Source organism: Salvia hispanica, chromosome 5 (assembly GCF_023119035.1).
Source record: "Salvia hispanica cultivar TCC Black 2014 chromosome 5, UniMelb_Shisp_WGS_1.0, whole genome shotgun sequence".
Classification (NCBI taxonomy): domain Eukaryota; kingdom Viridiplantae; phylum Streptophyta; class Magnoliopsida; order Lamiales; family Lamiaceae; genus Salvia; species Salvia hispanica.
This window is the reverse complement of record NC_062969.1, coordinates 36,156,090-36,228,178: the sequence shown is the minus strand read 5'-3', so window position 1 is coordinate 36,228,178 and position 72,089 is coordinate 36,156,090. Positions and strand designations below refer to the sequence as shown.

The window sequence follows — 72,089 nt, the reverse complement described above, 5'->3', positions numbered from 1 at the left end:
GGACGTAGCCAACGGAACGTTGGTGAACCACGTAAACCTGTGTCTTCTTTACATTTCTGTTTGTCTCGATTACACAATTGTTTTATTATGTCACAACATATTCTTTTTAAATTTCATATTTGATTTAATAAATTTAATTTAATTATCAATATATTCACTAATTCTTTTATTTTTGTTCTTTTTTTACTTCTTCTAACCTGTCTCCATATTTTTTTGTTAGAAAAAATATGATGTAAAATATTTGTTTGAATTTCTGAAAATAAAACATTTTTGAATGAAAAAAGTTTAAGTATTTTCTTTTTGAGTTTTAATTGAAAGTATTATTATTCATTCTTTAATTAATATGAGGGGTCATAATATAAAATTAAAGTACAGTTAAAATAGATAAGTTCCTTAATTTTTGCATATGATAGCAAATTACAAAAATACCCTCATTTTGTATATACAACTTCCTTAATTTATCATTACTCTAAAATTATGTGGGAGTACTTTATTTTTGTATATTTATTAGGTACTAAATTTGGGATTAGCGACGCATTTAATATATTCCAGTCTGTAGACTGCAGAAACTCAGGTGGAATAATGAGGTCCTACGTATAGTTTTATATTACCAACGTTCCACAGTAATAGAATCATTTTATCATTTTAGTACGTTCCATAGTAATAGAGTATTTTCCCTTTTTAGTAAAAGTCAACGCATTTTTCCACACCTACTTTATTCTTTCTTACTTTTTTCTCTCTTCATCTCTCAACCTTTTTCATTTGCCAATTTATTCACCCTTTACTTAATTCACCTAACACAATTTTTCTTAATCTCCGTACCGAAAAGAAACGTCTCCATTATTGTGGAACAAAAAAAGTAGTATTCTTTTACCATTTCTATGTATGAAACTTAATTTTTTATTGAAATATTTTTAATGGATAACATAAAAGGATTGGACTGTTGTTATTTTGAAAATTTTACCTTAACATATAAACTTCACCCATGTTTTAAACTGTGGTAAAAATGTCGTATGCGGCAGATTTGGCCTAAAGTAGTTTAACTACAACATTTAATATCATAAATTTCAGCTGCAAACTCATCTACTACTCCATTTTTAGGATTTTTCCCATTCCACTTAACAAATTAATGATTTTAAAGGACTGTTGTTGTTGTTGGTTTCTTGAAGTCGAATCAAATGTGTGGCTCTAATAATATTGTGTGAGTACTTAACATGATATTGATTTAGTCTATTTATTTTTTAACTTAAATATTTATAAAAAAAATACGTGCTATCAATTTTTTAATAATAATTAATAAAAAGAATACAAAGAATTAACATGCAAAAAAGAACAAGTAAATTTTTGAATACCAACCTGAACAAGGCAAATATAAAATAAAGATAAATAATTTAAAGAAATAGAGTAAATAAAAATAAAGGACCCCAAACAAAAGAAACATTTTGCTATTTCTTCCAATTTGCAATATTCATTTGAACGTGGCACATAGGGGTGGGAATACGGATATCCGTGAATACCCGATCCGAAAAAAACCGGGTATCCAAACCCGAAAATTATCTAAATGTTTATCCAAAATCCGACCCGATATATTTTCGGGTACTCCAATACCCGCCCAGGGTATCCATACCCGACGTATCGGGTACCCAAATACCCGACTCTTTACATGTGTTAATAACTAATAAAAAAAATTCAAATTTTATATATTAATATAAATATAGAAATATTTAAATTGACTAATATCTTTAATGTTGCATTTATTTTGTAGTTTAAAACTATAAAAAAGGGGTCACTTTTATTTTAAAGTATATGATTTTTATCTATGGGGATTGGTTATGCAATATGTAAGTAAAATAATAAAAGTTATGCATTTAATTAAACTGTAGAAGCAACCAATAATATAATTCAAAAGTCAAAATAATTAACTAAAATATAAAAACCACATGAGTTGGTTATGCAATACGTAAAACTTGAGAGTTTGGAGAAGCCGTGACCTAGAGTAAGAGAGATTGACTTATTTATATAAGTTTAGAGAAAGTTAACCTAGTAAGTTGTAATTAGTAAATAAATTAGCCTAGCTCTTAAAGCCTAAAATGGCTAAACCTAATTTAAAAAATGCTTTAAATAATAAATTGGATATTCGGGTAATATCCGATACCCATTCGGGTTATCCAATATCCGATTTATCTTAAATTTCAATACTCAATCCCATACCCAGTCCCATAAAATTGGATATTGGGTATCCAATACCCGGCGGATATCGGGTCGGGTACGGGTAAACCCAATACCTAAAATCCGTATTCCCACCCCTACTGGCACAGTTTCAGTTACTATATTTAAGGAGGATTTACATGTAAAATTGTGAATAGTTGGTAGTATAAATTTAAGAAAGTACTAACAAATTATTTCTTACAGTCAATTTTTTTAAAAAAATATAGGAGTAAAGTATTATGCTCATTTGACTCATTTCATAATACGGCTGATTGCAAACGAATAAATTTTTACAACTTTATTATTTTGACAGAACTTTTAAAACAATATCTAAGTTTTTGCAAAACTAACATACCAAATGATTTTGCTCACTAAAACTAGCATTCCATGTAACCGTTTATATACTAGACTGAACCCACCCAAAACCAAGAGGTGGGAAATATTAATATATGTTGGCCTCAATTTAGATTGAGAATTAAATAATAGATGCATGAGGACTTTAGGTAGACATCATATATAAAATATTATGGATACAAAATAATTAAGAATTATATTTATGTACTATTTTTTTGGTTAAATTAAAATGAATATGGTCGTTGGTCAGCCGGTGGGAATACAGCCGAGTCAAATAAAGACGAAGTCGGCTAATTTATTAAACCCATACTGCAGTTAGAGTTAGTCCTCAATTACCAAAAATGTTAAACACAATAAAGGGCCAACATTTTTTTTCACCAAAAAAGGCGACGTATTCTTTTTCTTATAAACGATAGTAATTGCAAAATAAATATCTTAAATTCTTTTTTTATTAATTAATAGAAAAATGTTTGAGATAGCATGCGGCGAACAAATATTCAAAACAAACGGACAAACGCCATTTAACAAAAACTAAAAACAAAAAATCACTAACATTCCTACTAAATAAGTATAATTAAAGTCAAAGCAGCACCAACAATCTAATTAGCCTAAGAAATAGGAGTACAAGCATCAACAACCAAAGGGAAAAAAAACACAATTGAAAATGACCACTTAGGCATCCAACACCCAAAAACAGGAGCAAAGGCCAATCCATGGTTGAAAAATAAATTTGGTAACACTCTAATATTTGATATAATTCATTTAGTCGAGCGACAGGTCTTCTATAAAAAATTATTTCTTCATTATAGTGTTTACTTAAACGGAGGTCTTCATCTTAAATTTTACCCGCATTTTTAAGTGGAATCTACGTTCAAGTACTCACTTCGTCCCACTTTAAGTGACATAGTTTTCTTTTTAGAATGTCTCACTCTAATAATACATTTTTAAAAATAGAAACATCATTTTCTTGGACAAGGATCTCCTAATGTGTACGGTTATGAATGAAACACATTATATGCTTTCTTTTATTCTATTTTTTTTATTCAATTGTGTGTCTTGAAATGGCACAGCCCCTCCCATTAACAATAGGGAATCTGTTTCCTACTTTCTCAACTTTTTCCATCTATCTTACTTTATTCTCTTCATTTAATTTACAAAATAAAACTATATAAAATTTCACACCGAGAAAGAAATGTTTCACTTAGAGTAGGACGGAGGAAGTATATAATTTATACTCATACTTCCTCCATACTACCTCCGTCCGCCAATTAAAGACAAAATTGTCTTGGTGATTTAACTCTACTAAAAAAAAGTAAAAAAAATAATTATTGAAATGTGAGTTTTATTTTTATATAAGTATTCCATAAATTTTATAGTAGAATGAGTTAGAGAAGTATGAAGCTTAATTACTAAAAGTGGAAAAAAGATAAATGTGTCTTTAAACGACGGATGGATGGAAAATATAAGTAAAGGAGGATTGGTAATTTTCATACTTACTTCCTCCATTCCTTTATAATTGAGTCATTTTTTCACTTCGAAAAGTTATAGCAATAACCGTTTTTTCTTTCTCTTACTTTATTCACTTTTTATTTTATTCTTTCTATTTTTTCTATATCTTACCAAATTTTAAAAAAAAGAGTATATAATGAGTAATTGCCATACTACATTTGTCGAATGGTAAAAGAAGTGATCCGTGAAGCTATTGCGTGATCGTTACAAACTCTAGTATCCAACAGCTACAGTGGGCTATGTCCTGTCACATGCGTATAAAATATAGAGCTATGATAAAATAAACTTTTATTTAATCTCAGATAATTTTGAATTGTCATATCGAGAGAATGATAAAGCCAATTAGCAAGTAGGTAAGCTTTTATTGGATTTTTACGAAAAATTGTTGGTAAAAGAAAAAATAATTTTTGGCTTCACCATTTTCATGTCCCTCACACTCACCATCTAAAATAAGAAATGTAAAAGTACAACAACAGTTTCAATGATACAACTATTTTGGTGTATCAAAGATCACATGCATCTGTTTACTTTTCTTATTTTGTTAATAATCAATTTTTTTTGTACATTTATCATTTAGGATAGCAGTATCACACTAACACTTGCATAGGCGTATTATTTCTTGCAAAAGGGTTTTTAATGGATATTAATGAATAATCATTCCACACTAACACTGCATAGGCGTATTATTTCTGCTATTTTTAATAAATTTAAAAATTGGATTAAATCATAAACTTTTAACAAGTACTCCATCCTTCCCCTAAATTTTGACACAGTTTACTATTTCGGTAGGTCCCTGAAAATTTTGACACACTTCACTTTTTACCATTTTTGGTAGTGGATCCCATATTCCACTAACTCATTACTACTCGCATTTTATTATAAAACTAATACTTTAAAAGTAGAACTCACATCCTACTAACTTTTTCAATCCACTTTTCATTACATTTTTTAAAACTCGGGTCAAAGTGTGTCAAAATTTGGATACGGAGATATACTAATTATCCCAAATTCAAGATTTTTTAATTCATTAGTTAAATTTCAAAGTATTGTTTAGAAAAAGGAAAAAGTAAAAGTGTACAGACTGGAACCCTCGTCACTAGCTCTGCGTCAACTCAGTTCTCTACAGACGTAGACCACTTTCCATCTCACACACAGACACACGTATACATATATGTTTTACTTTTATTTCGCAATTAAAAGTCTAATTCTTCAGTATATATTCTCTCCATCGTAAATTAGTTTGAGAATTTATTTTGGACACATAATTTAAGTGATGTGGTAAAAGGTTATACTGGAGAAAGTAAAGTAAGGAAGAACAATAAAGTAAAACATGAGAAACTTTTTGTTAAAAAAAAAGAATGATTCAACTATTTTGAGACAATTTAAAAAGAAATACGACTCAATAACACTACGATGAATGGAGGGTTAGTTTTAAATAAAATATGAGTAGAATAAATTAGTGGAAGATAAACCTTATTAGTACCATTTACAGTAAAAATAAATCGGGACTCCTATTCACAATTGTGTAACTTATTGCACTGAAATGTGATTTTTCTAGTAGTTTATTTTTGAAGCATTGTGCAATCTAATAGAGGTATAATAGTCTCTCTCTCTATATCCGCAATTGAGTCCCAATTTTTTTTAAAATTCGATATGTATGCTAATAAGGGTCTGATTTATTTTTAACATAATTGGTAATAAGACCGTCCATACATTCCACTAGCTCATTTCACTATCATTTTATAGAGTATAAAATTAACTAGCTCATTTCACTATCATTTTATAGAGTATAAAATTAATATAAACAAGTGGAATTCATATAAACTAACTTTTTTTATCCATTTTTTAAACATTTCTTAAAACAATGCCTAGAAAAATGAGACTCATGTTCAATGACAAAGAAATATCGTATTATATTTATATTTTGTCCTGATCTTTATTTTCTCACTTGTCATTGCTATGATTGAGAGTTCCATTTGTTTTTGAAGAGATAATTAATATATACGCTGCAAGAACATAATTTCTTTCTTGGATTGAATTGAGTATCTGAATAAACAAGGTTATTATTAACTGAGTCAATTAATTGACTATGTGATAGAATGTGATGTTATAAGCTATTTTTGTCTATTTCTTATTGTATAATACATACACAAGTTTAGATAATTAGAAATAGTTTTCATTTTATTCCGAAAATATTAATTCTACACTTGACAACTTGTCTTTTACCAGACCACTAAGCTAACAAGGAACGAGAAGAAAAGCCCAAAACATAAACACACAACCCAAAGCATCCAAAAGATTTTTTTTAATTAAAACCACATCATATTACATATTCCGCAATCCTCCCGTTGCTGGAGATAAAAAGCCCAGTATATCTTTATTAGCCTCATTCATGAGAACTCATAAACATAATTTCAATAATGTACAGTTGGAGGTATTTATATTTAAACGTGGTTATCAAACTACAAGAGAAGGAAAAGCAGCATCTAAAACCTAAAACACAGCACATTCAAAATCCTTTTCCTTTCATGTTAGAGCAAGTGCTGCTCTGGTCAGCCGGTGACACGGCAACATCAAAAAAATTAAGTCTGGGAACCTGCTCTATTCAAACCTCCACCACTTGCTTGTACTAATAAGTTTGCCAGTTTTGGGATCATGTCTTTGAACGACGGCCGATCTTCCGACTTGCTGCAGAAAGTTCAACAGTAATCATCAATTTTTTATATTTGGCATGTTGATAACCACATGTTACAGCTTGATTACCTTGTCCAACATTCCGATATGATGGACGCTATTTGGGGATCGATACTACTTGGAATATCTAGTCTGCTATTCATGAAACCCACAACTCCAACAACCTTTATAAGCATAAACAAGAAAATATTCGATGGGTAAGAAACAGAATGGCATGCCATGAAAATACATCATTCTCGCAAGTGGTAGGGGTTGCTTAGAGCTAAGTTACCTGCAATGCATTCAGGTCGCTCCATGGAATCCGTTCGGTCATTAGTTCCCACAGGACAACACCGAAGCTATAGACATCCGACCTGTTAAAAAAGGTCAAGATCATATTATTCAAAGAAATAGGTCACCTTTTATGCTAAGATCCCCTAGTATGGTATAATGCCTACAATTTTCTTATTTGGTTGTGTACGGTTTACTAGTATTTGCGGCTGCTGATCCTCTTATCCAATATTTCATCTACTAGAGTGTGTTCGGCTGAACTTATAAACTCCATAAAACTCTAGAAATTTGTCTGCCAAATAAGTTCATTAACAACTTATAAGATCTAAACATTAACTCCAATAACTAATAAGGTACCTGACAAATAAGTTCATCAACCTCGTTCCATTTCTCATGATTTAGTAAGCAACAATCATCTGGGAAAAATAGCCCTACTACGTTTAGTTTTTGGCATCCTATACCCTTCCCATTTCATAATTCATGGTTCTCTTTTTCTCTCTAACACAATTCTGCCTCTAATAATAAGCTCATATTATCCGACCAATTTAACAACTTATAAGCTCTTGAAACATTTATAAGATGTTAAGAGCGTAATGTTTGATTCATGTCACCCTCTTAAACCCCACCCTTTATGTCTGACTCAATTAATACGACAGATTTAAGTATATTCAAATACAAAAGTTACAAATCATTAGTTGCCAGGCATTACTTTTCTGTTGAAAGTTCATTCCGGAGGACTTCAGGGGCCATCCACTGAGGCTGCAGTAAATTATGAAACTCATATCAGATAGTGCGAAGAAAAGACTCAAGCAAGATAGAGAAATGTGGCATAAGAGGGGGCACAGGCAATGATCTTAACTGTGCCTCTTCCAGATCTTGCTGTTAAGAAAGTTGAATGTTTCAGCTTTGATAAGCCGAAGTCGCCAACCTGGAAAGAAGTAATTTTGATTTTTCTATATACTTGGATGCAGTAAAATGATGTGATCCAGTGAAATATTCCTACAAAATACCTTGACGTTCCAGCTTTTGTCAACTAGAAGGTTTGAAGATTTCAGGTCTCTATGCACTATTGGTGGATTTCTGTGATGCAAATAGTTCATCCCTCTAGCCTGTACACATGATCAAAGAGAGTGAATAACTTCAACCAGCTATGCGCATGGCTGCCCCACAAACACAGAGAAGTTGATGGAAAATCATCGACTTGAGAACAGACATACCACATCAAGAGCAATCCTTAGACGACGCCTGATGTCCAGCGATTGGTTGCTCCTATGTAATGTTTTAAAGAGACTCCCCCTGATCATAGTCATAAGACTTGTGCGGCTATAAGTGTTGCAAGTTGACAGGGAACAACTGAAAAGCAACTTTCACTGTTAGATTGACTTACCTGGTCATGTATTCGGTGACAATGGCAATTTTTTCCTCCTTGCACGATGCTCCCATGAATAGCAATACATTTGGATGTCTCAATCTTCTCATAATATCAATCTAAACAACATGGTGAACTTCAAAGTCAGTATTGCGAACTTCAAAGTCAGTTTTGCATGAGTTACTTGAAACAACTACATCATGATGTATATTGTAGATGCACCTCTTTTTTGTAGTCAAGTAATGTCTCATCGTACTGACTACCAGTGTAAACCTTGACTGCAACGTCCTGAAAAGTATAAATAAAATAGAATGATAAGTTTAAGAGACAAGAAAGCTCTCTGTTGTTTGTAGTGATTAGGCTACTAATGTATACGGCTACGTACCGATCCATTCCAGATTCCACGATACACAACTGCAAAAGAACCTGAAAGGAAACACTGTTCATCAAAATTAATAATGCCTAATCAAGAAATCAGACATGCATCACTCCAATTCTGGCCTGCCGATATGTCTCAATGTTGCATTGAACACACAGCTTCTAACACAATTTCCTTAAACTTTACCTTGCCCAATTTCCTCTTTGAGCTGTAGATCCTCCCATTGAATTGCAGAACTACCAACCAGAGGGAGATCATTTTCACCTTTGCTCGAAGAGCTTCCATGTCCACTGCCATAACTCTCTGCCGAACCTAGATTCTTTTGAGGATCCAACTGCTCCTGATCAACATCTTCCGTATCTAGCGACTTTGTATTTGGAAGGTTGGCCACGAACTTGTTCTCATCAGTTTGGAAGCTTGTTCCAGGCAACTGATCGGCATGTCTTTGAACTTCAAAATATCCCTGATATGCACCTGAAAATGCTTCTCCCGAGGGACTCTCATTATCAAAGAATGGATTCCTATGCATATTTGTTTCTTTTCTTTTTGCAACATCAGAAGTTTCTTTCATAGCATCCACTGCATTATTGCTGGCATGAAGGCTAGAAACAGTTTGCATCGAATATATTGGTGAACATGTCCCATTTGCAGCTTCTTTCCCCCCAGAATTGTCTTCAAAACCATTTTGTTTTATTCTCTCGTCCATGACTCTTTCCAAGTTGCTGCTTGCTCCTATCTGAAACTTCTCTAAGATTTTTACTGCCTGCAGTTTACAGTAGACGAACTGATTGGAAATTTACAATACAGTTCACATGCAACCACTGAGCAAGCTTCCAAGTAAATATTACATAAGATTGAATAAACCAGAATGTCGTTATATAAAATCCATTAACAAAACAAATAAAAGCATGAGTTACCAAAAGGCCTAAAATTGAGCTAAGCCGATACTGCTATTAAAGAATGCAACAGAAACAAACTCTTGCTATAACTGAATGATATAATGGCAGTTATAAGGAAAAGGGGAGAAGCTAATGTTGCCAATGGACAAGGTTGGACAGTAAGGAAACGTTAGGAACAATGGAGGATAGAGTATACAATTTTTGAAGGCTGAGAAAGTTCAGATGCTGTGTTTTCCATTTCAAAGCATGAGCCATCATTTCTACTCCTCCCTACGGGTAACCCGAAAGCACCCTTAGTAATCTGCAAATAGTTCTAAGTTTACATTCCCTCTTAATAAATCAATACCACCTGCTTAACTAATACTCACAGGGGCTCTTGGTGGTCTATCGGCTCTTGTGTCTTGACTTTCTGCTTCAGCTTCCTCGCCATCTCTTGCACTTCTATATGTATCAGAGGAGGAGGGAACATTCCCTCGTGTCCGAGATAAAACTTTTGAGGCCTGACCAATTATCAGAAAAGTCTAATGTATGCGAAAAGGAGGACAAAACATGAGGCGGAAAGACACATAGGGACATAATGTAAGCACCAAATTCGAAACAGAAGATGCAAGGTGGGGCACTCCTGCTATTTGTGGCCGCTGATGCCACGAGATGTTCTTCAAATTTATTCTAGGAAATTTAGATTGTTCATTAGCCTTATCTTGACGTGTTCTCATATTTCCTGAGTTTGTCTTATTAAATACAGCAGCATCACTTGATACGGTAACTATTCCGGCAATCTCACCATCCTCATACAGTGGGCTCAGTGTAACTAGCGCGATGAAACTTTGACCAGATCGCTTCCTGAGAGGGAGTTGCCCTGACCATGATTCTCCAATTCTCATTCTCTCCATGATTGTCAGAACTAAATTATGATGCTCTTCATCAAAAAGTAGTTCAACCGCTCCCTGTCCTATTACTTCATAGTCTTTATACCCAAACAATTTTTCAGCTGCGCAATTCCTGCAACATGAGATTTTCCCCCTTATTCTATGCAATATGGGCAGCAAATGCCTGTACTCTTTATTAGCATAAAGATGTTGGAGGTTCACAGATTCAATAGGTAGAGAAATGACCAACTACTATCCAATATTATCCAACCTATTCCAGTTTTAGAGGATTTTGATTGTGATAGCTGAACATGTTCCATTTACTCAAATTTCAACGAATCCAAACAACAGTAATATGAAGCTTTCCTACCATGACAACACACATAAATAGTGATATTAAACCATATTAACCGCTTCTTCTATATACTTCACACCAAAATCAATGCTGGAGAGTTCTCACATAAAAAATAAATCAACTGCCACATGTTCATACTGCACAGCATTAAATCATCTTTATTTCCCAAAATAACATCCCCAACCAGATTTGACCTAATTCAAACCAACTTGATCTTGCAACAACCAATTAGCCGTATTAAACAAACTACCACCAACGAATCAAATCAAACAATCAACTTCAATAGATATTCATTTGAAAATTGTAATCGGATTGAATCAAAAACAGTACCAATAAATGATCTCGTCGGAGCCAGCTCTGCTGACGTGGAGTGCATGACCCATGTACTCCAGCACTCTCCTGTACGGGCTCTCAGCGAAGTAGGCCCCCGGCATGTCGCCCCAGCCAGGATACCGCCTCGAGCCGCCGGAATCTGGCGGCGACTCCCTCTCTGCCTTCTCGTGCACGACAACTTGGAACTGCTCTTTGAGCTTCTCGTGGCTGGCCTCCAGGCTCTCGAATCGATCCAATAGAGCCCTGAGGAATCTGTCCGATGACTTTGCTCCGCCGTCCATGGCGGGGTTGGGTGGTGGTGCACATGTGGTGATCGCCTCAAGGTTTTTGTAGTAATATTTTATTTTAAAAATATAAAAAAAGAAAGTGTCATTTGTAATTTAAAATTTTGATTACGCCGTGGGGCAAACCGGTTTCCGCCACGTGGTTTCTACCGCCTTACAGCAACGACCTTACTGAAACGGACGGTTTTGTTAATTACGGCCTTCAAGCGCCGGATCAGACCCGACCCGATTCAGGCATTTGGACAGTATCTTTGCCACGTGTACGCATCGTTGTTGGACTTTCTTTAAATAGGAGATGAATAAGGTTTTCGATTATTGTGTTTTAACAATTTTATTCGTTATTTGACACGTATGAAGAAGTAGATAAGGTTGAAAAGTTGCACAATTTTGTAAAACTGGTATTGCCGTATTGCTGACGGTGGTTACCCGAGTTAGTTACTCCTATTTTCTACGTGGTAGTTCCAAGTCAAATAACATATTTATACTTCCTCCCCCACCAATACTATACAACTAATTAATATACTCCTCCAACTTTTCATTCTAACTTCTTTTATAAAATTAAATAATTTCTTAACTCGCATTAGGAGACATTAAAAAATAACCTAATAAATCATTTCACGAAGAGTATAACTGTCAATATGTTGGAAGTTAGTTGCATAAGGGACCAAGATCTACTTTGATACAAATTAATTAGCTTATATTATTTACCTTCTATAAATTAGGATTTTCTAAATTACTTGCATTGTTTAATATTATCTTTGTCAATGATTAGAAGTCCTGTTTTTTCATTTCGGTCTGCAAATAAGAGTTCCGATTTATTTTAACTATAAATGGTAATAGGTCTCATATTCTACTAATTCAATCTATCTCATTTCACTAAAACTACTATATACAAGTGAAACTTATATTCCACTAACTTTTTTCGTTCTACTTTTCTTTACATTTCTTAAAATTCATGTTTCTATGAAATGAGACTCTTATTGGCAAACAAATAAAGTATTTATTTGCTTTCCTAATTAATTTAAATAAATAGATGGATATTGACCAGTATTAATTGGCTTTGACAGTCTTTCCTTCTACAACCAGTGTTCCCTTTTAGTTTATTTTCTTTCTAGTCTTATAAGGTTTACTCCTATTTAGAATTTTCTTGCTTATACTAAGAATTCATTATCTATACTACTAAAAGAGAGAGTTGGATGGAAAGTCAATATTACCCTTTTTGGAGGGAAAATATAAAGCTATTTTGTTTATCCTTTTGGTCATTTTGAAAAATGACAGCCATTGGATAGAAAATTAGTCCAACTAAATGATAACTTTCCAATCAAGATTTGGAACAATAACTAATTTATTAAATATTTTTTATAATCCTTTTGATATTAAAATTATCGTATACAATATTAAAACTAAATTTATTATTTATATTTAATATTAAAGCTATATATGTAAATATATTTACATTTAAATTTAGTGTACATAATTATGAAAGAATATGAAATTATATATATTTAAAATTAAATCTAACTTATAAAGTTTGTATAGTTTCTTAATATAAATAGTAGTGTAAATTGTCACATTATTCAAAACATCCAAGATGCATAAAATATTATCGTTATTTTAAGTGATAATTTACTTTTTATACTTATATGTGGCAAGAAGTAAGAAATTTATTCTTTCTAATATTAAAAATTTATTTAGTCTTTGGCCATGTATATCAAGTTATGCTATGGTCTAAAGTTAAACAGAAGAAAAAAAATAATCAACTAAAGTGTGATTGTTGGAAAAATACAATTTTTTTAACTTGACTTCTCAAAGAAATTTTAAATTTTTATGATTTAAATTATTCATATATTTAAAGTGGATATGTTTGATATTCCATAAATTTTTCCATTAATTTTTTTAATTAAGCTATTAAATTTTAATTTTTCTTTTATTTGGATTAATGACTACCATAGCACTATCAATAAACATTTTTACTCACACATATTTTCTTTATTTGCATATCTTATTCTAATTAAGTCATATTCTTTGAACATAGTTACACATCTTCTTTTTGTCATTAATTTTTATTGTTTTTACTCCATTTAAATTATAAATTAAAATTGTGTAGATATTTCATTCATTAGGGAGTAGTAAATTCTTCATTTAGAGTTATACAAGATAAATATGTTTCTATTTTTTTAAATCTTCATATTGATTAGAATTTATATTTTCTATATATTTATTATATTTTGTATTCATTATTTGAAACTCTTATGTCATGTGCATAACACAAGTGTTAATACTAGTTAGACTAAAAAGACACCTTTTGATCAATAATATTTTGGGAGTTTAGAGCATCCACAATGCAGCCATCGTTCGGGGCAACCGCTTGACGGGGCTGCATTGCAGCCCCTTCTCGGCTGCGGCGGCCCAACGGCGCCTCCTTCACGATTGGAAATTCAGCTGCCCGACGGCCTCCTCTTTTTCCGCGGCTGCATTGCAACAAACCCACTTCTCTTTTCTTTAAAAAAAATATTTTAAATACCCCTTACTTTTCTTAAATTGCCAACTCATCAACGTAGTATATTAAAAATGTTAACACGATTACATAAAAATGTCAACACATATTTGTGTTGACATTTTAATAAACTGTGTTGTCATTTAAATACCAATATCAACATAATATTGTAAAATATCAACTTAAGTTTATGTTGGCATTTCAGTATCATCGTGTTGACATTCTTAATACATTGCATTGATGAGTTAACAAGTTAGTAACCTAAGAAAAGTTAGCAACGGATCACACCCCTAATTTAGATTTTTTTGTAAATTTTTGTAATTTTTTAATATTTAGATTATCGCCTTTTTATGGATATTTATTTTTCGGTTTCAACTTTCAATTAAGATTCAATTATATGAATGACAAAAAAAATGTTAAAAGTTAGGGCAGAATTTGGGGATGACTACATTGTAGCTTTTGTGCTGGATTAAAAAAGCTGACGTGACCGTTGAAAAATGGGTTTGTGGCTGGATTTTGAGACCAGCATTGTGCATGCTCTTATCTCTCTTGAATTATCAATTCATCAAGACTTAATTATCTGATTTATCAAACGACCTTTCATAATCATTTATGGCGTTATACATTTCACCTTCATGACTTATCAACGGATCTTCCATAACTATTGTGGCATTATTCACCCCACCAGTCCTTCCTTTCAAGTCTTTTGTGTCTTTTGTCACGTTTCTCTTAAGATCTTCATCAATAATCAAAGTTCAAATGCAAGGATCATACATATAATTTGGTATCATTAGTCAAATTTTGATCAAGTTGTTTTTGATATTTTTTTTAATTCTTTTCATTATAATTTTTGAGTTTTATTATTTAAGAGTATTTTTTCCTTTTATTGTTCGAATTTATTTAGAAAAACTTTTTAATGTCTTTTTTGGCGATTTATTTTCCAGATGTTTATGTCATGTCTAAAGTATTTTCTAGACAAACATTCAAAGAGAATCTGGAAATTTGATACTGGATAGAGAGAGGATGTGGTGTACACACGTTGTTACATAAATGACAAAATTTTTAAAGTCGTCATCTATGAGACAAACATAACCAATGTACTTAGTGATATTGTGATGGAAAAAAATAGGTCTACCTCTCACATAGAGCACAATGGATCTTACCAATTACGGAGGTGTCGTCAACAGATAATCATACCTATTCATATTGGTAAATATAAGCAAAATATACTTTGTGATGTTAGAGTGTACTCATATTTTGTTGTGTTTACAATGGCAATTGGATTGTCGAGTGATATTCACTACATTTCTCAACAAATACTCTCTTAATTTTGGTCAAACGAAGTTGCATCTTGTCATTATCACGTCTCAATATGTACGCAAAGATCAAATGTATTTGCAACGTCGACGTGAACAAAAAATGAATGATTCAATGTGGGCACAATATTGAAGGTGAAAAGAGTCAAAATAAAATAGAGTATAGAAAGTAGAGTGAACAACAAAATAACCAATAGCAACTATTGAAAAATCATGAGCTACAACAACAGTCCTCTATGGTGGAGATGTGTGGAAAAATAGAGAACATGGAAGAAGAAGAAGAAGAAGAAGAAACTCCAAATGTGATCTCTTAATTAGAATCAATCACTTCGCCAGAGGTTAATCCTTCTGTCATTATTGCGGCATCTACAGTCATTTTTCCAATTCTTACTCATGTTGTAACAGATATGAATTCTACTTACATAGAGCCAACAAAGACACTAATATATGTGAAGGGAGGTGTTTTTGCACGTGTGTCGTGTGCACGTGTCCCTCCTTTCAACATGATTTATAATTTCCTACTTTTGCAACAAATTTTACTAAGTATAAGCGGCAAGAGCGGGGTTGAATCCACAGAGACCATGGACCTACTCGAGATTGTTTCTACGACACGGGGTTGGTGTTAGCCACCACGCCTTGAGCATTGGAGTATGGATCTAAACACTAGAGTGGGAAACTTGAGTTTTAAACATGAAAACAGAGTTGAGAGCTTAAACTAAATCTAACTAAGGGAGCATGGAATGAAATGTAATCTCGGCGTCGGAGTTGTCAATTCCTCCACCGAAACTACAGAGCTAAGCTAGATGGATTTAAACATCTAAAAACCAATTGCGAAAAGCATCAAGAAAACACGAGTAAATAAATCATCAACATGAAAGTAAATCAAAGTGGTAAAGAAAGCAAATATCGAACATCGGAGTCGTCAATTCCTCTGCCGAAACAATTAAGTCTAACTAGAAAGCGAAGTGGTGAAGGAGGATTGCTCTCGAAACCATCAATTACAATATTTAGCTTTGGTTTACTTTTAGTTTATTTATTTTCTAGTTTATTTCCATTGAGTTTTATTTTTACTTATATTTATAATTTTCTTTGCTTATATAAAGGCCTTGTTGTTGGACTACAAAACTACCATTTGAGCAATAATATTTTGTGAGTTTATCTCTCTGGAGTTCTCTCTTTAATTATCGATTCATCGAGACTTATTTATCCTACTTATCAAACGACCTTTCATAATCATTTGTGACGTAATACATCCCATCTTCACGAGTCATCAAAAGATCTTCCATAATCATTGCGGCTTCATTCGCCCCACCTATCCATCCTTTCAAGTATTCTGGCGCCTTCTTTTCAAAATCTTCGTCAATAATCAAATTTCAAGAACGAGGATCATATCATGATTTTCATATAAGTGGGAGATTTTGTTCTTGGTATACTAAAAAACAATAGTTTAGTATTGGTAGAAGATTTTTAAAATTAGTATACTGAAAAGTATGTTTCAGGTGATATGTATATATATACTCCCTCTGTCCCACTTTAGGAATCCCGGTTGGAATATTCCATAAATGGTATTAGGCCCCGCATTCCACTAACCTTTTTCCACTCACATTTTATTATAAAATTAATATAAAAAAGTAGGACTCACATTCCACTATCTTTTTTCACCAACTTTCCTTTACATTTCTTAAAATCCGTGCCGAACTCAACCGGGACTCCTAAAGTGGGACGGAGGGAGTACTATTTACTCACTTTAATCCATTAAAGAGAACAATTGATTTTGTGACATGTTTTCATTTATTCATTTATGTCTTACATTTATGAATCACAAATTAGGGGTGTCGAAACGGGTACCCGCACCCGATTTCAGCCGAAATTGTTGTCCCGATACCCGTCTCGCACTATGTCGGGTATTACCCGATACCCGAGTCGGGTATCCCGCACCCGACACAACGGGTACCCGACCCGACCCGATTTTTTTTAAATTTTTTTGTTTTTATTTATATTTGCATTATCCTCGACTTGTTGATAGTTATATATCCATAGTAATGTTAGTATTTTGGTGCATCCTAAAAGCATATAAAAGAATCCATAATCATTAGTGATTAGACTATATGTATATGCTACTATATTTGTGTAGCTACTATATACATATCACATATGCTACTGTATTTGTGTAACTACTGTATATACATATCACATATGCTATTGTATGCTATATAAGATTGGTATTTGTATGCTCTTTAATAGAAGAAAAAAAGACAAAAAATATTATATGTAGAAATCTGAGTGTGACCTGGTTAATTTAAAAATTATATTAATATTAATGATTACAAAATACTTAACTAAAATCGGATAATTTTCGGGATTATCGGGTATCCCGAGCGGGTATCAGATATACCCGATACCCGCAAAACCAAAAATATGATTACCCGATCCCGACCCGTTACCCGTTTCCGTCGGGTAGCGGGTATCGGGTCGGGTGCGCGGGTACCCAATACCCGCTACTCGTTTCGACACCCCTATCATAAATAAAGCAAAGGAGTTAGATCTTCTAAATTGTAGCCGTTGAACATGTCATCATATTAGGTGACCCGATGAAGAAAAATAATATTTCACAACCTAAAGTGGATGATATTTCACAAACGAAGGCCTTGGCTACCTATATGTATAAGGGTTGCAGTGTTAATCTAATAGCGTCCTTACCTAGGGAATCTAATAACAGTGGTGTAGTAAAGCACTGAAAGAATCTATCAATGAGATAAGTCCTTTGTTGATATCTAAAGAAACACGAGGTCTCGACAAAATGTTATTTCCCAATCTTTTGCGATAACACAAGATGAATTATACCACTCTTGGAACAACATGCCAATTTATGAAGAGCCAGTAACAAACGTAAATTAAAATTAATTGATGGATATTGAAATCTTAAACACGAGAAATAATAAATAAATAAAAGAGGTAGTCCGAATTACTCATAACTTTGGTCTTGGACGGACAATTATATTACTTTTTATAGTGGCACAAAATATTACTCCCTCTGTCCCACAATAATAGTCACTCTTTTCCATTTTGGTCCATCCCACAATAATTGTCACACTTCATTTTTTTACCATAAATGGTAAGTAGGTCTCACATTCCACTAACCCTATTCCACTGACTCACTTTACTCACATTTATTATAAAATCAATATAAAAAAGCGGGTCCCATATTCCGCTAACTTTTCCAATCAACTTTCTTTACATTCCTTAAAACCCGTGTCAACACCAAGAGTGACAATTATTGTGGGATGGAGGGAGTATCTGTTTGTTGAAATCTTAAACAAGGGAAATAATTAAATAAAAGAAGCAGTCGAATTGCTCATAATTTTGGTCTTGGACAAACGATCATATATTTTCTTTATAGTAGCACAAAATATTATCTATTTATTGACTTGAATTAAACTGAAACTCAATTTAATTTGCAAGTCCAAATAGTTGAGGCTCGGTCCAAACTCCATGGATCCATGGTCTGACCTAATTTTCTCTATAAATTGGAGAGTTAGTTCGAGAACGAATGAAGAAACTGGCAGCGGAAGCGCGTTCGGATTTCATAATTAAAAAATTAATCGAACAAATAAATCACATAATAATCAGATCTATTTAGCAGATTATTTAGACAAAATCTATTCGCGTAATTCTCACATGTATCATGCTCATAACTTGAATTAATCATGCTTTAAGTATATTGAAACCTAAAACATGCTTTTCTACGGAGCAGAAATAATACCTTATTAATTCTCCAAAGAATTGATGATGGCTAGCGACTTCTCCACGTGACGCTTTGAATACTAGACCACGGATCTTCTCTCTGGTTCCCGAACTGTACTCCAATATCAGTGTGGGCTGATCTCACCGGAATACTAGGACTTAAATAAAGAAGACATAAATTCTACTCCACGGAGGAGAGGAAAAATCGTACAACTCCTAGGGGGGGGGGGGACGAAAATTTTAGTGAAATAAAATTGTATTATTTCTGTCTCCTTTATTCTCCTATTTATATTAAGTTCCTTTTGGGCCCAGACAGGGATCTATGGAAGGTTTTGGATATGGGCTCATCCAATTTACTTTTTACTAATTAAATTGAACCCACAATTTAATATAAGCTTTAATTGGAATATTACGAGCAGCCACTACAGAAGTAATATTGAACTCTCCCCATCCAAATCCGAAATTATAAGTAATCCGGGTTTCCGTTTTAACTTTCATTTCCCGCGCTTAAGATAAAAATGTCCATTAATTAATTAATGTCTGCTATGGACTTAATTAATTAATTTCTTATTAATTCCAAGAGTGGACTTAGCATGAAACGCTTATTTATTATTCATAGAGTGATCAAACTCCAACTAGCTAGGTTCCGAATAATAAAACCTTGTTTCACGCTCCTCTTGAGGACATTATCAAACGAGACTCACCTCGCGCACGATTCAATATAATAGCAATCCTAGCACCGCTAGATATTAATCACCACTACCCAATATATCGGGATTATTGGGTTACGAAAAACCCGCACCATTTGATAAGTCAAAGTAATGCATAATCAATACCGTATGCTCAATGCTAACCTACATTGATTAAGAAACAAATATTTATCAAGACCTCGCCTTTCAGTAGATAGCACAAAGACAAGTCTTGCTGTTAGATCCGTTCAGTGCTTTACCACACCAATGTCATCTTATTTCAGTAAGGCTTAGAAATATGCGGACTGACATTGCAACCTTTCACGATGGATAGTCTAATTCCATCTAGGTCGTGAAATTCTTCTTTTTCTTTGTTTAGGACTGACCGTGTTACCTTAAAGTGGACGCCGCCCACAACCGGTCTACTAAAACAAAGACTTAGACTTTGTTAAGTTAACTTATACATTTAAACATGCAATTAACATCCATTAAATGTAAAACATAACAACATTATGACAAAAATAATCTGTTTTATTCCTTGGAAAATAAAATAAGAGTTTTACAGTATTCAATCACTCGAAATGTGATTTCTAGTATACAAACTCTAAGTAATTTATTTACTTAATTAAATCATACTATATAGATGGATGGGGTGCGTTATATTGCTAACTATTTAAGTTGCTAACTCTGCTAACTCATCAATACAGTGTATAAAAAATGTCAATACAGAGACATTAAAATGTCAACGCATTATAACCAACAAGTAGTTTGAAATTGAATGTTATGAGTCACCCTGGAGGCATTGGCATTTTCAGCTGATGCTAGAGATGTATTATTGTTTTATGGTCATTTGCAAAAATTGTACTATATTGCATGTAAAGAATGAATTTTTTCATTCGATTTTCATTCGTCCATTAATAAATGTCCCGTTTCACTAGTAATATATATTTTTTTAAATGGACGTTATATTCCACTAATTCATATTTTATTGTAAATTATTATATAAGAATAAGATCCACATTCCATAAACTTTTTCTATCTACTCTTTTTACAAAGTTAAATAATTTCTTAAACCTCAAGCCCGGTCAAATATAAGACACTTATGGATGGACGGAGGAGTACTATGTTTTGGCAAATACTCCTAATAACAAGATGCTCCCTCCGTCCGCCATTAAATATCCCATTTTTCCTTTTCCGTTCATCCGCCAATAGAAGTCTTATTTCCCTTTATTCCATCCGTCCCAAAAGAATATGCACTTTGAGTTCTGCACCGGTTTTAATGCAAAATTTGGTAAAGTAAGGAGATGGAAAGAAAAAAATAGTGAAAGTAGTGTCATTGGAGAGTGGTTTCATATATTTAGTTGGATTTTAATACAAGTTGTAAATAAAATGATAAGTAAATGTAATGAGTTTTTAAATATTTCCAAAAATAAAAAATGCATATTCTTGTGCAACAGAAGGAGTACTATATTTATAAGTGGGGGGAGTGATCAATTGCTAACTAATTAGCAATCCTAAATTAAGACTAAATCTTAGCCATTAGATTAGAAGATCTAGTGGTTGAAATAATTATGTTACACGGATTATATTTTTAATTAAAAAAATTAATAAATAAAATTAGAGGGTATTAATGTCAATTCCCTCTCATTAAAATCATCTTAAAACTTTAAATTTACGTAACTCTCTTGATATTTGTAATACACTATGTTGATATAAAAAAACATTCACGAAAATTATCATATGATAACATAATGACGATATTACCCTTTTGTTGATATTTTGTCTACTATTTATTGAGATTCGTAAGATTTAATCTCATCCACTCATTTTAAAATCCAAGGGTGGAAATTTAGTCTTGATTTGGATTAGAGTGCTATAAGTATTAGAATATAACCCTTATAAGTGGACCCTACATTTCACTGACTCATTCTACTCATATTTCATTAATAAATTAATTAATATATAAAAATAATATTCACGCTCTACTAACTTTTTCTCACTTAAATCTTTTGCCGATGAGTAATTACCATTACCGTTGCAATGCTAAATGAGGCCCAGTTACATAGCACATCTCCGAAAAGCCCAATCAAAACTATCAAAACTATTAAACTAAATCTCGTCTCTCACTCTTCCTTCTTCACAAAATTTCCGGCGAAACTCGCCAATCGACAACCACCACCGCCGCCTCAGCCTCCTTTTCTTCCTTATTCTCGGCCGGCTGGCCAGCACGTCAGATACTCACCGCTTTGTCGTGGACTTGTGCTCGCCGCCCTCTTCTCAGCCTCAACTCAACGACATCGAGAAGCCTTTATTCTATTTATTCATCAGGTCAACTTCTTCTTCACCAATGTTTCATCTTCTTCTCCAGAGGCTTCTTCTCCTTTCCATCTCAGCTCACTCTTTGCTGGCTTTTTGTAACGAGATCTGCAAGTTTGCTTATTTTTCCTCAATTGGAATTTATGCATCTAAAAATTGGAAATGATAAGAATTGATATACTGAATTTGATGTCAACTCGTTTGATTTTAATTCACTTACGTGATTAACATTAGGCTTAGAAAAAACGTTTGGTTTTGTCCTGAATTGGATTTTCACGTGCATTAAACCGCTAATATCCAACATATGAATACCTCATCCTGCAAATTACAACTTTATTTGACTGTGCCACTGTATTGGCGGGAAAACATGGCTGCACTTGGCTTTTATACATATATAGATGTTTCTAGAATGTTGTCTGATTTCTTCGTCAGGTTGCTAGAAGATTAGGATTTGAGGTAATAGGAGCTCTATCCGGAGAAGAATGACCTTTTGTCTTTTGGTTTGAGGATTCACAATGTCTGGGGTACTGAGTGTAAGTTTTTCTCACCTTATAAGTTATAGCTCACTTGGTTACCTGAGATAGCTTATTTTATCTCCCCAAGCAAAGCGTATTTGTTTTTGGATTATGTATTAACTAAATTAACATGTAAATGTGGACACAGTCAGGTTTGAATGGATCAAATTCTAATATTCCGGATAGCACTGGAAGAGCTTTCACAACTTCCTTTTCTGCGCAATCAGGTTCCTCTGGAGCTGTCTTGAACCAGTCCAGTGGTATGCACTATACATTGCTTTATTTAGATATATTTCCAATACAAATGAATGAAGTTAATAATGTATTTTCTCATCGGCAGGTAATCTCCAGGGGCTTCATAATATCCATAATAGCTTTAACATGTCAAACATGCCTGGGCCTTATGCATCAAGAAATTCGACAAATATTGGTGGTCTTCCAAATGGTGTCCAACAAGCTCAAGGAAGCGTGTCTAATGGTAGATATGCTATAAATAGTCTTCCTAACACACTTTCTCAGGTGAATCTATGTATTTAGATTTTGGATGAGACTAATAATTTGATATAGTCCATAACTCCATAAATGGTCCCAGGAATGGGTCTTATAGACAAGTTGATGCTATCTTGCTACCCTTTATTTATTATAAAAGTAATTATCTGATGATGGCCTTTTGATGCAGCTATCTCTGGGAAGTTCACATGGACATTCAGGTCTTAATAATACTGGGGGTATGAGTAGTCATTTGTCAATTGGTTTACATATGCGGTATTCCGACCCGGGTTTCTGAGGACACTAATTGCTACAATTGGATACCTATAGGCCCCGGTGTACTTCCAAATATGGGAAATACAGGGAGAATTACAAATACTATTAGTGGTCTTGTGGGCGGGGGCAATGCTTCAAGGGGTGGAAGCTCTACGGGCGTTGGAAACATCCCTGGTCTTGCATCTCGTTTGAATCTGGCAGGTAATTATTTGTTGTATCTTGGTGCAATTTTCTGGTGGCTCTGATTATTTATCGATCATAACCTAATTTGAAAATAAAAGGCACATATAGCAATGCTGTTATGTTTAGAAAATTAAGCCGGCTGGGGACTGCAGTTGCTAAAAAATTTTAAACGTAACAGTGATTTTATCATATGCGGGTATTGAATTTGTCGGAATGCTGTATCCATATTTGCTATATTGTGCTCCTTAGATGTTTTGTTTAAATAATGAATTCCAAACCAGACTCTGCATCAATCATTTTTCTTTAATACTAATGATCGACAGATATATTTCAGCTCCACAGGTGGTATCCATGCTGGGCAATTCTTACTCTGGTGCTGGTGTGCCACTTTCTCAAAACCAATTTCAAGCTGGAAATAATAATTTTAGCTTTATGGCATTACTAAATGAGTCAAATGCTCATGACAATGCTACTTTTGATGTAAATGACTTTCCTCAGCTATCAGGGCGTCCTTCTTCAGCTGGTGGCTCTCATGGGCAAATAGGTTATTCAGTTTAATTAATAGCAGATCTGTTTCATGTTACTTTCTGAAGTGGCTGAATAATTTATCTTTAAATGCCCTTTTGTGAAGGTATGATGCAAAAACATAACATTGGTTTTGGTCAACAGAACCAAGAATTCAGCATTCAATATGAAGATTTCCCTGCTTTACCGGGATATAAAGGTGCTTCAATATCTGTATTACTCTGATTCTGGGATATGTTTACTACGGCTCTTTCGGGGGAACCAACTCCAATTCTAGATGGAAGTCCAGATGGTTTGTGGTGATCTGTGTAATTCAATTTTCCTTAAAGAGATTCTTAATGACTATTATTTCTCAATAGATATCATATGCCTTTTATGGTATGGTACTAGAATACCTTGTATAATCTTATAATAATAGAAATTTTAGATTAATGTTGAAAATAGTTGCAGTGTCTCCTCGGTCAAGGCAATATCTCTGTCTCATTAAATAACTGTTCATCTTGGTTTAGGGTCATACTCATTAGATTTTTCCTTTGTCAAGCATAAAATTTCACAAATGTTGGAAGTCTTATTCATAGCTTGACTTCTGCTGAGAATTTACCCAATAAATGCGATTTGCATGATACCAAAACACTAGAATGGCCTTCTGACTGAACTTATAGACTGAAACATTTCTTAGTAGGTGTATACAGTATATGCATTGGTAGCATGTACTTGATGTAATAATAATGTATATGGAAAGGCTTGCTCCTTTTAAAACTTTAACCATATCATATACTCCCTCCGTCCCAAGGAAGATGACCCCTTCCTTGGGCGGCATGGGATTTTATGCAGTTATATTTTGTGTGGTAAGAGGAGAGAGTAAAGTAAGAGAGAGGAAATAAAGTAGAGATAAAGGTGTTTCCATTTTAATTAATGGGTCATCTTGATTGGGACAAACCAAAAAGGAAAGTGGGTCATCTTCAATGGGACGGAGGGAGTACTAGACTTAGTTTTCTTTTTTGAATGGTATTTTTTTTATTGTTGATGGTTGTCTTTCAAGTGCTCCATATCCTTTCTTTTTATGTGTTCTGCAGGTGGTCTTAATGTTGGTGGTAGTGCTGAATATACCATAAATCCTCACCAAAAAGAACAGATCCACGACAGTATGACAAATTTAATGCAGCAGTCTCAGCAATTATCTGTAAGTCACTGTACGTGAACATTTGTCTCATATTGGACAATGTGGGTGTGACCTAGTGGTTGAATGCTTTTGGTTTCCAGCTGGGGAGGTCTTCAGGTTTTAATTTTGGCAGCTCATATTCATCACATCATCCTCAACAACATCGTGCTTCCTCAATAAATGGCACAGGGGTTTCCTATCTAACATCGGGCAGCTCCGATCTTCATATTCATGGTCCCGAGGTGAGGGACAGCCTATGCTTGTTATACTGAAACTATTTTTGACTTTAATGCTTTTTTTAAAAAAAATTACTGGTTTTCTCATCACACTTTTTTATTTCCCTCCTTTGTTGTTTTCATGGTCCTGAGGTAAGGGACAGCCTATGCTTGTTATTACTGTAACTATTTTGATTTACTTAATATTTTTTTATTACTAGTTTTCTCATCATACACTTTGTTATTTCCCTCCATTTGTTTTGTGAAGGGTCATGCTTTTCTTATTTTATCATGCATCACTTTCCAAGGCCCATATAATAGGCCTGACTGTCATTGCTTTGGGACTTCTAATTGCTTTGGATCTTATGATCATCTTGTGCAGCAGTATCAGCAGTTCCAGCAGTCCCAATCTCGTTTCATAAGTCCATTTAGAGATAAAGACATAAAAGCCACACCGGGATCCCAAAGTATACCGGATCAATATGGGATGCTTGGTCTGATCAGTATCATAAAAAAGGTAAATCCAACTTTGGCCACTCTTGCTCTGGGACTTGATCTGACGACCCTAGGTTTAAACTTGAATTCATCCGAGACTCTTCACAAGAAGTTTTCATCTCCCTGGTCTGATGAGCCTGTCAGAGGAGAACCCGAGTTCAGTGTACCTGAGTGCTATTATGCCAAACAGACACCTCCTTTAAAGGTGAGATTACTATGTTAGTACTCCATCCGTCCCATTCAAGATTTCCACCTTTCCTTTTTAGTTTGTCCTACTCTAGATGTCCACTTTCTATATTTGGAAATAAATCACTCCTCTCTCATCATTAAAATATTCAACTACCTTTTTTCTCTCTACTTATTTCAGCTAACAATTCCTCCTAAAATCCTGTGCCACTCAAGAATGTGGACATCTTGAGTGTGTCGGAGGGAGTGTTTTAGCTTCAGTATGCAAGAATACTTGGTTTTATTATGCTAAACAAGTTAAATCCACTGCCAAAAACAAGATTGCCTGCTCTTTTTTATTTCTTTTTTTTTTTTGCTTTTGCAGAAGAATATCAATTGTATGCCCTTTAAGAGTGTTTTATTTTTATTGGAATTTGTAGCAAACCTATTTTGCAAGATTCCGTCCAGAAACACTATTCTACATCTTTTACAGGTACGTTGTTATCTGTTTCTCGGAAAATTTAATAGTTGGCAATGATCATACTAATTATGTGATTCTGTTTTCCTGTTATAGCATGCCCAAAGATGAGGCACAACTTTTTGCAGCAAATGAACTGTAAGTTTCTCTGTTCCTAATTCTTTGTTTCTTGTTCCAGCTTCCTCTCGCGTATAACACATGAACTAAGAAGTAAACTTCCCTCATGCAAAGATAATAATGAAAGTTTAGTTGATTTAATGCTTGTTCAGTGATGCCACATATAACAAAAGATGCTAAAGCATATGATAATGCATCTCCTAAACTCCTACCAAGCATTCCATATCTATACTAGTTCGTCTTCATAATAATGCCTTCACAAGTTCCATAAAAAATGAGTTCATTGCATGCATCACCTTATAGGTGAACCCCCCATGTTGTTGTAAATGTACATGACATGATGACAGATGAGAATCATGCAGGGAGTGATAAATATAGTTTGTTGAACACTACTAGCAATAGCTTACCTACTTGTATATAAATATGAATTGCTTTTCCTACATATATACAATAAGAAAATATTGTGTTTATGGGATGGCAATAGCTTACCTACTTGTAAATTACTGAGATTCAATACAGCCCTTAGCACTAGAATTTAAGTGATGTGAAGTCACAGGATGCCACGCTTAGTTGAATGGACTTTGTCCTTAGTTGAGAGACCTTGATTGCTAGTATTTTCTCTTTACCATCTTATTCATGCTCTAGATTGCCTTAGGTATATTTCACCGTTGCCATTCCCTGAACCATTTCGTTGGCTTGACACTGAAAACATTGTGTTTTTTTGTCCTATCCTACGACCCCCTGAACAGTAAAATATGGAGTAAATTAGCCCCTTTGTAACAGTTGTCACTATAGCCATGAAGTTGTATCGTGTTTTATGTTTAATTTCTTTTGATTGTTGCATTATTTTCCTTGACATTAGTGTTGGATTTTAAATGTTCTGTCTTCAAATTTTGAAGAAACACTATATGATATTGTCGAACTTTTAAGATATTCCAAAAATTGTCATGACATTTAAATTGCAGCATTTTGGTACCTAATGCAGTATGGACAGTGTCATAAATATGTGTCAAAGTTGCATTATCTTGGCCATGGAAAACTGGCAAGTCATACCAATGGGTGGCATGGATTTCTTAGAAGGCCTTTTTCCTTGTAGAAACAATAAAAACTATTGAAAGTCTGTGTGTTGGTTATATTAACTAGATGAATAATGTAGCAATCATTCACTTTTGCTAATTCCTTTTTTGAATTCCATAAGTGCAACCATATACATCGTTTGAGAATAAGTACATAAATCAGTTTATATATTGTTAAAGAATCATATCTTAGCCCATATATTTGAACATTTTGTTGCAGTTACAACAGAGGTTGGTTTTACCACAAAGATCTGAGGTTTTGGTTTACGAGGGTGAAGAATATGGAACCTCTTGTCAAGACTAACAGTTATGAGAGGGGTTGCTACTTCTATTTTGATCCCAATGGATGGCAAACAGCGAGAAAGGTTTGTACTACCTGATTTAAATTATACTACTAAAAATAGTCTTGGCAGTGGATGACCCAAGTTTTAATGTCAAATTGGTAAAATAAGAGATATATATAGAGAAAAAGTGGTTGAGTTTTGTTGGTGGAAATTGAAACCCATCTCATCAGATAGGAAAAAACTTACCATGAATAGAAAGATTAAATCGAAAAAATATGTATCTTTTATGGACAGAGGCAGAGGCAGAGGCAGTATATGTATTAGCCATAGATGTTTTATGTAGGTTGAGGAATAAGTGGATGTTCCTCCTTTTGCAGGATAACTTCGTCCTGCAATATGAAATGGTTGAGAAAAGACCCGTGCTACCGCAGCAATAGCATAGTTATTCTCCCGCCTCCCTAGTTGTCTAATCACTTCTTAGAATTAAATACGCCAATTGTTATATGTTGTAATTTGAATCACACACCCCCCTTATCTGATTACCCCGGAAACAGCATTTTCTTTCCGTTTTGAAAGCTTGTGATTGTCTCTTTACCTGAGCCGGAGTTAGAGAATGGTGTTGCCATGTCACCTCTCCGAGCACGACATGATCTTAGTTAATGCTGCATTGCAGGATAGAGTAAATTTCTGTAACCAGATGCTGATATTTTGTTTTATTTGGCTGGATGCTGTTGCCAATAATAGTCTTACTATAATTTTGGGAAGAAATGCTACTCTATTATTGCTATTTCTTATGGTATTGTTCTAGTTTGCAGTATTTTATAATGAAATTGAATCTTGATGGATTTACTTTTAAGTGGTCGCTTATTAGTTTATAGATTGATAAAGACGTTGGTTAATCATTTTCTGAAATATTTGGGTCTTTTGTTCCATTATGCTAAGTCAAATTTAAATTGTACTAAAAAAAAAAAATTAAAAAAAATAAATTGTACTAATACTGAACTGTTTGAGACTTTTAAGGTCCTTCACAGTATTTTTTGAGTACGTTCTTAGTTCACTAATATTTGTGGTATTTTAAGGTCTTTTTCTTACAAGCTGAATTCAATATTAGAAATTAGTGTTTTAAAAATTGGACTGATAAGCTTACTAGTAAATTTATCAGTTTACAAATTTAACTGCTATGATTGACTGAACCGGAATACTATAGAAAATAATTAAATATCATAAAATATACAGAACAGAGGAATGATATGCAAGGGGAGCGATCAATTGCTAACTCATCATTTAATTGCGAACTCAACTAATTTAAGGCCATAGGGTTTTAGAAAACGTATGGTCTACAATTTGCCACGTGTAATTTTCGTTTTTATTAATAAAATAAAAAAGAAAAAAAAACTCCAAATTAGGATTTTGGATGAAAATGTCAATATAGTGTTTCGAAAATATCAATACAATGCTTTGAGAATGTCAACACAATGCTTTAAGAATGTTAACCATTGTTTATATTGACATTCTACATGCATTATATTGACATATTTTATATACTATGTTGACATTTCTGCTGTACGAAAAAATTAAAATTTTCGAAATGTTTTTCAAATTTTGACGTCGGAACATATGCATGTAGGATATCGTTGGAATCCTTATGAAATTATCTTTAATTTGATATATGTTATATGAATTTAAAGTTTTGGGATTTCTTTTAAAAGTTAGTTATAACTAAACATGTAGTTAATTGACATTAATACCCTTATTGATATTTTTTGGAATTAATCCTATGGCCTTATTGACGTTTTTCCTTGATCGTATTGACATTTAGGGATTGATGATCTAAGCCCTTAATTTGAATATCTAATGGCTATTATTTAGTTGTAGTTAGCAAATTAAGTTATGAGTTAGCAATATAACACTCCCCTGATATGCAATATATCTTATGTGAGCATCACTCTCGTTTGATGCACACTTAGCGTTGTTCGTTTCGATTTATATATTTAGTTTAATACATTAAAAAATATTGAAAATTTTAAAATTTCAAAATTCATAAAAATCAAAGCTTGATTTTCCCGTTTACTCAATTTATGCTGAATATAGAGAAAACGGGCAAATCGAGCTTTGATTTTTATGAATTTTATAAATTAAAATTTTCGATAACATTTTTTAATTTATTAGAAATAAATTAAATATATAAATTGAAATAAACAACGCTAAACGTACGTCAAACGAGAGTGGTGCTCACATAAGTAGCTCACATAAAAAAGAAGATGTTTTGTTTTTCACTCCTTTTGTTCACCGAATGTTGTCCATATTTTCCATTTTGGTCCGTCCACAAAATATTGTCCACTTTACTTTTTCCATTTTTGGTAAGTGGATCTCACTTTCCACTAACTTATTACACTCACATTCTATTATAAAACTAATAGTACATGAAAGCGAGATTCACATTCTACTAACTTTTTCACTGTTTTTTATATTTCTTAAAATCCGCAACGAATCAAATATGGACAACATTTGGTGGACGGAAGAATAATAAAATTTTAATAAAATGAGTTAGTGGAATGAGAGGTCCATTATCAAGAGTACTAAAATTAAATGTGACAAGTATTGACGGGAAAATCGGAAAAGAAACTAGTAACAAAATAATAACGAACAGAAAGATTATTAAACAATACACAATCTGTACATGTACATACCATTAAAAATTCTATACATGTAAAGAAAATCAGTACATATAGTAGAAATAAAACTCATTTCACGACTTAGATAGGTTTTTTGGTTATTTATTGCGATAGGTTGCAGTGTCTGTCCGAAAGTTTCCTTACCAAAACCAACTAACGACAGTAGTGTGATATAACACTAAATGGATCTAAGAGTGAGATAAGTCAGTCTTTCTTGACTATGCACTGAAAGACGAGGTCTCAGAGATAATTATTTCTTATTCCTTGCATACAACCTTGAGAATTGCTAGGATTGATATTGCATTGAATCGTGTTTGGGGGAGAATCCATTTTGATAATTTCCCAAGAGATGTTCTAAAAAGTTTTATTATTAAGAGAATTGAGTAGTTGAAATTTATTCCAAGAATGATAAATAATACTCCCTCCGTCCCCTATTAGGAGTCACTCTTTGACCGGACACGGGTTTTAAGAAATGTAAAGAAAAGTTGGTTGAAAAAGTTAGTGGAATGTGAGACCCATTTTTTTAAATTAGTTTTATAATAAAATGTGAGTGGATTGAGTTAGTGGAATGTGAGACCTACTTGCTATTTATGATAAAAATAAAGTGTGACTCTTAATTAGGGACGGACCGAAATGGAAAAATGTGACTCTTAATAGGGGATGGAGGGAGTAGTATTTTTGAACTGGATCACTTTTGACCAAAAAAAATTGATTAATAAGAATCAGCAGCAGACTTAAATTAGTTAATAAATATTTTTATCTTAAATGCACAAAATAACTAAATTAAAGAGGAATTCCAGATTATTCGAAATTTGAGATTAGACTCAGAGTCAATCCTATTCTACTGCACTAATTGATTATATTTTGTGGCTTAGTTTAATTAGAGAGAGCCAACAGGTGTGCCTCAGACCTCAGTCCAACATCCATAGATTATTTATTTGATCATTTTAGTTCTATATAAAGGAAAATAGACATGAGAGAGAAGATAACTGAAACCCCTTGCTTTCAAAAATAGAATTATAAAAATTCCATATCAAGGGAATTAAAAAAATTTGATTTATTTTCTGAAAGAATTTCTTTCCGGCTCTTTTTTGGCTAAAGTTCTTTATCTCATTCTATATAGCTATTCTATCTCGTCATTTCCAATCAAGTTCGTACATTATATGATAAGCTTTTCTTGATCAAATAAAAAGTTCAAAAAACTTATCAGAAGATATAGAATATAGTATGTAGACGTTTTGTGGAGACGTATCAAACAACCTTTGATTCTTTCCACAATTAACTGGTATGTTACTAATTCATTGAAATCACATATTATTATTTAATTATTTATGTGATTTACCTATGTTTGTGGCATGTAACATATTTATGTTCATGAATCAGAATATCACAGATTAAATCGTATAATCAACTAAATAGATCTTTATTTGTGAATTTGTTTTAATTTGCAAGCTTCAAATGCAAAATCAGGAAAAATTTATCATGCACTACTTTGATCAATGATTATTTCTTTCTAAATTTATACAAATAACATTAAGCATGCAATGTTAGTCATACATTACTTAGACTTGTCAATATGTATGAATTTTTCACATTCCAATATTCATGAATGGCTATTATTGTTATTATGTAGAATTGTACCATAGCTTTGCCTGATAATTAGACACCAGTAACCCTAATAATAAATGACAATTCATGTGATAACTAATTCTAGAAATAAGAAAATTACACAACAAAAAATAGTTAGAAGCATATTTTTTAATACACCCTAGCAAAATGTTGCTCCAATTTTCACATTCCTTCTTAGAATCGTTTCCACAACTGGATATGATGCGTCTTGCTACTTTCTTTGGCATCTAGAACAAGTTGGGATATTAGATCGGAAGATTGTTTAAGATAACTTTGGTGATGACATGTCTTCCTACTTCAAAGTCCTAATCTTTTCTCTGTTTTGTCTATGATTCACTTTCAGTGAACCCCTCTTTATATTATATGCTTAATTTCTTTTGTTTAACTAATCAACAATGTAAACGTATTTTTATTACTTAGAAAATTATATAAAATTGACCAAAAGTACCAAAAACGGTAACATATTACTCCATTGCAAATACATGGTAAAAATGTGGACCAGGTGATTAAAAATAATATACGACAAAGACTTATATAATACTCCACAAATATGAACATCTAATACATACTCTGAGATAATATATCCTATATATATCTAAGTCCAACAACCTTTTCTTTTCCTATTTCTCTAACATTCCATTTCCTGACAAAAGTATAAAGAGCCTTTCACACTTTTCCGGATCAAAATTTCCTCACATTTGGAGGAGAAGATGAAATTAACCCCTTCCACATTTGTTCAATCTCTTTCAGAAACTTGAATGTGAAATCCATCTGGAAACTGCAATCCGGGAGTTCGTAGAATATTTCCTCCTTTGATCGGATCCCATCTGTTGCACGCAAAACATATCAGTTCCTAATGAAGTCCGAGGTTTTTAAAAGAGTTGTATGATGCGATTTCTTACTTGTATTTGGTGACAAGGCAATGTAGAAACACGGCCATTTGCACCTTCGTGAAGTCCGTTCCCACACAGAACCTCATTCCCCCTCCAAACGCCATGAAGTTTTTCGAGGCCCCATTCGTGTCAATTCCCTGCACGTTCGAAATTAGTACAATTTATATACGGTAAAGTAATGTTATGCTGCACACGCGTTGTGTATGTGTACTTGCCTCCCACCGCCATGGATTGAAGTCAAGGGGGTCCTTGTACTTGCTCGGGTCCAAGTGCACAGCCGGTGGGCAAACCATCACGGCCCACCCGGCTGGAATAGTATACCCTACACCATTACAAACAACCATGTTTCACTACTATCCATATAAGAGTAAGACCAACACACACGGGTCGAAACGAGAGCTGATCCACACCTTTAAATTTGGTCTCTCTCAATGTCTTCCTGAAAATCCCAGGCACTATATTTGCAAGCCTCACTGTTTCATTGATCACCTGCACTTCCAAATTCCAAATTCTCAACTAAACTCAAACACATCAATCACAACATTTCCATGGCAAATTACAAACACCTGAAATGTGAATTTCATAGACTTGTAGTCACTCCATGTTAGCCCAGAATCTGCATCCCCCTTCTGTTTAATAATCGCGTCGTGCTCTTCCTACATTGCAAACAAGTAGTAATAAACTAGAGCAATGGTACTAGAATTGTAGTAGTATCAAATAATGAACTCACTCACCCTCAGTTGCTTCAAAACCAAAGGATGATCTGAGAGAAGCTTCGTAGCAAGAGTGAGAGCCAAAGAAGTGGTCTCAAAGCTAGCGAAAAGCAACACAAACATCAAATCCAATGCAATGGCCTCTGTCAGCACGGTGTCCTCCCTCTGCAGCTCCTCCAACACATAGTCGAAGAAATCGCCTTGCACTTTCCTTGGCCTCTCCCGCCTCTCCTGCAGCATGTTCTTCAGCAACCTCATCGCCTGCTTCCTCCCCTGATCACACACACATTAAAACACAACTCATTTTTCGTCGCTCTGCACAATCAAGACTGGTAGGTGCAGAAACATACCTTTAAGCATTTGTGATAGGCTGTTCCAGGAATGTCAAGTGGAAATGAGATCAAGCCTTGTATGAAAGCTACAAAGCTTTCCCTCAGATTCTCAGAAGACGATTCGGAATCATAGCTGATCAGCTTCTTTGCTGTGAGGTCAAAGATCATCTGCCAAAAATCAAAAGCAACAAAAATGAGTTAAACTGAAGCTAAGCTTGATTGATTTTGATGTTTTTCCTCATCACCAATCACCTTTGCAGTTGCTTCCTTGACATCAACAACACCCTCCATAGACCATCTCTTCAAGCTCACGTTGGCGGCCTGCTCGACATCCAGAAGCATCTTCTTCAAGCTCTCGGGGCCGAAGAGCTTGAGCACCATGTTCTTGAGGTACTTGTACATGAATCCATGCAATGAGCCAACATTCTGCCTCCCAAATATCTCTGTGAATGTGTCTGGATACCAGCTCTGGAACAGCTGCCCCTCTTGCTGGAAAACCAGGTAGTTGAGATCTGCATCCGTCGAGACTATCACCGGCCTTCCCACCAAGCTAGTCTTGAACACAGGTCCATATCTGATTCACCAGCATTGTCAAATAGTTACTACTACATAATAATACATGAATGACTTCACGATTGATTGGCTACCTTTGCATCCTGTCCTTGACAAAAGGAGGAATGCCAAAACTAGTGTTTTGGGAAAAGAAGCTGAAGGATTCTCCAAGAAGAGGCCAGCCCATGGAACCAGGTGGGAGTACTCCATTGCACCTTGGATTTCTCCAGCTGTAGAGCCAGTTTAGTAAGGCTATGATCAATATCACTATCACATACACAAGTGGTGGAAACATTGCAATTTTTCTTCTTATTCTTCCTCTTCTTCTTCTTCTTCTTCTTCTTCTTCTTCTTCTTCTTCTTGAAAGAGAGAGAGAGAGAGAGAGAGAATGGTGAAGATGAGGAATGAGTTTCCAGGAAGAAGAGATGAGGAGAGAAGTTATGTATGTGATAGTATTAAAATGGGAAGGGTGGTGGTGGCTTAAATAAGGGGGGCAGAGAATCTGGAACTAGTTTTAAATAAGTGAAATTATACAAAGCCATTTTGTCTACACACAAACTCCTTATCCTTTGTCAACACCTTCATAAAATATGCCCCAAAGCCTAGCTAGCATGACGGTGAGTCTTACACTTGAAGGATACTAATTACATCTCTATTAAAATATACTATAGTATATAATATACATACTTACGCGCTAATATAATGCATTACAAATAGTATAAACTATAAATGGTTCAGGGTAAATGCAATATGGGATACTACATTATACATACAACATCAAGTTTGATCATATATAAGTATATACCTCACAACTTCTCAATGGTGAAAATTAAACATAGACTATTATACAATATTGTTATGGGTAAATTTGACTTGCTATTTATTAATTAGCAGAAATATTATTGGTTGTAACTGATACATGCTTCTGACCAACTTGGTAGGAAACAAGCATATGGAAAGAATCTGAAGGTTGTCACCTTATTTGCTACTAATATCTTTTCTATCCGTCCTAAATGTCATAAATAAATCCTACTTGATACAAACTCTAATTAGATTTAATTAGATCTAAATGTCTACAATTAGTTTTCAGTTAACAACACTAATTAGTTTTGAACCCACACTTAATCCATTGGCCTTGTATAGTCAAACTTGTGTTTGAATCAAAACTAGTAGCTTCCAATCCCTTAACCATTTTTGGTGAAAATTTGTTAGTATTTTATTTGGATTTGGATCTAATCTTAGATCTTATGCAGCTGTACATACATATATATTGTTTCGTATCCTATTCTGAATCTTAATAACATCAGCATTCATACTAAACAACGTTGTCTTCTGGATTTTCATATCAAGAATTTGTAAGTGGTTGTTAAGAAGAATTTCTGTAATTAACATCCCAATTTGGTCAAATTTCGTAGCCTTTTGAGCCACGGGCTCAATTATAGGTAGGTTTACTGTGGATCATGGCGTTTTATGTTTCCTTTTGACTACAGGATCATACTATATTTTAAAGGGTGAGTGTAATAGTATGAAATATTAATTGGTACTAATAGAAGTTATTGGTTGAGTACAATTGGAATAACGACTGACAAAATTAATTGGATTGCAAAATTAATAATATACATTACTGAATGAATTTATTGGAGATGAGAGTTGGAGTGAAAAATAATATTGTTTATAATAGAATTAAGCTATCGATTAAATATATACTAATAGTAGAATTAAATTGTGTAGGCAGGAATTAAGGGGTGGTTTATTTAGAGAGAGAGGAGTGCACAACGATCAATAAACTTTGTCTAGTGATTGTCCCCTTTACACTCGTGTGCACATTCACTAATTTTACTGTAAAGGGACATTCAAACCTGAATACTCCATATTATATTTTTATTAATCATAAGTTTAATGCACCTTTATTCTTTGCTTAATTAATCGCGGCTCTTTGCTCAAATAGAAGTCGTACTTATTGATGCAGCCAAAAGGGCATTACATATTTGACTCCCAATTAAAGATTTAATATGCAATGTCTAAATTACCCTTTAGATCGATCAACTACTTTTGGTTTGTCAAAGGTTATAATTGTAAACCTACCCTATGCGTACCATTGTCTTTTACGTCAATATGAAAAAGGATCATGAGTTTTACCTTGTCAAAAAAGGAAAAATAAAGGGTATTAGCCGATCTAAGAGCATCCACAATAGTGGATTAACAAGCGGACTAGCGATCGGTGAGCTGCTCGTCCGCCGCGCTAGTCCACTACTGCAACCGGTGAGAGGCAGACGGACGACCTCTTGTCCGTCGGATAACACGGTCGTCCGTCCTCTCGTCCGTCCGCTAGTCCGGTATTGTGGGCTCCAGACGGACGAGCGGTGTTTTCAATTTTTTTTTTCAAAACTCTATATATACGGCTCGTTCCACTTTATTTTCATTTGCACCACTTGTATTAACGAGTTTTTCTCTCTCTCTCTCCACTCTCAATTCTATTCAAGATAAATGGAGCACGACAACGACTCTCCAGCCACGAGCGAATCGCAAACTCCGACGTTCCTCGTTGGAGGTGGGATGGGCGGGAATACTGCCGGGATGGCCGGACTGATGTCCCAAATGGCGGGGATGATGCCCGAGTACTACAATATGTACCCTTAGGCTGGGATGGCAGGGATGATGCCCCAAATGGTGGGTATGAGTGCGGGGATGAAGGGGGTTAGTGGGATGATGCCCCTGATGATGCCCCAGATGGCGGGCATGAGCGGGATGATGGAGAATAGGATGATGGAGAGTGGGATGATGCAGGGGCAGCCTGCCGCTGCGGGGGGTAGTAGAGTGGGGGTCCCTGAACTGTCCGGGGACAATGTCTATCGGCCCACTCTTGACTTTTTGACAGGTGCTTCCCACACCTGTACTCCCCTAATTCAATCTCGTTAGTATGAACAAGGCAACCTCGAGACTCCTTACACTGACAGGACCCACCTTGAATTCGCCGTCACCCCGTAGGGAAAAAGACGGCACAGCGGATGTCTAGGGGAGGCGCCGGCGGGTCCCAGGAGGTCCAATCGGCAGATCCTAGTGTCCGGCTGAGTCCCGAGCTCGCCCACCTCGTGCGCATCCACCAGCAGGAGAGCATGATAGACGTTATACAAAAGTGGAGTATGACGACTGACCCCTTACACAAGGAGATGCTCAAGGAGGTCATCGACAGTATGCAGCGCGATTTGGGGCTCCCACCCCTCAGTGGGAGTGCCACAGGGGGGAGCCTCTGGGCCGGGTCTGACCAAGGGGACGATGAAGAGTGAGAGTGGGGCCGCGTGTGTCGAAGCTGTGGGATGGTTTTTTTTTTTTTTTTTTCCGTGAACTATGTATTTTTTTCAATCAAAGACCACTAATGAGGTTCGTCTTGCCCTCGGTTTGATGTAATGCTTTTGGCCTTGCTTGCTTGGTTACTTGGTGGCTTTTGCTTTTGGTGTGAGCTGTGGTGGTGTGAGCTTTGGTCGTTTGATTGTTTTTGCTTTTGGTTTTTGTTGGTGCTTAGTTTTTTCGTTGGTCTTGGTAGGTTTATTTTTATGTTGGAGTATTGTTCTTGAACTCTTGCTCACCATCTTTTGGTTTGAGCTTACTTTTATCAATTTTTTTTTAATTATGTATGATTTTTTTAAATTTATATAAAATGGTTGCATTTTCCCCGTATTTGTGTCAAAATTTTAATTCTGCATTTGTGAATTTGTGATTTTGTTTGTTGGGATGTCCTAGTGCTAGTGCTTGTCCACTATTGTGTAGTGGGATGTCTTAGTGACGTGACATGAGATGTTTTTGGCTAGTTCTAGTGCTAGTCCGCCGGGATATCCTCCCTATTGTGGATGCTCTAATACGGTAAGACATTCCATCTCAGGACTTGTCAGACGGTTCATCGAGCCCGCTTATAGTGTCATTCATCCATAGTTACAAGACTTCCGCTGCGTTCGAAGCTGATCCGTCATCGAACGCCAAATCTAGAACGATGATCACATTATTTGGTATCTTGAGTCAGTTTCAATTTAGGTGAGTTTTTTTTTTTTTTTTTTTTTTTTTTTTTTTTTTTTTTTTTTTTTTTATCAATTTCTATATTTTTTGGTTTATTTTTTAAAAAATATTGTTTTGGAGAATTTTAGTGTGTATTTTTTATAAAAAAATAAATAAATTATTTTTTTAGAATTTTTTAATTTTATTTTTTTTTATAAAAAAATATTTTTGGCGACATTTTAATTGTAATTTTTGAGTTCTTGTTTGAAAAAAAATGAGCCTCGTTCGGGTAATATTTTTCGCATGTTTTATTATGTCTAAAAAATATTAAGGTAGAAGATGTGGACCTCAATGGAGAAATGCTGGTCAATGTGGTTAGTTATAATGTTGTTAAAAAGCTAGGACTACATTTCATGGAGCATGCTAAACAACGCCCCCATAAAGGAGCTATGAGATTGTTGGTGAAATGGTGATATTACCTATTCATTTTGTTACGTATGAGGAATAGGTATTGTGTGTTGTTTTTCCTTTCCAATGAGCACACATTTTATTAGTTGAAAAATGGTAGTTGGATCGCAAATTGAAATTCGATAAGTTCCGTAACAAATACTCTTTGATGTTAGGCCAAAAGATGACTTCTCTTGTCCTTCTCCCGCCTCAAGAAATACGTAAAGATCAAGAGTATGTGCAACATCAACACAGAAAAAAACAACAAATGGATTATGAGGCAAAAAACAATAAAGAGTTACAACATACGGTTGTTGAAACAAATGGACGATCAGAAGATGATAATGAAAAAGAAGACTCATAAAATTCTGTACACATATTCCATGTTTAGAATCGATATCCACACCAGAGATACAATCTTCAGTCCTTATTTCGATACCTACAACGATACTTTTACTCACGTTGCAACAATTTTGATTCATACTTTCATATATAGAGCCAACAAAAACACCACTATATGTCTTTCAAGGATGAGTGATAGTCAGTGACGAGTCCACGGGATCACGGGACCTATGGCCAACGAATGCCTAGCGCAGGTGGTTGGCCTTTCGTGTACTCACCATGAAATCTCTTGTATTTATTTTTAGTTTTGGAAAATTCTTTGTGGTTGTTTCCTATATATTTTATTTTAGTTTCAAAAAGTTGAGTATATTTATTGATTGTCATAAAGTTTCTTTTGTTTTATTTTATGTAAATACTCCCTCCGTTCGCCAATAGGAGTCCCGGTTTACTATTTTAGTCCGTCTGTCATTAAGTGTTGGTACATCTCACTTTCAAACAACTCATTACACTCACACTCTATTATAAAACTATAAATGAGTTTCACATTCCATTATCTTTTCTCACCCATCCTTCTTTATATTTCTTAAAACTCGCGCCAAACTCAAATGAGACTCTTAATGGCGGACGGAAGGAGTAACTTACAAATATTGTAGTGCATTAAATTCATTTTGAAAGTTTTATTTTTAAGTTGAACACATGTTTTAATATACAATTGATAAAGTAAGAGAGATGTAGAATAAAAAGTAATTTCAGTATTTGTAGTGGAGAGAAATAAGTCTCACCTCATTAGAGAGAAAACATTTCCGAAATTAAAAATGCATATTATTGTGAGACTTATTAAAAAGAAAAGAATGCATATTATTGTGCAACGGAGAAAGTATCATTTAATTTGTTTATCATTTACATTATATTTCATCATGGGAGTTCTTCGAAGGCAATCTAATAATAAAAAAATAATTTTCAAATCTGTAAATATCTAAATAAATCATATAATATCATTAAACTTAATTTTATATATTTTTGAATCTATTATTTATCATTTATAGAGAATTTCAACATGAAGTTCTATGTGAAAAATAATTTTAAAAAATCAATGAAATCGCGGTTGGTTTGACAATTTCATGATTACTCATGAAAAAAATAATTACTAAAATATCATGAAATCTTCAAATAGTGTGCGAATCGATTGATGACAATCAATAATTAGGTCTCAAATGAATATTTTCTTATGTTAAATAAGAAGGCAATCGAAGTAGTATCATAGACTTAATAATATATATGATCGTGATTGGTGAGGAAGGGATAATTGATGATAAAGGTAGTTATTTTTTGTGTGGTGAGAAAATAATAGAATGTTGGAAAAGTTAAGACAAAGATCCTGGTCAATAGGTTAAAGATGCAACAATTTGGGAGCTTTTCCACTTGTCCGAAAAAGGCAAATTGTTTACCATACTTAACTTTTGCCCAAATATATGGAAAAATAAGTAGATTTTCGTGAATCTTTTGGGTAAATTTCTCGAAGGGGACAAAATTTGAAATATTTGGGAATTGAGATTTGACTGGCCGCAGTTGGATTTCATATTTTCCATATCATCGTCTTCAAATAATTGGTGATGTATTTAGTTAATCTCAACTTGGTATTTTGATATTAAGTCTAACTGTATCACGATATGGTTGATCGCTAACAATGTTTATACAAGATTTGCATAATGACACACACATGAAAAATGATTTTTCATCATTGACCAGTTATGATTCCAAAACTTAGATTAGTTTTTCATTTTGGTGTCTCTTATTAAGTACTTCCTCCGTTTTTTCATAGTTGATGCGGAACTTTTCGGCACAGAATTTTAGAAATGAATGTTGGTGTGTTGAATAAATAGATAAAAAAATAAGAGAGAAGAAAATGTATAGAGAATAAAATATAAAGTGAATAAAGTAGAGAGAATAAACTAAAAGAGAGTAAAGTAAGAAAGAGAAAAAAATTACCATATATGGAAATGACTCAACTATGAAGAAATTTCCCAAAATAGAAAAATGACTCAACTATGAAGAAACAGATGGAGTATTCTATTTTATTTTTACTACTTTTTGTTAATGAATCTCTAATTTTACTAACTTATTTTATTCACATTTTATTTTACTTCATCCGTCCCTGATTAATTGTTACTCTTTGACCGAACACGAGTTTTAAGAAATGTAAAGAAAAATTGGTTGAAAAAGTTAGTGGAACGTGAGACCCACTTTTTTATATTGGTTTTATAATAAAATGTGAGTGAAGTGAGTTAGTGAAATGTGAGACCTACTTATCATTTATGGTAAAAATGAAGTGTGACAATTATTGAAGGGACGTACCGAAATGGAAAAGAGTGACAATTAATCGAGGACGGAGGGAGTAACTAGTATCTCATCCGTGCGATGCATGGTATATTGTATTTTTTCTTTAAACATATACTCATCCGTCCCATAAAAATAGAGACATTTGGAACGGCTCGAGGATTAATGCTTAACTGACAAAACATGAGAGATGAGGAAAAATGCAGTTAAAATAATGTTAGTGGATAATATGACCCACATTATTATTAGTACTCCATCCGTCCCACAAAAGATGTCACACTTTCCTTTTTAGTTGTCTCACAAAAGATGTCACATTTCCTTCTTTGAAAAAAGTTCTCTCTCACATAAATATAAAAATTATATTTTCTATCTCCATTTAACACAAAAAACAAAACCTCCTAAAATCCTGTGTCGTCCCACAACTGTGACATCTTTTGTGGGACGGGGGGAGTATTTGATAATGGATTCTATTGGTATAAATTGTAAATAAATTGATATATATGTGTAATGAGTTCGGGAGGACTTTCCATAAATGAAAATAGACTTTTTAATAGGAGGGACAGAAAAAGAAAGTGTCCCTATATTTATGGACGAAGGATATAGTATAAATACATATAAAATTAAATCATACAAAATTATATTTATATTTATAAATATTAAAAATATATAGTAAAAGAAATATAATGAAAAATCTAAAAACAAAAAAAAAACTTTTCTTAAATTTTATGAGTTAAACAATTGTTTCTAACATAAAAAATTCTCACATTTTAGTCTGCACGGCCAATGTTCATAATAAGCCTCTGCATATGCTCGATCACCCTTCTCTTTTATCTTTCTTTTACAGTACTTTATTCTCACTTTCTCATTTTCTCTTATACTTTCTCATTCTATCTGATACTTTATCAACTTTATTTCTTTCTCTTTCATATTTCCAATAAACTTGAAAAAAAAATTCAATAACTCTCACACTTTCAATTGTATTAATATACTTACTAATTATTACTCCCTATGTCCCTAAAATTTGTTATTTCCATTTTCATACGTTCCCACATTCCACTAACTCATTTCTACTCACATATTTTATTATAAAGCTAATATTTAAAATATGATCCACATACCACTAATTTTTTCAACCCACTTTCTATTACATTTCTTAAAACCCATACCGGATCAAATGATGATAAATTATAAGGGACAAAGGAACTACATGTAATAATTAAAGTGCATAAGGGATGAGTTGTAAAGCACACAAGCGAGCGTCGTCGCCAAGGCTGAGGCCGCGGCCGCGGCCGCATGCCATGAGTAGGGACCTTGGGGCTTGGATCATGCCAATTGATTCATGGGACAGTGGGCATTGGTCAATGGATTTAGATTTTGGCAATTTCTTTTTTGGTCCTGGTCATTTGGTTTTATTCGAATCCGGCTTAATTGAATGACAGATTCTGCTTGGACACATAGCACGATGCATAGCAAACTCGTATATGTGACCTGACACGTAATGATTCAACCATGCACAGCGAGACAAGCAATAACGTGAGACATGTCTAGATCATCATGATCAGCCCGCGTCCAAGAATGACGCTCGTAACAATTGTAACATCGATAATTTCTCGCCAATCATTTAACTCTGCGCTCTATAATTCTTCGTTTTAGATTTGCTTTTGAGTTGCGCGACATCCTTATTATCTGTTATCCAAAGGTATAAAAAAAGGATAGAAAAGAACCTCCTCTAAAATATTTAAAGAAAATACTTCCATGTTGTTATTTCCATTTCAAATTATTTTATGTGCCAGTACTTCAACTTAGGAATTTACTTGTCTTATTTCATACACATAATCAGTAATTGAAACGTTTAATTTTCAACGAATAAAATATAAGCTATTGATATAATAATAATAAAAAGAAGGTCGAAACCCCAGTTTTAAGGGCTCCACACATCCCAGTCCGACAACATTGCAAGAGGTATTAACAAGAGTTAAGAATGAATGAAGCTACCTAATCAAATACCAAATTCTTGCCAAGAACATTCACTATTAAATTAATGTTGCCTTGTTTCAACAATTATTAAAATGAATTTGTATTACAGCAAAATATTAACCATCTTAATTCTTAATCCCATTAATTTGGAAGTATTATGCTTAGCCTACTGCTAAACTTTGCAACTATTTTATTATATTATCTCAACTTTCGAAGTATACTTGACTATTAGATTAACTCCTTAATTGATTATTCTTGCTCAACGTCAGCTTAGTTTGATTTAATTAATTTTGTGAATGCCCATAAATACAATATATTAGTACTATAAAAAATATGCTCCTATGTCAGTATTAGGGTTGACTATTTTACTGCTAACCACGTTTCTCGTGGCTAATGATTATAAAACTTCATTGGCACTTGAAAATATACTAAATGCAAAGATTAAAAATAGGTAGGAAATATGTCAAGTAGGTTTTTTGAATAATTGCCTCAAGTTGTAATGGAAATTGCTGCCACGTTTACACATTTTCAGCCACTCAAAATTTTCTTCTATCAAGAAATAATAAGTTTAACGGAATACTACTCCATAATACAATTATAAACGCATTGCGGTAACTTAGAATGGAACCGAATTCATTTCTTTTGTACTATGTAAATAAAAGTTAGATTAGATATTCTAATTTGTCATAGGATCTGAACTTCATCTAATAGAAATAAACTAACTATAATGGATAGTTATGATCTTCACTTGTACTAACTTTTAAATTATAATCCCTCCGACCCACTTTATCAGTGCCGTTGATTTTTTGCACTCATTTTATAAAAATGATAGTAATAAATAGTTAAAGTGTAGAAATAATAAAGTAAGAAAATATTCAATGTATATAAGACTTGTTTCTATATTATTCACTCTCTTATTTTACTATTTCTCCACTTTAACTATTTATTATATCATTTTACAATACGAGTGTAGAAAAGTCAACGAGACTACTGCCAATTTTAAAAGTGATGAATATATAAGAGGTCACAATCAATACAATTTATTTGGATTAATAAATCAACATCAATTAATTAGCGCATCTATCGCAAACTTGAATACTAAATTAAACTTAGCACCATAAATTTAGGTTCAAGATTTGATTTTATACAAATTAATAATAAATATATAACCGTTTCCATGTACTCCCTCTGTCCCATTAGAAATGAAACGTTTTCCTTTTTAGTTTGTCCCATTAAAAATGAAACGTTTCATAAAATAGAAACATCTCTATCTCTACTTTTTCATCTCTCTTACTTTATTCTCTCCTCATTTACTCACAAAACAACACTACATAAAAACTTGTGCCAATTCACAAATGTTGCATATTTAATGGGACGGAGGGAGTATATTTTAAATGAAATCCTGTAATATATTTATATTTGTTATTCTTGTGGCATTAGTAAAACTTTCAAGCCAATAAAGTCCTAATCAACGACAAAAATTCTCCCAAAATATAAACTAGAATCTAGATCCCAAGTTTTAGTGGAAATGGTGTGTACCAACTTTATTCTTCAGATTTATATCTACAAATATGATACTGGATGAAATTAATCTATTAAATTTTTTTACTTTAAATACTAATCCATCCGTTCCATAATAATAGAGTCATTTTGTCATTTTGGTACGTTCCATAGTAATAGAGTAATTTCCCTTTTTAGTAAAAGTCAACACATTTTTCTGCACTTACTTTACTCTCTCTTACTTTATTCTCTGTTCATCTCTTCACCTTTTTCATTTTTCACTTTACTCTCCCTTTACTTAACTCACCTAATAGGAGTACAATTTTTCTTAATCTCCGTGTAAAAAAGAAACGCCTCCATTACTATGGAACGAAGGGAGTATTATTCTACTCGACAGGTCACAGGATTAGTAAAAGTTCTTATAAACAAAAATATAAAAAATTCAAAGATATACGGTTATTACACGTACTTTACTTCTTCTAAACTAATAAAAACAATGAATCCATCAATTAACGTTGATATTTGTGTTTTCTTTTTCTTAAAACGGGAAAACAGAAAGAAAAAAGAAAAAGAAAATGGTTGGTATCTGAATCAATTTTATACTATATGAATAATTATACTCCGTATTATCTATTTGCATAATAATTAAATCCGATTTCACTCGTTTACACGTACATTAGTTGGCAATAACAACAAACTAAATATTCCAACAGCTGCTCTTTCTTTAGTCAACCGGCACAATAAAATAAACCGTTAAAATATTACTAGTATATAATTCTTGTATATACTATTTTATAAAAACGAAAAAAGTTCAATACATATATTACTTGCTGCTCTAAAAATAATGTAATATACTGTAGATGTTTGCTGGATAATGATGATGTAGTTGAAATACAGATATAAATAATATATGACGCCATATGTTAAAAAGAAGACGATGCTCGATTGAAATCGAACGTGTTAATTAGTGATTAAACGAATTAGAAAATGTAATTACACGATTTTTAATAGTATAATATTTGGAAAGAAATGGGGCTGCACGTTTGGGACAAAAACAAAAAACTATAGGAACAAGGTTTGTAATGCTTCGGTCACCAATGACAGTTATTCATTCCTATATTGAGCCTAGGGCTAGGAGCAAAAATTAATAAAGAAAATCTTCGATCCAGAAAATCTTTTAGACACTAATCTAGGAACTCAGAGAACCTTGAGCTATCTGTCATTGGGCACCCAATCGCTACCTTAACTCCCCCTTCAAAAACCGTCAACCCGTTTTAGCTAAGAAAATTAGTACAGGGAAGCAGGAATCGAATCCACAGAGATGAATGCGTAAGTAAACATATTTAAAGACTCGGAAACTATTTTTGGCTGCTGCCACACAATTTTTGGGGTTGAGCTTTAATTCTTAGACTTGGTAAATGAAATATTCTACTCTAACAGCTAGATCTAGGCAGAGATATAAAAGCATGCATACACCAGAAATAAGCAGAACAATTACTAGACCGAGCGAACAGCTTCCTAAATTAACCTAGACTTGGGAAAAATTAAACGTGGGGACCATTCACCAAAACAACATAGTACGACTGAAAAGCTGCGAAACAACTAACTAAAGGACTAACTAACAACGACATTATCTTCTCCAACTTTTATCTTTAGACTACCCGTGAAAAACAGAGCAAAACGAAGATCGAAAGAAAGTAAACAAAATTAAACCGATAGAAACGAAGAACAGGTAAAACTAAAGCAGATCTACTACTACTAGACGAGGCAAAACCAGAATGCAGAACTTAAACAACAAAATCAAGCGAAAACAAGCAGATCCATCCACGGGACGCTTAATCCACTCCGGATCCAAGCCATCCACAACAATCAAACATCATTTCCATCTCCGATCCTCACAAGTTTACGTAGATTCAACCGATCAACAACAAATTTCTCACAATCCAACTCCAAACTCAAATCAACCAACAATAATCAGCAAATCAAACCAACAACACCACAATAAGGTAAGCGAAACAAAAGTAGCGATATCCATTGCAAAATACTAAGTATTCAACGATAGTAACGAAACAGAGCCGGGCCTCGAACAGTGAGGACTCGGAAAATATGAAAGTAAACAGAAAAGCTAAAGATAATTGTTTCTTCGCCTCCATAGAGATGGTGTTGCGACACAATCAAACTGAAACGTGAACCCCCGCACCAAATTCCCCGTGATAGTGTGTGTAGAGAAGTGAAAACTAAGCTAAGAGCCAAAAAGTGATGATCCTCATGTTAAACGCATGCTCTTATTTATAGTGGACAGAGCTTCTAGACTGTTCCTGTGATCTCCATTTTGCCCTCTAATTTGATGCTCCTCAGTCTAGTGGCTCTTCCTTTTTCTGCTTAATTTTCCCGCTAGCTTCTTCTCCCCGACAATCTTCATCTTCTTCCTGGGGCTAGCGATTTCTCTACACACCTGGCTTATAAAACCTTGTTAGACCCATAAAATCACAGAATTTTACCCCATAACCAACATGAAAATAGCCTTATCAAGCATGAACCTCATTTTATTGTTGTATTTAATGTTTTAGAGAAGTTAATTTAACATTACCAACAATAAAGTGATTTCAAATATAAGTTAAAACCCTCGTAAAAAAACGAGTCAAAAGTGTTATGGACATACACATCTGAAGCATGTATGTGAGATGTGGACTATTCTCATGGTACTAATAATTTTCCCCCAATATAATTCGGATTTGGTGTACATTTTTTTATATGAAGCATGATTTTATGTAATTTCACCGTATTATAATTGAACTTTGGAGTACATTTTTATATACGAGCCATGATTTTATCGCTACAAAAAATGTGATCTTATTTGATGGTACCTAAGAAAATAACTCTACCAGTTTCGCACTTTTACCAAGCACACGTCGAACACATTAATCAATATCTCGCTATTTGTCCAAGCCTACACCAACTCTGGGCGATACATTACCGAGTGATACACTGTTACTTGGTAATTGACTCATTCCTTGGAACTGTCCACCCCGAGTAACCATCCTCTTAGAATCAGCGTTAGTGACCGAGCCACTCTTCACTCGACACTGTGAATTAGGTAAATAAATACTCTTTCTGTCTTAAAAAAATAGACAAACTTGTAATGACACAGATTTTAATGTGTAATTGGTAAAGTAAGAGATATATGAGAAAAGATAGCGGAAGTATTGATAGTGGATTGTGGGATCCACATTATTAGTGGGGTGTAATTGGTTAAAAACTTTCCATATTTAGACTTGGTCACTAGGAAGCAGCCCTGAGGATAGTTTAGTTTGTTGACACCCACACAATCAGCAATAAGAGTTTTTTCTTTGGTTTTCTCAAATCAAGTTCCCTATTGTTCCATCACTTTGTTTCTTGTTCTTGTTCGATTCTTGTTGATTTCTCCAACAAGGCGCGTAATTGCATACAATTTCATTTTTTGAACCGTGACATTATCGATATACTATAAGTCCATGTTAAAAGAGTAAATTATAGAAAAGGAAGAATTTCATTCATTTAACTTGTCTCCTCCAAAAGTTCATGATGTAAATTGGTGCTCTACAAAGTTTTGGAACAATGCAGCACTTATAAACTCTCCATAATGAATGTTGGGCGGCATATTAATGCTGTCTCTCTTTCCAACATTTTCCAACACTCTCCCTTTAGTTAAGCAATGGGATCACCCATTCTTAACTTGCCTAATACTTTGTGGAAGCTTCTTGAGTCCACAGCCTTGGTTAGGATATCTGCCAACTGACCCTCAGACTTCACGAAGGGAAATTCTACAATCTTGGCTTCTATGTTGTCCTTGATGAAGTGCCGATCCACCTCGACATGCTTCGTCCGATCATGTTGAACTGGGTACTCAGAAATACTGATTGCTGCCTTGTTATCGCAGAACAATTTGCATGGCTTCTGTGAGTCCATGCTCAATTCCGTCAATAGCTTCTTCAACCACAGGATCTCGGTTAGCCCACTCCTAATCCTCGAAACTCTGCTTCAGCACTTGACAAGGCTACCACTTTTGTTTTTTGCTCCGTCAAGTGACAAGATTCCCTCCTACAAAGGTAAAGTAGCTAGCAGTCGACTTTCTATCATTCGGATTTCCCACCCAATCAGCATCCGTGAAACCATGAATTTCAAGGTGCCCATGTTTATCAAACATGATCCCATGTCCCGATGTCCCCTTTAGATATCGAACTATCCTCAGGGTTGCTTCCTAGTGAGCTGCTTGAGGTGCATGCATGAACTGACTAACCACTCCCACAACATAAGCGATGTCAGGCCTGGTATGGGATAGGTAGATCAACTTCCCAACCAGACATTGATACCTCGTTCGGGGTGTTGGGGATTGGTGCCCCTTGTACAACGGAAGTCATGCATAAACAAATAAATCATGCATCCAGATCTATTTGACTGATTATGGGATCAATTAACCACATGTTAAACACTCAAAATTGCATACAATAACGCACATAAATCATACTTTAACGAATTAAACCCTAATTCATGATATTCTACAGATTATGGTTACCGATCTGATTCTCCAAAGAATCGACCATTGCTTGCTCCTTCTCCACATGAAGATCATCGTACTCGACCACAAATCTTCTAATCTATATCCCGAACTCAGATAATGACCTTTGGGTGGACAAAGCTTGTCAGAATAAAAAAGGGCTTGATTAGAAAGAAGATAGAATTTCAGATCTGGAGAGAACTGAAAAAAATCGTTCACTGCAGAGAGCAGAACGAAAATTATCAATTAAAAATTGATTAATCTTCTTTCTAATCTCCTTTCATATAGAGTTATGATGGGCCAGATTAGGGATCCATGGAGGTTGGACTTGGGCCAAACCCGTTGGACTTTTACTAATTAAATTGAGCCCCAATTTAATACAAGGTCAACAAAATATTATAATCAGCCACTACAGTAAAATAATATTGACTGCCCGTCCAATCCCAAATTACGAGTAATCCGGGCTTTACCTCTTTAATTTATTATTTCTCGTGTTTAAGATATAAATATCCATTAATTAATTTAAGTCTGCTATTTGACTTTAATTAATTAAAATCTTTTTCCAAGAGTTGTCTAGTTCAAAATCTTTATTTATTATTTTGGAATAAATTCCAACCGGCCAGGTTTTTGAATAATAAAACCTTTTTCGAACACCTCTTGAGGATATTATCAAACTGGACTCACCCAGCACACGATTCATTGCAATAACAATACTAGCACCTCTAGACATTGATCAACACTACCCAAGATATCAGGATTCTTGGATTGCGAAAAATCCGCACCATTTGATAAATCAAAGTAGTGCATAATCAATATCGTATGCTCAATGTTATGTCAACAATGATTAAGAAATAACAATTACCGAGACCTCGTCTTTCGGTAAATAGCAAGAAAGACTTATCTCAACTGATAGATCCTTCAGTGCTATACCACACCAGTGTTGTTTATTTCCTAAGGTAAGGAAACATGCGGACTGACACTGCAACCTTTCACGATAGGTAGCCAAAGCCTATCTAGGTTGTGAAATTCTATTTCTCTTCTACAAAGAACCGACTGCGTCACCTTCTGTGAACGTCGTTCACGACCAGTCTACTATGTAGAAGAATTAGACTTAATTGCTTCTTATACATTTAAATGTTTGAGAAACATCTTATAAATGCACAAGCAAACATCAATGCGATAAAATTACTTCTTCTCGCCTTGGGTTAAAAGTGGATTATAGAATTTATTGTATGCAAGCAATTCTATCCGTGGAACATGCTTGAAATATGCTTTTCAGTATACCAATCCTAACAATCTCCCACTTATACTCAAAATCATGCTTTCAAGTATACCCACTGCCAAAACTCTCCCACTTATACTCTAAGCAGGTCTCGGACCATGATATATCGAACTACCATACTTTTCACCTCATGTGTAAAACATGTTGCCATATAGGCATTTTGTGAATAATTCTGCCAGGTTGTTCTCTGATGATATCTTGGTAACCATAATGTCTCGCTGCGCACTTTTTCCTTAATTAATTTCATACTTCCTCTCTATGTGATTGCTTAGCTTTATCAGATCGTGTTTCCCTCGAGTTAGACACATGTCTAGAGTAACCATAATAAAATATAATACTCATAGGCATACTCGGAATCACGGTCAAAGCTATTAGAAAGTTACTGAGATGAACAACTACCTTAGTAGTTTCCTATGAAACCACACTTGTAATTATCATGATAGAGCTTGTGATGTAATCACACTCCTTCAAGACTCAGTTTTCAACTCCTAACGTGAACACATAGTCAGAGGATAACTCGATCACCGATCAATAATAAAATCGAGTCGATGTAACCTAAAGGACATAACATGGATGTCTGGTAAACTAGAGCATACCATTTAGTCTTCTTCAAGTACTATAGTATACTCTTTACCAATCCAATGTCCTTGGCCATGGTTAATATGATATCAAGCTTCTATGCCAATGGCAAAGCTAATATCTAACTTAATACACATCATAGCATACATGAGACTTCCAATTACGGAACTTGTCTCATTCTTCTTGATCTCATTTAGTGTTGAAAAACACTTGGCTAGAGACAAGATAATTCCGTCTAGAGAAGTAAAACTTTTTCTTGGAATTTTCAATGCTAAAGTGTCTAAGTATGATATAGATGTAGGATTCTTTAAGAAAACTTAACATTCTTTTTCTAGCAATCTAATGACTTAGATGCTTAGAATGTAACTAGTTTATCTTAAATCCATCATCCTTAAACTGGGTAGACGACCAGTTTCCTACGCTAGATAACCCTCTGAGTTGTTTATCAACTTTTATAGATGTCATCATCGTAGAGTACCAAGAATACCATATATAGTGCACTTTCAACTTTCTTGTACTTGTAGCACATAACCATTAAGATGTTCCATGTAGATGATCTCCTCAAGACTTCTACTTAAAGAAAACTGTCTTGACAATCATAATACATACATCCTAATTTATGTAAGCTACAATAGACAATATGATACAGATCGTCTTAGGCATAATGGCAAGCGAGAATATCATTCTTTCTGGGTATAACCCTTAGCCATTATTCTAGCCTTTCAAGATCCATGTTTACACTTGCAGATCCACTAGCTCCCACTGGCTAAAATAGTCTATGGGTAGTATCGCAAGTCTTGCAAACATTCTTGTCTATCTTAGATTATTATTCAGAATCTATCATCTTATCAAGAACGATTATCTGAATGAGTCAATGCGTCCTTGTAGTTACAGGGATTAGATTCAAGTCGATCTAAAACTGAGTCTAAAGACTCTCTTAGACCCATGAACTTGTTATGTTCGCAAGGAACGCTCCCACTACGACATGACTCTTATAATCTGAGGTACAAATGTTGATTTTCTAAGTGCATAAGTATCTAATGGTATGACTTCTTGGTTAAGATGGAAAATAGATATTCTCATTATCTTGAGAATTATCATGCTTGTTAGGCTTGTAGTTCTTTTCATATTCTTCATCAAAGAATCTAGTATTCGTGTAAACAAACACCTATCTTGCCGTGAAGATTATAGAACCTGTACCTTTTCTATCAATTGGGACAATCTTAAAACATACCTCAGTACACAACTCCAATTACTTGGATACCTTTTCCAAAACATGTGTTGGAATAACTCCACACCTTGAGTTGTGCTGGACTAGACTTACCTCTAGTCCACAACTCGTGTGTTGTAGAAGGTATTGATGTTATGGTAGTTTCTTTAAGATATAACTCGTTGTTTCCAACGTATATCCCATCAATGATAAGGTGTTATTGAGTGAAACTGTTCCCATATCGAACTTGTCTTAGAGAGACTTCGATATCTTCTTATATGACTATCTCATTCTTTAGAAGAATGCTTGGAGTAGTCAACTAGGATTTAACTCCCACTACTGATCTTAACTCATTGCTCGTCTCCCATGGTGTAGACCATTGAGACTTGCTAGTCTTTCTATGTTGCATCTCTATAAGTATTCTGAATCCCTTGAACCACCAACAGATTCTAACTTATAATGCATCAACCAGACTTACTTGACTTTCAAGCTATTTAACAAGCAAGTTGTTAAAATCTCGATAGTCACTTGAGTTAGACAAAAATCAGTTTGAACAATAATTAAGTACTTTCTTGGCCTTATAACTAAGTGCCATAAATACTTTATCATTCATTGTTTAAGAAGTTGAACTGTTGTTCGAAACTCAATCTTGTTGCATTTATATTGTTTAGGTACTATGATGTATAATTTGTTTTTCTATGGTACTATGATAGATATTCGAATCACATTTCTTAATAATGCACGCATTATAAAATGACATCGAACATCGCTTAATCATAAACAAGTTTAGAAACTGAATATAAATTCATTCTAAACAAGACTGTACCAATAAAACAAAACTCTAACATCAAAACAAAACAATTAAGTGAGCATAAATAAATAGCTCCCACTGCAACAACTGCCCAACTGGATTAAGATCTCTCCTTTAGAAGTTACATTGTTATCTAAGTCATTGTCCTTCTTTAGAAGAGGTCAATCCGACTTACAATGCATCTTCACTTTGCCTTTTCACCTAATTTATCTTGCCTTTCTTGCTTTCAGCAGGCATTGATGACAATTCAGCTCTTCCCTCTTTCCATTGCTAGTCTTCTGTTCGATTGAACTAAGACATAGGAAAGATGTAGCTTTAACGAATTTGTCATCTATCATGTTATCTTCCTCTATTAGTAATAAAGTGAATATCATGTAGAAGGCTTCCAACTTTTAAGTAACAACCTTCATACTATCACTTCCTATTACATTTGACGAAGAACTGAGTGTAGAAACTATTTGAGTAACTGAATCAGAAGATTCCTCAAAATATTCTATCTCTCGTGGATATTCCAATAGAATCTGGACATCGTCCTTATTGGATATTCCTCTTTCATCAATATAAACCAAGACGTGTCTTACTACTTAAAAGAAAGTAGTTTGACCTTCTATCTCAAAGAACTTGTCAAGTACATGCATAAAATGCATTCTTGAACTTTCTTTATAGAATTTTGTCAAGGAAATGGAGGACATGAATTGGTGAATACAAACTTTAAGTTTTCAGCAGTGAGAATCTTATCCATTTACATTTCCAGTCTACATAATTTTGGCCTTCGAGTTTGATTTCTTTAAGGTTCGCAGACATTATTAAGAATTTGGCTGAGAAGAAATAAAACTATTTATCACATACTATGCTTGATACATAATTGCAAACAACCACAAAACAATTTATGTATCTCGCAACTGCCAAAACCAAAATAAGTACGCCTCTAGGGAGGTCATACAAATTCGGATTCCAACAATTTCCTGGTCACAATATCGACGAATAGTCCAGAGACCACTAAGGTGGCATGGCCGCCAAATATTGCCTAAGCTTTTACCATAAATATTACTCCCTCCGTCTCACTTTAGGAGTCCCGGTTGAGTTCGACATGGGTATTAAGAAATGTAAAGGAAAGTTGGTGAAAAAAGATAGTGGAATGTGGGTCCTACTTATTTATATTAGTTTTATAATAAAATGTGAGTGAAAAAAGGTTAGTGGAATGTGGGGCCTAATACCATTTATGGAATATTTCAACCGGGACTCCTAAAGTGGGACACCTAAAAATGGTAAACCGGGACTCCTAAAATGGGACGGAGGGAGTAGCATCTAAAAATTTCATTTGTGTTTTGATACTCCTTCTAGGGAAGGTCGTACGCCACTAACAAAATTCCATAGCTATCTTATAAATATGTTTAAACATATGAACTTGCAATTTCACAGGATTATGGCTCCCACTAGGGTGGGTCGCGATAATATTAGAAACATGCTTCTAGTTTAAACAATTTACTATTAAGAAGTCTAATCTTATGAACTTGCTATTTCGTAGGATTATTGATCCCACTAAGGTGGGTCGCGATAATATTAGAAACATGCTTCTAGTTTAAACAATTTACTATTAAGAAGTCTAATCTTATGAACTTGCTATTTCGTAGGATTATTGATCCCACTAAGGTGGGTCGCGATAATATTAGAAACTGCTTCATATATAGACCAATTTATGGAGACCATATACAACGCACTGTTGTAATTATCGCTTAGTCATTTTGAACATGGTTTTTGCATAATTATCACATAAGCAGATAAGGCAGATTAATCCACTTATAATAGATAATTACCAAATAAATAGATAAATCCATTTACTTCATGGTAATTAATCACACTGGATAATTATTGAAATTATTTAATAAATCTAGGGAGATTTAATTAAATAATTAATTTCTTATCTTATTCCAAAATAAAAATTTCGGATTAGATAAATTTATCTTGGATAATGGTTATCCAAATTAATTTAGGATTTACCTAGATAGAATTTAATCTATCTAAATCCTCTTAGGATTATTCTAGATTTTACATGGATAAAATCAAATCCTAAAACTCAAGATAAGACTGACCTTGGATTATCATTATCTAAATCATACCAGGATATTTCCGGATAAAAAAATTTCTCCAAATCCATAAGATAAAGATAAAATCCTGTCATTCCAAGATTAACAAAAATCTTAGATTATTTAGAATAAGAAACTAGAATATATCATATCTATTATGATTTATTCTAGATAAAATTAATTTTATCAAAAATCCATTAGATAAGGATTATCTTGTATTATCTTTATACAAATTTATCTAGGATATTTTTTAAATAGAAATAAATCTATTTATATCCATAAAATTAGGATTAACTAGAATTAATATTAATTAATTCAACTAGGATTTAACTAGATAGAATTAAATCTATCCTAAACCCAAAAGATAATAACATTTCTGGATTAATAATTATCTCAATCTACTAAGATATATTCTAAATAGATTTAAATCTATTAATATCTATAAGATAGAGATAAATTTAATTATCTAAATCTACTAGGATATTTTCTAAATAGAATTAATTCTATAAATATCCACAAGATAAAGATAAACATGGATTTTAATTATCCAAATCTACTAAGATATAATCTGGATAGATATAAATCTATAAATATCTACAAGATATGGATAAACATAATTAAAATTCATCTAGTCTATCTAGGATTTAGTCACATAGAATTAAATCTGTATAAATCCATAAGACAATAAATTTAATTATCATTATCCAAATTCATCTAGGATTTCTCTAGATATAACTAAATATATCTAAATTCATAAAATAAGGATAAAATCCATACTTAATTAATTATTTATCTAGTCTATCTTGGATATATTTACATAGAATTAATCTATATAAATCCATAAGACAAAATAAAAAAAATTAACTATTATCATCCGAATTTATCTAGGATTTATCTAGATAGAATTTAATCCATCTAAATCCATAAAATAAGGATAAAAATCCCATCAATCCATAATTTAGTTAAAAATTACATTTTATAGATAATCCAATTATAATGATATATCCAATAGTTATTCTAAATTATATCTTGAAATATATTCAAAACTAATTCCTAGGATTATGAAAATGCTAACTAATTTTGAATATTTTCCCAAAGTTAGTTCTTAGGATTAGGGAAACCCTAACTAAATTTGGAAATCTGAAGTTACGGGACGAAGACCCGCGCGAGCGTCGCCGCGGTCAAAACAGCTTGCTCTCACTTCCATCGACCGTCTTTCAAGTTCGGGAACTGCCGACGAAGGGCTCCCACTCGCACTGCTGCTGTCAGCCTCAGCATCGTCTCCGGCGCTGCTGCTGCGTCGTCACTGCTGTGACATCGCCTTCGCAGCAGCTACTGCGTCGCTGTCCGTCTGCTCGTGAGGACGTACCTGACGCTACGTCGCCACTATATATGTTGACAACGCTGCTGCGTCATAGCCCCGGAGCTGGATAACCGCTGCTGCAGCTTCTCCGCAGCCGCCATCGCGGGGCTTCCTAATTGCAGTCGGTGCGATCGGCGAATCTCCAAAAACGCAGACGATTCTCCAGCTACATCAGATGTGTGCTCCGACCAGTCTTACGTCGCGAAGACGAACTGATGATCGTTCTTGTCGAATAGACCTCAGGCGAAAATTGCGCAATCACGAACAAATTCGAATCCAAGCAATTTCGATTCACCATTCGAACAGTTATTGGAGAAAGTAATACAAATTAATCATTATATTAATCATATACACACAAAAGCATGTATATCCACGTAATCCATACATGGAAATAAAGATTACATAACTGTATTACTATATTCACGTCAAGTTGTTACGCAAAATCGCCTACCGACGCGATTTTTATTCTTCATTATTGTGAAAAAAATGATGTTCTATCAATCGATTAACAAATAAAAACAACAAACACAAACTAAATGAAGAATTCATGCGTTCAAGCAATCCGAAAACATGAAATTAATCCACATAATCAGAGCCAAAAATTGGCTCTGATACCAATCGTTGGGGATTGGTGCCCCTTGCACAGCGGAAGTCATGCATAAACAAATAAATCATGCATCCAGATCTATTTGACTGATTATGGGATCAATTAACCACATGTTAAACACTCAAAATTGCATACAAAAACGCACATAAATCATGCTTTAACGAATTAAACCCTAATTCATCATATTCTACGGATTATGGTTACCGATCTGATTCTCCAAAGAATCGACGATTGCTTGCTCCTTCTCCACATGAAGATCATCGTACTCGACCACAAATCTTCTAATCTGTATCCCGAACTCAGATAATGACCTTTGGGTGGACAAAGCTTGTCAGAATAAAAAAGAGCTTGATTAGAAAGAAGATAGAATTTCAGATCTGGAGAGAACTGAAAAAAATCGTTCACTGCAGAGAGCAGAACGAAAATTATCAATTAAAAATTGATTAATCTTCTTTCTAATCTCCTTTCATATAGAGTTATGATGGGCCAGATTAGGGATCCATGGAGGTTGGACTTGGGCCAAACCCGTTGGACTTTTACTAATTAAATTGAGCCCCAATTTAATACAAGGTCAACAAAATATTATAATCAGCCACTACAGTAAAATAATATTGACTGCCCGTCCAATCCCAAATTACGAGTAATCCGGGCTTTACCTCTTTAATTTATTATTTCTCGTGTTTAAGATATAAATATTCATTAATTAATTTAAGTCTGCTATTTGACTTTAATTAATTAAAATCTTTTTCCAAGAGTTGTCTAGTTCAAAATCTTTATTTATTATTCTGGAATAAATTCCAACCGGCCGGGTTTTTGAATAATAAAACCTTTTTCGAACACCTCTTGAGGATATTATCAAACTGGACTCACCCAGCACACGATTCATTGCAATAACAATACTAGCACCTCTAGACATTGATCACCACTACCCAAGATATCAGGATTCTTGGATTGCGAAAAATCCGCACCATTTGATAAATCAAAGTAGTGCATAATCAATATCGTATGCTCAATGTTATGTCAACAATGATTAAGAAATAACAATCACCGAGACCTCGTCTTTCGGTAAATAGCAAGAAAGACTTATCTCAACTGTTAGATCCTTCAGTGCTATACCACACTAGTGTCGTTTATTTCCTAAGGTAAGGAAACATGCGGACTGACACTGCAACCTTTCACGATAGGTAGCCAAAGCCTATCTAGGTTGTGAAATTCTATTTCTCTTCTACAAAGAACCGACTGCGTCACTTTCTGTGAACGTCGTTCACGACCAGTCTACTATGTAGAAGAATTAGACTTATTTGCTTCTTATACATTTAAATGTTTGAGAAACATCTTATAAATGCACAAGCAAACATCAATGCGATAAAATTACTTCTTCTCGCCTTGGGTTAAAAGTGGATTGTAGAATTTATTGTATGCAAGCAATTCTATCCGTGGAACATGCTCGAAATATGCTTTTAGTATACCAATCCTAACACGGGGGAGTTGACTCAGCCCCTTCAACTATCTGTAGACTGTGATTCTGTACCATAGGGGTGTCGGATGGCTTGCAATCTAACAATCCCGTTTTTACCAATAAATCAAGCACATATTTTCTCTAGCTGATGAAGATTCCCTTTCTTGGCCTTAATACCTCTATCCCCAAAAAATATTTGAGCACGCCCAAGTCCTTCATCTGAAATTTTGCAAACAAATTTTTCCTTAACTGGTCAATCTCATCTGCATCATCTCCTGTAAGTATCATATCATCCACATAAATAATCAAGCATGTAATCTTCCCTTCTCTCTTCTTCAGAAATAGTGTGTGGTCGGAGTTGCTCTACTTGTACCCATACTTCTTCATCACTTATGTGAATCTCCCAAACCATGCTCTAGGTGACTGTTTGATCCCATATAAGGTCTTCTTCAGTTTGTAGACCTTTCCTCCTTCAAACTCTCCTGTAAAGCCGGGTGGTGCCTCCATGTATATAGGTTTTGACAGCTCCCCATGTAGGAATGCATTGGTCACGTCAAATTGGTGTAGTGGCCACTCCCTGTTCGCCGCTATAGAGAAGAGAACTCGAATGGTACTCATCTTCGCCACATGTGAGAATGTTTCAGCGTAGTCAACTCCATAAGTTTGGGTGTAGCCCTTTGCTACCAACCTCGCCTTATATCGTTCAATCGACCCATCTGGCCTCCTTTTGATGGTGAATACCCATCGACATCCCACAATATGGATTCCCTCAGGTTTCAGACAAACTTCCCATGTTTTGTTCTTCATTAGAGCCTTCATTTCCACCAACATCGCCTCTCTCCAATGGGCGATTTTCATGGCTTCCTCTGCTGTTCGAGGGAGCTTTTTTTCTTCATAGGATGCGAACGCCCTCGCCATCTCACTTAGATTCGCCTTAGCCAGATTTGCCACGGAGTATCGGCTTCTTGAGTTAGTCTTCTCTGGGCTATAACGCTTAGGCGGTACACCATGAGTGCTCCTCCTAGGGAGTATGTATCGCCCTGTGTCATCGTCGACTTCCGCATCCTCTTCTACACCAGGATTGTTAGGGGTAATAATTGTACTATCTGAGCTAGTTTCAGGAATTACCTCAGACATCAATGGAGGAGGACATAACTGTGGTGTAGGCGGCTGAGGAGGCCCTACTGCGGATGTGATCTGCTCGGCGGTGGCACTAGCTTGCTCTATTGGTTCCACAATTGAGTTGTCTGTCTGTGGCAGCACATCCCAACTAAGGGGTCTAATGCTATCACCCGGATTCCCCCTTGACTAATACAACTCTCCCCCTGACCCCGAGTTTGGGTGTGGAAAAAATACTCACATTCCAGGAAGTTACAGTTCATGGTTGTTATTATTTTTTTGGAAATAGGATCATAGCAACAATATCCCTTTTGGTTAGTCCCATATCCCAAAAACACACACTTAAGCGCATAAGAAGAAAATTTACTTTTTTCATGTTTGGGAATATGAACATAAACAGAGCAACCAAAAACTCTAAGCGGAAGTGTGAGGGGTTCAGGAATTTTAGCTAGTGCTGAAAGTAGCTGAAGGGGTGTTCGCATAACCAAGATTTTAGTAGGAAGGCGATTTATTAAATACACGGCAGTAGCAACAGCTTCAGGCCACAAAAACTTTCGGACATTTGAATAAAAAAATAGGGCTCTAGTGACTTCTAAAATCAGTCTGTTTTTTCGTTCAGCAACTCCATTTTGTGTAGGGGTACAAGAGCAAGTTGTTTGATGAACTAGACCTTTACTCCTAAAAAACTCTGCCATTTCTTTGTTAAAAAATTCCCTACCATTATCAGACCGGAGTATCTTAATTTTGGTTTGGAATTGTGTTTGAATCAAGGTGAAAAAGAGGGTAAATTTTTCAGAAACCTCAAACTTGTTTTTCAAAAAAATATCCAAGTTAACCTAGTGCAATCATCAACAAATATGAGAAAATACTTAAAACCATGATCACCAATAATAGTCACTGGATTTGAAGGATTGTCTTTGGCTTTTTGCCAAAACACAAGATTCACAAGAAGTGTCTTTAAATCGAAAAAATTTAGGAAAAAAGATTTTAAGATAACCCGAGGATGGATGTCCCAATCTCCAGTGCCACAACCAGGCTTCTCGATTAGCAGATCCGTGAGCAAGCATCGCGGTGCATTAGCGACGTAAAATTCAGCTCTTTAGTCACATGACTAATAGACATGAGTTTATGTGACAATTTGGGCACATAAAGATAGTTGGAGAGTTTTAGGATTGGCAAGATTTCGATGGTCCCACTCCCACTAACGGCTATTAACTCCCCATCTGCGGTTTGAATTGAGCTTTCTGTAACTTCGTCAAATATGGAAAAATCATTTTTATCATAGGACATCGTATTTGTAGCACCACAGTTAAATATCCACCACTCTCCTTAGGGTCGTTTTGTTTTTGGGCCATACACGCAATAGAAATTTTCTCTAGGGGTGCAAATGGGTTTGGGGTCACATATGATATTTCAGATAACTTTGGGGCAGATTTTTAATTTTTCACATACTTAGGACTAATTTGGACATATTAATTTCTACAGGGGCTAGATAATAAATCAGAGGCATGAGGGGTATAAATTTAACATCACATAAATCTGGGGAACCTTGTTGCAAAAAAATTGGAGGATTAGAGTTACGCCCTAACCCGTTACCTCCAAATGCGGCGCCCCCTTTTCTCTCGGCAAACGCTGCCTCTCCGATCACCTCCGTCGCCTCCCCATGTCTGCCGCCCCCACCAATCCGGTGGTCCCCGTCTCCTGTTCTCCCACGAGGATTCGTAGCCTCCCGGTTGCCTCCTGTCGGGAATAGTCCACCGCCGCCGCTGTAATCCATGCCGATTTCCAATCAAGCTTTTGCCTTTTGACCTTCGTCCCACCATTCGGGAAATCTGACCATGAGAAAACATGATTCTCTGGTATGCTTCTGCTTTCCGGAATGAGAGCACCACAATTTTGATTTATCTTGTTTGAATCCTCCTCCCTTTCGGTTGGGTCCGGCGGCGCGTGGCGGGGGTTGTTGGTTGAAGCGTTGCTCCTGCTGGGGTTGGTTTCGGGCAGTGAATCCTAGCCCCACACCGCCTGATGATGAGTCGTCGATGGCTGTTCCTGTCGGGGAATCTGAGTTTGCTGCCGGCGGCATGATTTTGAGCCGGGTAGCTTCTCGTTTCACCCACTCGTATGCGGTCTCGGCTAAGGGCAGGGGATGCTCATTGAGGATATTGTTATGAATCGATCGGAGTTGCGATGAACAAATCGAAAGCACAAACAAAACCAAGAGACAACAATATACGTGGTTCGATCAATGTGATCTACATCCACGTGAAAAGCACTTGATAAGGCTAATTTCATGCATCGGTTATAAGGATAAATTTTGTGATTTCCTGGGTCTAACAAACCTTTTTGAGCCAGGTGTATAGAGAAAATGCCAGCCCCAGGAAGAAGATAGAGATCACCTGGTGAAGGAAAATGGCAAGGAAAATTAAGCAGAAGGATGAAAAGCAACTAGACTGAAGATCATCGTTTGAAGGACAAAATAGGAATCACAAAGAACAGTTAGAAGCTTTATCCACTATAAAAAGGAGCACGCAAACAACATGAGAGACCCGATCGTCACCTTTTCCAGCTCCTAGCTTAGTTTTCTACTTTTATAACACACTCATTTGGGGGAAATTTTCTGGGGGTTCTCATTTCATAGGAAGTTTGGGTGCAACACCGTCTCTATGGAGGCGAAGAAACAATCATCCTTTATTTTCTGTTTAATTTTGGAACTCACCGCGTCTTCGTTGTTCGAGGCTCGACTTTTGTGTTGTTTCTATCGTTGGATATTTTGTATTTTGCAATGGATATTTCTGTTTGTGTTTCGTTTATCTTGTTGTGTTGTTTTGGGATCGATTTGCTGATCTTTGTTGGTTGATTTGAGTTTGAAGCTGGTTTGTGAGAAATCTGTTATTGATCGGAGAAATCTACGTAGATCAGTGAGAATTTGAGGTGGAAATGATGTTGGGTTGTTGTGGATGGCTTGGATCCAGAGTGGATTAAGCGTCCCGTGACTGGATCTGTTTGTTTGAAGTTTCATTTAGTTGTTTAAATTCTGCATTCTCGTTTTACCTCGTCTAGTAGCCGTAGATCTGCCTTAGTTTTAGCTGTTCTTCGTTTTTACTGCTTTTAATTCCGTCTGCTTCGTGTCAATTTACGTTTTTGCTCTGTTTCTTAACTGGTTATCTCCTGGTAAATGTTGAAGAAGATGATGTCGCTGTTAGTTGGTCCTTTAGTTAGTTATTTTGCAGCTTTTCAATCGTACTCTACATTTATAGAAAATGGTCCCCACATTCAGTTGTTTTCTTAGGTCTGGGTAATTTAGGGAATAGTTTTCTTAGATCTAGTAATTGTCTCGCTTGTTCAGGTTTATATGCATGTTTCCTGTTTCTGCCTAGATCTAGCTGTTAGAGTAACGTATTTCTATTACCAAGTCTAGGAAGTAAAGCTCAACCCTAAAAATGTGTGGCAACAGCCAACAAAAATAGTTCCCGAGTCTTTGAACATGTTTATTTGCGCATTCATCTCTGTGGGATCGATCCCTACTTCCCTGTGCTAATTTTAGTATACGTGGTTGAGGGTTTTGAAGAGGTATTCTGTGTGTCCGACGACCGAGATCTTTCATCGATCCGTGAGTTCCTAGACCCTGTGATCTAGTGGATTCGCTGGACTCAGGAAGCTTGATATTCCTTACTATGCACATAGTCTAGCTACCAGAGTGCACTTCAAATGGCGCCGTTGCCGGGGATGGATGGCGTAATTGTTTACGTGTTTGAGGATTTGGTGTATATAGTTTAATTTCTGTCATTTGTTTTTTTTTGACAGTTTATGAGCAAGGGCTCACGATTTGGGAACTAGAGCAACCCGTCTGGATCAAAGGAATCGGCATCCACCATCACCACCAGATCAGGGTTTACGACAGTAGATCCATTCCCATTCGAATCAGAAAGTGAGAAGGAGTGGTACTCGTCAGGAGGAGAGGACCCGAAGTCGTCTACAGAAACAGAGCACTCCGAAATAGAGGAAGATGTACATATGGCAAACTTGGAGGATCCCGATCCGGAGATAGGTTCACTCACCGCGCATCTGGATGGTGAGCCCGCCCATGCCATAGTTTCGAACTAGCGCCAGAGGTCTATTGATATCAAGACAAATGTGCTGGGTGTTTTACCTACATTCTCTGGATGAAGGAATGAATGTCCCTACGAATTCCTAAACGAGTTTAGTAAGCTGTGCAAAGATCCAAAAGCGACCCAACGAGGCTACTGAGGAGGACTACCGTTTGCGTGCAGTCCCGTTTGGCCTAAAGGGGGAGGCTAACACTTGGCTGCTGGAATTCCTGGATTATTTTTTCACGTCCAACAAAACAAATGCCCTGAAGAAGGAGATTCAGGAATGCAAACAGGATTACGATGAGTCCTTGAGTGAATACTGGTCTCGATTTAAGGGGCTACTCGACGCCTGTCCCAACCATAGGATGATGGAGGCTGAGACTTTTTACTTGTTCTATGAAAGAGCTAATCCTGAGTCAAAGGAGCTAATGAATTCCTTGAGCGGGGGGAATTTCACAAAGAACAAGGCAAGTGAAGCACGAGAAATTTTGGGAAGGTTGATCGACGCAAAGAAGGCCTATGATCACCCGCGTGTCATGAGGAGAGGTTCAGCAAACGCGATCAAGGAATAAGAAGGAGAAGGAGTTGGGGACAGGATAGATCGGTTGGAGAAGGCACTTCTCAGTGCGATTGAGAAAAAGAGTTCCCTGACCTCGCAGGAGAAAGAGAACCGCCAGGCCCAGAGGAAAATCAACTCCAGCTCTATTACGATCTACCACCTGATGGAGAGTTCCAAGCCCAGGCAAATGCAGTAGGGAATTGGAATCAAGGCAATCAGAATACAAACTGGAATCAGTGGAAGATCAAGGAGGCACCATGGAGAGACAACCCTTGTTTTAGATGGGCAGACGGAAACCAACAGCTCTAGCTACAGTACCCAGTACCCAGGTCCAGCAGAGACCCCACCGAACTGGCCTAGCCGTGGTCAGGAGGACCCCAGCATAATTCGAACTGGTCAGGTAAAAACCAGGAAGGACCAAACAACTGGAGTTATCGCAACCAAGGGGACCCGTCCAACTGGAACAACAGGAACCAGAGTAATCAAGAGAACTCTTATGTGCCGCCACATCAGAGGAACACACCCGGAAACAATCAGAATTTCCAGCATGCACACCAAGGCAATCAAGGGTCAGGGAACTAGTTCAACAACAGTCAAGGAGGTCAGGGTAATTATCGCTCAAATCAGGGAAGCGGACCGAGCCACAATCAGGGGACAAGTTCAAACCAGTCGAACTACAAACCGCCGAGGAACCTGGATGAGATGGTACATGACCTAGCCAACTCAAAACAACACATGCAGAACAATATGCAGGCAAACAACGATGTGGTACACAAAATCCAAGATGCTCAACAGGAGCATAAATCTGCCATGGATATGTTAGCCAAGCAAATGTCAAAATTGGCCACTTCACTGAATGAAATGAGGGGACACGAAGGAAGGATACCAGCTTCAGTAAAACCACCCGACCGGGCAAATATTAGTCAGATAACTTTGAGGTCAGGACGGGGCTATGAGGGTCCGGAGATGAGAAAGGATGAAAATACACCTCCATCAATGGGCAAGGAAGGCAAGCCCTCGGTTTAGAGGGGCCTGAGGTGAGCAATGTCAGGATGGAGGACCGTCTTCAAAGAGGGGATCTGGAGAAACCACTACCTCGAATGGCCGATCCATTTTTCTTAGACTTGGAGCCTGAAGTGGAGATTAAGGAAGGAAGGAAAGAAGTCGGTGAGCCATCCGTCTCAGGTCTGGCAGGGACGTTGAAGCGTACGAAGCCATTCCCTCATCGAGGGGAAGCCAAAAAGAAGAAGGATGACACCGAGGATTTCATGGAGATTTTCGGCAAGCTGGAGATCAATCTGCCCTTCCTACAAGCTTTGAAGCTGCCTACATTTAGTAAATTCATCAAAGAGTCATAGCAGGAAAAACCAAACCCGACGGGAAGATAGTAATTGGAGAAAATGTGTCAGCGGTGATACAGAAAAGGAGGATGCCATCAAAGTGCACAGACCCAGGTATGTTCACTTTGCCTATTTCTCTGGGTGACATAAAAATTGAGCATGCTATGTGTGATCTAGGGGCTTCGATAAATGTGTTACCACTTTCGATTTATAAGAAGTTGATAGGAGTAAGTCTGGTAGATACTAAAGTGGTAATTCAGGTAGCCGATAGAACATGCATTTCACCCGAAGGTGTGTTGGAGAACGTGATAGTGAAAGTGCATGATTTCCTGTACCCAACTGATTTTCATGTGATAAAAATGAGTGATAATGAGTCTGCTGAGTCTAGCGGAGTGCTATTAGGGAGACCATTCTTACGCACCGCTAAAACTATAATAGATATGTTTGATGGAACAATATGCCTGGATTATCATGGGGAAAAATATACATTCAACATCGTTGAAGCCATGAAGAAACCTTTGGATGTCGAGAACTTGCATTCTGTTGATGTCATTAACCCCCTGGTCTAGGAATATCTTGAGACTGAATTAATGCAGGAGCAGTTTCATAATTTGGAGCTGAGCCAGTCTGTTGATAAAGAGGTGGCAGGATGGTGTTAAACCCTTTTGACTCGGAACCTGACAGATGAGCAGATCAATGAAGCGATCATGGCATTCTGCCATCAACCACTGTCATTCGAGTCTACGGGGTCTGTTCAGATGAAGGGTCCAGACGAAAGAACCAATTTGGATGAGATAGCAACAAGGAGTCTGGAGAAAAACCCCTTGCCCCAGGAAGCCATCACACCAAAGAAGGAGTTGATGAAACTACCCGAGACACTGAAGTATGCCTACCTTGGAGAAGATGAAACATTCCTAGTGATAATCAACAGCCACTTGACAGCGGAACAGGGGAATGATTTGTTGGAAGTAATCCGGAGGAACAAGAAAGACATAGGATGGACGCTCTCCGACCTGGTGGGAATCAGCCCTGATCTCTGCATGCACCACATCCGATTGGAAGAAGGTGCGAAGGCGCGTAGAGACCCACAACGCAAGCTGAACCCTAACATGAGGGAAGAAGTTCTGAAGGAAGTATTGATGTTGCTATCCTTAGGGATCATTTACTCCATTCCAGACAGCGAATGGGTCAGCCCAGTTCATATGGTAACAAAGAAATCAGGAATACAAGTTGTGGAGAATGATAAGAATGAATTGGTGCCTACTAGATTGGTAACTGGATGGAGGATGTGCATTGATTACATGCAACGTTTTGATTAATATGCCATGGGGAGATTTTTCCACCTTTTACTATCTTATGATGCAATCGATTTTCATATTGTCTTTCCATACCATTGTGAAATTTTCTATCGCTACTTCATCATACCATCGCATGATGCCATCCTATCGCACAACTGTCTTCCAATTCCTTATTGCGCCTTATACTTCGCTACTTTGTAGTACAGTTGTCTTCGTAACATTTTCGTACAAATCCCTTTTTGCTAAATGAGCAATGATCCTTTTGCTATCCAATGATGCAACTGATCCTCGATACGATAACATTTTGACACTGCTCTTTTGTTATCCACCTTTGATATCTTGTGATGCGAGAACATTCCACCATTTAATTTTGATACGATTGACCCATGAACCTTGTTTATCAACTATACCACATGACTGTTGCTAGAACTTGTTAATAAATCGTGTAATGCTAAATCAGCATGCCGCCAAGACACAACCGAGAACCAACTCCTCAAACAGAGGATGAGGACAGCGTGTCACAACACATTCCGCCGCCTCCACCTCCACCGCTTCCAGTCAATCGGGAAATAGTGAAGCTATTCCTAGAACAAAAACCACCTATCTTTGACGGACTAGGAGAACCGGCCAAGGCCGAATCATGGATACGTGCACTAGAACGCATCTTCGCGATTTTGGGATGCAATGATCGAGAACGAATGAGTTGTGTGACGTACCAACTAACTGAGGCAGCTGACTTTTGGTGGGATACCAGACTAAAGACCATGCTACGAGACCAAGCAGAGGAGATGACATGGGAAGGTTTTAACACGGAAATATACAACAAGTACGTGCCGAAGAGCTACCGAAAGGCAAAGGCGTCCGAATTCTACAATCTGGCCCAAGGACGCATGACTATGACCGAGTACGATCGAGCGCTCAATAGCATGACCCGGTACGCCCCTGATCAAGTCGATACTGACGAGAAGCTGTCTGACAAGTTTCGTGAGGGACTAAGGCCCGAGATAAAAATGTCGTTGGCAAGTCGAGGGAGACTCCCCTACGCTGAAGCATTAACACTCGCACTGGATATTGAGGCAGCAATGCCTAAGGAGAAAGCTAAGGAAAACACTACATCGTCTCTACCTCCATCACACCACTCCCGAGATAAAAGGAAGTGGTATGATTCTAGGACTTCATACGACGGAATCAGCATCGATCCCAGGACAGAGGAGGACATCATACGTCTAGCCAGAGAGAAGACTACCGACCTAGGGCACCGCAGTACAATGTGTGCTCTAAGTACCATTTCGGAGAATGCCGACATCAGAATGTTATCAAGTGCTACACCTGCGGAGGAAACGGCCACTTCTCTAGGGAGTGTTCAAGTAATAAGGTAGGATCGGGATCAAGGCAAAATGATCAGGGATCCCGTCAGCAATCGAGGGCACCGTAGAATAAATCGAGAGGAAATCGCGACCCACCGTCCCGGCAGCAACAACCTCACCGCCCAAGACTTCCTCCTCAAGCTAGAGCGTACGCGTTGGAACAAAAGAAACCGAAGATTGAGCAAGATGAACGCGAGAAGGGAAACCTGACAGGTATGGGCGAAACCCTCGATACCCCTGTTGTTGTGTTGTTTGACACGGGCGCATCACATTCATTTATATCTGAAATATGTGTGCACACTTTGAGCTTGCCTGTTAGCAAATCTGAACATAAGATGATGGTGACCTCACCAGTAGGAGGAATGATAGAAATATCTAGAACATGCTCGAATGTAGAAATTGTTATGGGAGAACTTAAGATAGTTGCTCACAACTTGCGAGTCATGAAAATGGAGGATATCGATATAATCTTGGAACTGGACTGGATGACTACGAACTTTGCGACGATTCGTTGTAAGGAGAGGCACAAGCTCCAGGGAAGGAACCCACCGTATACCACGGAATCTCGATGAACCAGCGAACCGCTATAATTTCCGCGCTTTAGGTTACCGTAATGATGAGAAAAGGGCGATTTGCCTATCTCGTCTACCTCCATGGAGAGAAGAAGGAGGAAAAGTAGATGGAAGATGTCGCTGTCGTGCAAGAATTTCCAGACGTTTTTCCCGAAGTGTTACCTAGACCGCCGCCAGATCGACAATGGTAGTTCACGATCGACCTCGAGCCGGGAGCCGCACCCGTATCCAAGGCACCATATCGAATGACGCCTAAAGAGTTGGAGGAACTCAAGATACAACTCCAAGAGCTCATGGACCTAGGTTTCGTTAGGCCTAGTGTCTCGCCGTGGGGCGCACCAGTACTTTTCGTGAAGAAGAAGGATGGGTCGATGAGTATGTGTATCGACCATAGAGAGTTGAACAAATTGACCCTCAAGATCAAGTATCCACTGCCGAGGATAGATGACTTGTTCGATCAACTTTGAGGAGCCAACGTGTTTTCAAAGATGGACTTGAGGTCCAGATATCGTCAACTAAGAGTTCGAAGGGAGGACATACCGAAGACTGCGTTTCATACGAGATATGGACACTAGAGTTCGTTGTGATGCCGTTCGGTCTAACAAATGCCCCTGCGGTATTCATGGACTTGATGAACCGAGTTTTTCACCCGTTCTTGGATAAATTCATTTTAGTCTTCATAGATGACGTACTAGTCTACTCAAAGAATGAGAAGGAGCACGAGGAGCACCTACGAATCACGTTGGAGACGTTGAGGACCGAGAAGCTGTACGCCAAATTCAGCAAGTGTGAATTCTGGCTGAAGGAAGTGAACTTTCTAGGACACATTGTGTCGACAGAAAGGAATCCGAGTGAACCCCGTCAAGGTTGAGGCGGTACAACAATGGAAGTCTCCTTCGATACCGAACGAGATTCGGAGTTTGTAGGGATTGGCAGGATACTACCGAAGGTTCATTGAAGTATTCTCCAAGATAGCGAGTCCAATGACCCAATAGCTCAAGAAAGGAGTCAAAGTAAATTGGACCACGGAGTGTGAAACGAGCTTTCAACTCTTGAAGGAGAAATTGACCACCGCACCAGTGGAGTGAACTACGTAGTCTACACCGACTCTTCGAAGGTTGGACTAGGATGCGTGTTGATGCAAAACAATAAAGTGATCGTCTACGGGTCACGACAATTGAAACCACACGAGTTTAACTACCCAACCCACAATTTAGAGTTAACAGCAGTAGTACATGCCCTAAAGATTTGAAGGCATCATCTCTATGGAGTTAGATGTGAAATCTTTAAGGACCACAAGAGCTTGAAGTATTTCTTCGAGCAGAAGGATTTGAACATGCGACAACGAAGATGGCTCGAATTAGTAAAGGACTACGATTGTGGCATCAACTACCACCCTAGCAAAGCAAATGTAGTGACATATGCTTTGAGCCGTAGAGACCATTCACAACTAGCTACTTTTCTGACGGAAAGGGAAAGCCTGATACGAGAATTTAGTAAAATGCGATTGGAAGTGGTAAGGGCACCTGAAACGGTGGAAGGCCAAATCGCCACCTTAGTGGTAAAGCCTAAACTAAGGACGAGAATCGTGCAACACAACGGATGGATGTGAAACTGGAGGAAATTCGAATTGAAGTGAGAACCGGTGAATCCAGAAATTTTAGTGAGGAGTCCGGCAACGCCCTCATGTTTGAAGGAAGACTGTGCGTGTCAAACGACGAGGAACTCAAGAATGAGATCATGAGTGAAGCTCATGAGACTCCATATACTGCTCTCCCTGGAAGCACGAAGATGCATCAAGACTTGAAGAAGTCCTTTTGGTGGAATGGCATGAAGAGGGATATCGCGGCATTTGTGGAGTGTTGCTTAGCCTGCCAACAGGTGAAGGCCTTACATCAATGACCGCATGGAAAGTTACAACCACTGGAGATACCCGAGTGGAAATGGGAGCACATCGCCATGGATTTTGTGACGGCCTTGCCAATGACCCTAAAAGGAAACACCGCCATTTGGGTGATTATAGATCGACTTACCAAGTGTGCGCACTTCATACTGGTTCCTATAACCCATGGATCGGACAGATTAGCTCGGATCTACATAAAGGAAATCGTGTGATTGCATGGAGTCCCAGTGACGATTACGTCTGATCGTGACCCGAAGTTCACTTTAAAATTTTGGATTTGTCTACAGCGCGAACTTGGAACACGATTAAATTTTAGCACGACGTTTCACCCGCAGTCCGATGGGCAATCTGAGAGGACGGTACAAACTCTCGAGGATATGCTGAGAGCCCTGGTGCTCGACCGAGGCGGAAGTTGGGAGACCGCACTACCTCTGATCGAATTCGCTTACAACA

At 36.0% G+C, this 72,089-nt stretch overlaps 3 protein-coding genes across 9 annotated transcripts; 1 reads left to right on the top strand and 2 right to left on the bottom strand.

The window, feature by feature from the left end:
- Positions 1-6,423: 6,423 nt before the first annotated feature.
- Positions 6,424-11,571, bottom strand: LOC125188884 (probable serine/threonine-protein kinase SIS8). Of its 4 annotated transcripts, none has more exons than XM_048085959.1 (15): positions 11,237-11,571; positions 10,270-10,684; positions 10,051-10,182; positions 9,879-9,983; positions 8,970-9,567; positions 8,790-8,830; positions 8,627-8,692; positions 8,423-8,523; positions 8,253-8,331; positions 8,046-8,144; positions 7,895-7,963; positions 7,745-7,794; positions 7,037-7,118; positions 6,835-6,929; positions 6,424-6,759 (listed from the first exon to the last, which is right to left on the bottom strand). In XM_048085959.1, the coding sequence occupies exons 1-15, from the start codon at positions 11,518-11,520 to the stop codon at positions 6,654-6,656; spliced, it is 2,322 nt and encodes a 773-aa protein (XP_047941916.1). In that variant the 5' UTR covers positions 11,521-11,571; the 3' UTR covers positions 6,424-6,653. The 4 variants fall into 4 exon arrangements, with proteins under 4 accessions (XP_047941916.1, XP_047941917.1, XP_047941918.1 ...); XM_048085960.1 differs by having other exon boundaries at positions 8,970-9,546; XM_048085961.1 differs by lacking the exon at positions 9,879-9,983 and having other exon boundaries at positions 8,970-9,546.
- Positions 11,572-21,871: 10,300 nt separating this feature from the next.
- On the top strand, positions 21,872-28,833 carry LOC125188939 (probable NOT transcription complex subunit VIP2). Of its 4 annotated transcripts, XM_048086042.1 has the most exons (16): positions 21,872-22,097; positions 22,518-22,618; positions 22,749-22,860; positions 22,941-23,119; positions 23,280-23,328; positions 23,420-23,566; positions 23,872-23,927; positions 24,047-24,092; positions 24,180-24,272; positions 25,150-25,256; positions 25,337-25,477; positions 25,833-26,150; positions 26,551-26,603; positions 26,685-26,726; positions 28,002-28,146; positions 28,443-28,833. In XM_048086042.1, exons 2-16 carry the CDS (start codon positions 22,601-22,603, stop codon positions 28,500-28,502), a joined length of 1,566 nt encoding a protein of 521 aa, XP_047941999.1. In that variant the 5' UTR covers positions 21,872-22,097; positions 22,518-22,600; the 3' UTR covers positions 28,503-28,833. The 4 variants fall into 4 exon arrangements, with proteins under 4 accessions (XP_047941999.1, XP_047941998.1, XP_047941997.1 ...); XM_048086041.1 differs by having other exon boundaries at positions 23,883-24,092; positions 25,836-26,150; XM_048086040.1 differs by having other exon boundaries at positions 23,883-24,092.
- A 3,940-nt stretch (positions 28,834-32,773) lies between these two features.
- Positions 32,774-35,284, bottom strand: LOC125190568 (cytochrome P450 87A3). The gene is made up of 9 exons (XM_048087898.1): positions 34,955-35,284; positions 34,560-34,881; positions 34,326-34,475; positions 33,997-34,248; positions 33,829-33,918; positions 33,673-33,751; positions 33,478-33,584; positions 33,272-33,399; positions 32,774-33,196 (listed from the first exon to the last, which is right to left on the bottom strand). Exons 1-9 carry the CDS (start codon positions 35,152-35,154, stop codon positions 33,106-33,108), a joined length of 1,419 nt encoding a protein of 472 aa, XP_047943855.1. The 5' UTR covers positions 35,155-35,284; the 3' UTR covers positions 32,774-33,105.
- Between the last annotated feature and the right edge of the window lie 36,805 nt (positions 35,285-72,089).

What these genes read in the sequence shown, in the direction of transcription:
- LOC125188884 (XM_048085959.1), bottom strand. Translation starts at nt 11,520, where the DNA reads ATGGACGGCGGAGCAAAGTCATCGGACAGATTCCTCAGGGCTCTATTG. An exon ending in AATGAACTTTCAACAGAAAA is followed by an intron (nt 7,119 to 7,744) that starts GTAATGCCTGGC and finishes CTTTTTTAACAG; the next exon opens with GTCGGATGTCTATAGCTTCG. An exon ending in GCGACCTGAATGCATTGCAG is followed by an intron (nt 6,930 to 7,036) that starts GTAACTTAGCTC and finishes ATGCTTATAAAG; the next exon opens with GTTGTTGGAGTTGTGGGTTT.
- LOC125188939 (XM_048086040.1), top strand. An exon ending in TGCTTTACCGGGATATAAAG is followed by an intron (nt 24,273 to 25,149) that starts GTGCTTCAATAT and finishes TGTGTTCTGCAG; the next exon opens with GTGGTCTTAATGTTGGTGGT. An exon ending in AGCAGTCTCAGCAATTATCT is followed by an intron (nt 25,257 to 25,336) that starts GTAAGTCACTGT and finishes TTTGGTTTCCAG; the next exon opens with CTGGGGAGGTCTTCAGGTTT.
- LOC125190568 (XM_048087898.1), bottom strand. Translation starts at nt 35,154, where the DNA reads ATGTTTCCACCACTTGTGTATGTGATAGTGATATTGATCATAGCCTTA. An exon ending in GTCAAGGACAGGATGCAAAG is followed by an intron (nt 34,882 to 34,954) that starts GTAGCCAATCAA and finishes CTGGTGAATCAG; the next exon opens with ATATGGACCTGTGTTCAAGA. An exon ending in CTATGAAATTCACATTTCAG is followed by an intron (nt 33,752 to 33,828) that starts GTGTTTGTAATT and finishes TTGGAAGTGCAG; the next exon opens with GTGATCAATGAAACAGTGAG.